Here is a 72,089-nt window from a genome sequence, read left to right on the forward strand (position 1 = left end):
ATGTACATATATATGTGATTTTTTTTCTTTGTTTAAATAGAAATTTGTGGTAAATTATTTTTAATTAGTTTTTTTTATGAGCAAGATGAAAGTTTTAAAATATTAAGATTAGACCTAAAACACTACAATAAAGTGGAGATATGACGACATTTAATAAATGTCGTATTAAGCTGTTTAAATGTCACAAATTTATTTACCGACATTTAATTTACATTTGCATCAAATGTCGTTAATTTCAATGTCGGTAATTTTCCGACATTTAGGTAAATATCGGTAAGAAATTATAACATTTACTTTACGACATTTAGGTAAATATCAGTAAGAAATTATGACACTTATTTTATAACATTTAGGTAAATATCGATAAGAAATTTACGACACTTACTTTGCAACATTTATGTAAATGTCAATAAGAAATTTATGACATTTAATTGATGATATTTAGGTAAATATCGGTAAGAATGTTACGACATTTAGTTTACAACATATAGGAAATATCACTTAAAATTTTCGACAATTAGATTAATGTTACTATAAAAATACGACATTTACGTATGATCTTTACAAAATGTCGTATTGAAATTTCCGACATTTTGGTAAATGCCACTAAGAAAATTCACAACATATACAAAATGTCGTTTTCACTTTATGTGAATGTCACTAAAAGTTTAGTGACATATCTTTTACAACATAGCAAAATATCGCATTAAATGTTTGATACTTAAAGTAATATCGGTATCATATTTTTTAGAATGTAAATAATAATGCTCTGTTTAGTTTCATCATAAACACATTTATATTTACAAATATCAACTTATATAACAAACATGAAATAAATTTAAAGCAAATATCTTTTAGCACAGTAACCAAAGAACAAAGTAGCAATGTAAAACGTACTTAGTACAATATAAATAATGTCAAATCAAATGATTTGTTCTCATGTAAAACTCAAATCTAACTAAATCATAAAAGACAGTAATTTCAATGTGTAAGTACTTTAAGATCACTCCTAATTTGAATTAATTTTCCTCAACTTCTAGACTAAATCCTATAAAACCAACTCTCCACAGTCAAGCTTTTCACTGCCAGTAATTAACATCACTTCCTTCAAGAATGTTGCACAAGAGGTCACAAGAAAAAAAAAGAATTATCCCTTTATAATAAAGTGAATTCTTTCCTCCTATAAAATAATTGGAATACCAAAAATAATAACATATTCATGTCCTAAAGAGAAACAAATTGATATTGAATGTAATATTAGCAACTGAAGAGAGAAAGAAACAGACAACATAAATCAAAAAATCCAAGAAAGTGAACACAACCGCCCAAACCGAACAACAACTAAAATATTGTAGTAATATCATAATGGAGTTGATGATATTTTTTTGGTTGTGGGGGGATGTGAGAGGAAGGGAGAAAATATAACTCCATCCGATGAAGGTTCTGCAAGATTTAAATAAATATAAACACGATAAGGCCTAAAAAGCTAAATACAAGTAAGCACACATAAAGCTACTTGCCCAAGAAAGGTTGAAACAAAATCTAAATGAGATAGCTCACTTAGGAGAATCTATTTACCTCTACGATAATAATGGCAACAAATGCTATATCAATAGTCAATAATGCACATTCATATCAGAGTTCAGCATCGATTCTGTACTAGAAAAATGGTGTTCAATAAAAACCACAATTTCACCCTTTACCAAGAAAAATAATAATGCTCATTTATTCTCAATTCATCTTACACTTAAGAAAATTATTCCCAACTCTTTTATTTTTTATTTTTCTTTGAGACTGAGGCAGAAACAGGGTGGGAGAGGGGAGGGTTAATGTCACGATCCGGATTTTCCACCCTCGGGAGTCGTGATGGCGCCTACTAATGTGAGCTAGGCAAGCCAATTCTTAACTGCTACTTCATTAACAAATTACTTTTTTGGCAATTATCAGTAATATCATGAAAACAACGAAATTAAATAAATATGCGGAAGACGTAAATTAAAGAAACTGAACAATAATGCAGAAATCAACATATGTCTCTACCCAAGAACTGGTGTCACATTACTCGCGAACTTCTAAGAGTACTAAATATAACCGTTTGAAAGAAGAATATAAACTGTTTGTCTCGGAAACATGAGATAACAGACTGAAATAAAAGATAGAGGAGATGCCGGGCCTGCGGACGCCTGCAAGGCTACCTCGGTGTCTCACTGGACTGAAGGCTGGCTCCCGTGCTACTACTGCTATCCAAGACCTGGATCTGTGCAAAAGAGCACAGAGTGTAATATCAGCACAACCGACCCCATGTGCTGGTAAATGTTCAGCCTAACCTCGGCAAAGTAGTGACGAGGCTAGGACCAGACTCCAAATAAACCCGTGCAGTTCATATATATATATATATATATATATATATATATATATATATATATATATATATATATATATATATATATATAGGGAAAAGATACAGGAATAACCAGTCAATGCGGGTAGGGCAAACATGCTATGGGGGTGAATATAGTTCCGAATAGAAAGACATCAAGTAAGGAAGGAAACAACATAACTAGAATATCAACAAGGAAGCAGAAATCAACAATTTGCATGGCATCACCCTTCGTGCTTTTACTCTCGTTCTCACCAAAATAATACACGGCATCACCCTTCGTGCTTTACGCTCTTCCTCACCCAAACAACAATCACAAGGCAAATAGGGTAAGGAAATCTAATACCTCGAAATAATCAAATAACAACAGGTAATGAAAGAAACAACATAACTCGGATATCAATAAGAAAATCAGAAATCAACAAATGCACGACATCACCCTTCGTGCTTTTACTCTCTTTCCTCACCATATAATCAATAAATCGACACGAAATGGTACATCGTGCGGCACAGCATCACCCCTCGTGCTTTACACTATTTCCTCACCATATAATCAATAAATACCGGTACGTAATGGTACATCGTACGGCACGACATCACCCTTCGTGCTTTACACTCTTTCCTCACAATAGCAAACAATGCACGGCATCACCCTTCGTGCTTTATCGCTCTTCCTCACCCAAACAACAACCACAAACAAGGGGAAAGGGATTAAACATAATAATAATAATAGAAATCCAGGCAAGGGAATACAATTAAACAGCTAAGTCCCGGCAAGGGAACAATATCAATAAATCTCAACATCCCGGCAAGGGAGATAATCAACAAAGCAACAAGCATCCCGGCAAGGGAACAATTTAATAACTTTTTCTTTTTCTTTCACTTCTTACTTTATAACTCACTTTACCACTTGAGACAATGCTCCAAAGGGTTTCATTTATCTCATATACTTTCAAAATTCGTATTACCACTCGAGCCAATGCTTCTCGAAGTTCAAAGATCACAATTTCTTTCACATGCTTTCTACAACATATAGAAATCATCATTTAGGCATGAAAGATACAACAAGATCAGAATATCCTCAATATAAAGACTCACAGTCATGCTAGACACCAACGTATAGATACTCGTCACCATGCCTATACGTCGTACTCGACAATTAGCCATAGCAAATAAGACTCAACTCCTAATCCCTCAAGCTAAGGTTAGACCAAACACTTACCTCGAAGCTTTGAACACCACACAAGCCTCAATTATAACTTTACCCCTCGATTCCACCACCAATCCGCTCAAATCTAGTCACAAGTTACTCAATTACATCAATAAGTGCTAAATGAATAAACCCCAATGAATGCAAATGAGTTTTCCCAAAGTTTTACCCAAAAAGTCAAAAATTACCCCCGGGACCACGTGGTCGAAACCCGAGGTTCGGACCAAAATCCGATTACCCATTTCCCCACGAATCCAAATGTACAATTTGTTTTGAAATCGGACCTCAAATTGAGGTCCAAATCCCCAATTTTGGAAAAATCTAGGTTCTACCCAAAACACCAAATTTTCCCCACGAAAATCTTTGATTTTAAGTTGAAACCATGTTAAAAGATGTTAATGATTGAAGAAAACTAGTTAAAATGACTTACAATTGATTTGGAGAAAAGGTTGTTTGAAAAATCGCCTCTTATATTTTTAGGGTTTTGAAAAGTGAAAAATAACTAAAAATCCCGTCTATTTATACCCCTCTCAGACCCTCACCGCGGACCGCATAAAAAGGACAGCGGCCGCGGAGCTCCACCGCGGATTGCATTAAACGAACTGTGGCCGCACATGCCTCCCTGAAGACCTGCAGTTCAGCACCCTGTGCGGACCGCACAAAGGCGACTGCGGCCGCACAGCCTCAACCGCGCCCCGCACAAAGGCGACCGCAGCCGCGCTGGCCCCTCCGCGGTCGCACGTGATTTCTTGCGGACCACACTAAAGGGTTCAGGGACCTGCAACTTCCTGAACCTGCAACTTTTACAAGGCTAAAACCATTCCGAAACACTCCCGAGCCCTCGAGGCTCCTAACCAAGAACATGCACTAACTCAACAACATCATACGAACTTATCCGTGCGATCAAATCGCCAAACTAACCTCAAAAACAATGAATCAAACCTCAAAATCAAGAGTTTTTCCAAAAACTTCATCAAGTTCAAATTTAAGATTTCAAGTCCGAAACACGTCAAACAACGTACAATTTTAACCAAATTTTACAGAAACCTCTTAAATCACATATAAGACCTGTACCGGGCACCAGAACCAACATACGGGACCGATACCAACACGTTCTAATCAATTTTCATTTCAATTTTCCTTGACAATTTCAGAAAAAACAATTTTACTCGAAAATTCATTTCTCGGGCTTGGGACCTCGGAATTCGATTCCGGGCATACGCCCAAGTCCCATATTTTCCTATGGACCCTCCGGGACTGTCAAATCACGGGTCCGGGTCCGTTTACCCAAAATGTTGACTGAAGTCAAATTTATTCATTTAACATCAAAACTTAGTATTTTTCACAAAATTTCATATTTAAGCTTTCCGGCTACGCGCCCGGACTGTGCACGCAAATAGAAGTGACTCTAAATGAGGTTTTCAAGACCTCGAAAGCACATAATAGGTAAGAAAATAGGTGATGACCCTTTGGGTCGTCACATTCTCCACCTCTAAAACAACCGTTTGTCCTCGAACGGACAGAAGAAGGAAGTACCTGAGTCGGGGAATAAATGAGGATAACGGCTCCGCATATCGGACTCAGACTCCTAGGTCGATGCCTCAGGAGGCTGACCTCTCCACTGAACACGAACAGAAGGAAAACTCTTGGATCTCAACTACCGAACTTGCCGGTCTAGAATAGCTACCGGCTCCTCCTCATAGGACAAGTCCTTGTCCAACTGGACAGTGCTGAAATCTAACATGTGGGATGGATCGCCGTGATACCTCCGAAGCATGGACACATGAAAAACTGGATGCACGGCTGATAAGCTCAGCGACAACGCAAGTCTCTAAGCCACCTCTCCCACTCGATCAAGAATCTCAAACGGACCAATGAACCTAGGGCTAAGCTTGCCCTTCTTCCCAAATCCCATCACGCCCTTCATAGGCGACACTCGGAGAAATGCCCGCTCACCAACCATAAAAGTCACATCTCGAACATAGCGATCTGCATAGCTCTTTTGCCTGGACTGGTCTATACGCAGTCTATCCTGAATGATCTTGACCTTGTCCAAGGCCTCCTGAACCAGATCCGTACCCAACAACCGAGCCTCTCTCGGTTCAAACCATCCAACCGGAGATCGACACTGCCTACCATATAAAGCCTCATAAGGAGCCATCTGGATACTCAACTAGTAACTGTTGTTATAGGCAAACTCCGCTAAAGGCAAAAACTGATCCCACAAACCTCCAAAGTCAATGACACAAGCTCAGAGCATATCTTCTAATATCTAAATAGTCCGCTCGGACTGCCCGTACGTTTGAGGATGAAATGTTGTACTCAACTCAACCTGGGTGCCTAACTCTCGCTGAACTACTCTCTAGAAATGAGAGGTAAACTGCGTATCTCGGTCCAAAATGATAGATACTGGCACACCATGAAGGCGAACAATCTCCCGGATATAGATTGAGGCTAACCTCTCGGATGAATAGGAGACTGCCACAGGAATAAAATGCGCTGATTTGGTCAGCCTATCAGTAATGACCCAAACTGTGTTGAACTTCTTCCGAGTCAACGGAAGTCCAGTAACGAAGTCCATAGTGATCCGCTCCCACTTCCACTCGGGAAGCTCAATCCTCTGAAATAAACCATCAGGCCTCTGATGCTAATACTTAACTTGCTGACAATTCAAACATCGGGCCATATATGCAACAATATCATTTTTCATTCTACGCCACCAATAATGCTGTCGCAAATCCTGATACATCTTCGCGGCGCCTGGATGAATAGAGTACCGGGAACTATGGGACTCCTCTAAAATCAACTCTCGAAGCCCATCCACATTAGGTCACAAACTTGACCCTGCAATCTCAAAACTCGATCAGCATCTAAGGTAACCTACTTGGCACCTTCATGCTGCACCGTGTCTCTAAGGACACACAAATGGGGATCATCAAACTGCCGATCACGGATACGCTCCAATAACGAAGAACGAGCGACCGTGCAAAGCTAATACCCGACTAGGCTCAGAAATATCCAACCTTACGAATCGATTGGCTAAGGCCTGAACATCCAAAGCAAGTGGCCTCTCACCGACTGGGATATAAGCAAGACTGCCCATACTGGCCGACTTTCTACTCAAAGCATCGGCCACTACATTGGCCTTTCCCGGGTGATATAAGATAGTGATGTCATAATCCTTCAACAACTCCAACCACCTCCTCTGCCTCAAATTCAACTCCTTTTGCTTGAACAAATACTGAAGACTCTTGTGATCAGTGAACACCTCACATGCCATGCCATAGAGATAATGCCTCCAGATCTTCAATGCGTGAACAATGGCTGGCAACTCCAAATGATGAACCAGATAGTTCTTCTCATGAATCTTTAACTGCCTCGAAGCATAGGCAATGACCTTGTCATCCTGCATCAACATTGCACCAAGCCCAATACAGGAAGCATCACAATAGACTGTGTAAGGACCGGAACCCGTGGGCAATACCGGTGTCGTAGTCAGAGCTGTCTTAAGCCTCTGAAAGCACGCCTCACACTCGTTCGACCATCTGAACTGGGCATCCTTCTGGGTCAAGCTGGTCATCGGGGCTGCGATAGATGAGAACCCCTCCAGAAACCGATGATAGTAGCTTGCCAATCCCAAGAAACTCCGAATATCTATAGCTGATGCTGGTCTAGGCCAGTTCTTAATTACTTCAATCTTCTTCGGGTCAATCTGAATACCCTCTACTGATATGACATGACCCAGGAATGCAACTGAACTCAACCAGAACTTGCACTTCGAGAACTTAGCATATAACTGACTATCCCTCAAGGTCTGAAGAACCACTCTAAGATGCTGCTCGTGCTCCTTCCGGCTGTGGGAATATATCAAAATATCATCAATGAAGACTATCATGAACGAGTTCAAATAAGGCCTGAACACTCGGTTCATCAAATCCATAAAGGCTGCTGGGGCATTGGTCAACCCAAATGACATAACCAAGAACTCATAATGCCCGTACCGAGTGCGGAATGCTGTCTTAGGGACATCGGATGCCCTAATCCTCAACTGATGGTAGCCAGATCTCAAGTCAATATTTGAAAATACCTTGGCACCCTGAAGCTGATCGAACAAATCATCAATCCTCGGCAGTGGATACTTATTCTTAATTGTAACCTTGTTCAATTGCCGGTAATCAATGCACATTCTCATTGAGCCATCCTTCTTCTTTACAAACTGAACCGGCGCACCGCAAGGCGATACGCTGGGTCTAATGAAACCCTTCTCAAGCAAGTCTTGCAACTGCTCTTTCAACTCTGGCGGAGCCATGCAATATGGCAGAATAGAAATGGGCTGAGTGCCCGGAGACAAATCGATGCAAAAATCAATATCCCTATCGGGTGGCATCCCTGGCAAGTCTGATGGGAAAACCTCAGGAAACTCACGAACCACGGGCACAAAATCAATAGAGGAAATCTCATAACTAGAATCACGAACATAAGCCAAGTAGGCCAAACACCCCTTCTCGACCATATGTCGAGCCTTCACATACGAAATAACACTGCGGGTAGTATGACCAGGAGTCCCTCTCCACTCTAAATGGGGCAAATTCGGTAAGGCTAAAGTCACAGTCTTGGCATGACAATCCAAGATCGCATGATACGGGGACAACCAATCCATCCCTAATATAACGTTGAAATCCACCATATCTAAGAGCAGCAAATCAACATGGGTCTCAAGTCCCCTAAACACCACAACACAGGAACGATGAACCTGATCAACCACTATAGAATCACCCACTGGTGTAGATACATATACAGGAATACTCAAGGCCTCACTAGGCGTAACCAGATAGGGTGCAAAATAGGTCGACACATATGAATACGTAGATCCAGGGTCAAATAGCACTGAAGCATCTCTATCACAGACCAAAATAGTACCTGTAATAACAGCATCGGATGACTCAGCCTCTGGCCTGGCTGGCAAAGCATAACATCGGGGTTGGACCCCACCTCCCTGAATCACATCCCTGGGACAATCGGCTACTAGCTGACCCCTACCTCTGGCGGTCTAAGCTCCACCTCTATGTCCTCTACCCCTGCCTCTAGCTGGCTGGGCAAGCTGTGGAGCAACCGGTGCCTGAATCATAAGACGAGGACCCTGCAGCTGAGAACTACCTGAAGTTCGAGGGCAAAACCTGGCAATGTGACCCATATCACCACAAGTGTAACAAGTCCTCGGCTGCTGAGATTGCTGACCCTGTCGCCCTGAATGACCACCTCGGAAACTCTGAAGCGGCGGTGCACTGATGGGAGCTGGTGGTGCACTGAAGGACTGCTGATCCAAATAATGCGTCTGAGAACCATGACCACCTGAGATACCATGTGATACCTGGAGAGCTGACTGAAAGGGCCTAGAAGGATGGCCTCTACCATATGAATCTCTACCTCCAAACGAGGTACCACTGAATCTTCCTGAATGACGGGGCCTCTTATCCGACCCATGACCACCTCCCTGTGACAGAACCATCTCAACTCTGCGGGCCACATTGGCCGCCTCCTGAAATGTGATCTCGCACCCGGCCTCCTTGGCTATCTGAAGACGAATCGGCAGAATAAGACCATCAATAAACCTTCTCACCCTCTCTCTCTCTTGGTGGGAAGTATGATGAGAGCATGGCGAGCTAAATCGATGAACCTGGTCTCATACTGGGTAACAGTCATGGAACCTTGCTGGAGGCGCTCAAACTGCCTGCGAAGAGCCTCCCTCTGAGTGACTAGCAGAAACTTCTCCAAAAACAACTCTGCAAACTGGTCCCAAGTCAAAGACGACAACCCTACTGGTCTGGCTAAGCAATAGTCCATCCACCAAGTGTTGGCGGATCCAGATAGACGAAAGGTGGCAAAATCAACTCCATTAGTCTCAACAATACCCATGTTCCGAAGAACCTCGTGGCAGCTATATAAGAAATCCTGGGGATCCTCTGAAGAAGCATCGCTGAATGTGGTAGTGAATAGCTTGGTGAATCGATCCAATATCCACAGAGTATCGGCGGACATAGCCGCACCATCGCCGGTCTGAGATGCTGTACCCGGCTAAACTGCCACTGCTGGCTGAACCACCGGAACCTGAACCTGGGGAGCTACCTGCTCCAGAGTACGTGTAGTGGGAGTCTGAACCCCTCCTCCAGCCTGAGAAGTGGCTGGTGCTACTGGAAGCAAACCCGCTCGAGAGACGCTCTCTATGAAGCCTACCAATCAGACCAAAGCATCCTGAAGCATTGGAGTGGCTATGAAACCATCTGGGACCTAAGCTGGGCCCACCGGAGCTGCTGGAGCTGGAACCTCCTCATCATAGTCAACATGAGGCTCCACCTCTAGAACTACTGCTCGGGGCTGAGCTCTGCCCCTGCCTCGGCCTCTGGCACGGCCTCGCCCTCGCCCTATGCCCCTAATAGGAGCTGCTACTAGGGGCTCAGGCTGCTGTGTGGTTGATGAGGAAGCGCGTGTCCTCGCCATCTGCGAAAGAACGGAGTAGAAATTCAATCAGTATTGGGAAAACAGAACCGCACGACAAGAAAGAACAGATGCGAAGTTTTCCTAACTCAGTAGCCTCTGCAGGATAAATACAGACGTCTCTATTCTGATCCCTCAGACTCTACCGAGATTGTCCGTGAGCTGTGAGACCTAAGTAACCTAGTGCTCTGATACCAACTTGTCACGATCCGGATTTTCCACCCTCAGGAGTCGTGATGGCGCCTACTAATGTGAGCTAGGCAAGCCAATTCTTAACTGCTACTTCATTAACAAATTACTTTTTTTGGCAATTATCAGTAATATCATGAAAACAACGAAATTAAATAAATATGCGGAAGACATAAATTAAAGAAACTGAACAATAATGCGGAAATCAACATGTGCCTCTACCCAAGAACTGGTGTCACATTACTTACGAACTTCTAAGAGTACTAAATACAACCGTTTGAAAGAAAAATATAAACTGTTTGTCTCGGAAACATGAGATAGCAGACTGAAATAAAAGATAGAGGAGACGCCGGGCCTGCGGACGCCTGGAAGGCTACCTTGGTATCTCACTGGACTGAACGCTGGCTCCCGTGCTACTACTGCTATCCAAGACCTGGATCTGTGCAAAAGAGTACAGAGTGTAGTATCAGCACAATCGACCCCATGTGCTGGTAAGTGTCCAGCCTAACCTCGGCAAAGTAGTGACGAGGCTAGGACCAGACTCCAAATAAACCTGTGCAGTTCATATATATATATATATATATAACCAGTCAATTATATAACCTCGGGATTTCTATTATATATATAACCAGTGCTATATATATATATAGCGGGAAAATATACAGGAATAACCAGTCAATGCGGGTAGGGGAAACATGCTATGGGGGTGAATATAGTTCCAAATAGAAAGGCATCAAGTAAGGAAGGAAACAACATAACTAGAATATCAACAAGGAAGCAGAAATCAACAATTTGCACGGCATCACCCTTCGTGCTTTTACTCTCTTTCCTCACCATATAATCAATAAATCGACACGAAATGGTACATCGTGCGGCACAACATCACCCTTCGTGATTTACACTCTTTCCTCACCATATAATCAATAAATATCGGTACGGAATGGTACATCATACGGCACGACATCACCCTTCGTGCTTTAAACTCTTTCCTCACAATAACAAACAATGCACGGCATCACCCTTCGTGCTTTATCTCTCTTCCTCACCCAAACAACAACCACAAACAAGGGGCAAGGGATTAAACATAATAATAATAATAGAAATCCCGGCAAGGGAATACAATTAAACAGCTAAGTCCCGGCAAGGGAACAATATCAATAAATCTCAATATCCCGGCAAGGGAGATAATCAACAAAGCAACAAGCATCCCGACAAGGGAACAATTTAATAACCTTTTCTCTTTCTTTCACTTCTTACTTTATAACTCACTTTACCACTTGAGCCAATGCTCCAAAGGGTTTCATTTATCTCATATACTTTCAAAATTCGTATTCCCACTCGAGCCAATGCTTCTCGAAGTTCAAAGATCACAATTTCTTTCACATGCTTTCTACAACATATAGAAATCATCATTTAGGCGTAAAAGATACAACAAGATCAGAATATCCGCAATATAAAGACTCACGGTCATGCTAGACACCAGTGTATAGATACTCGTCACCATGCCTATACGTCGTACTCGACAATTAGCACGTAGCAAATAAGACTCAACTCCTAATCCCTCAAGCTAAGGTTAGACCAAACACTTACCTCGAAGCTTTGAACACCACTCAAGCCTCAATTATAGCTTTACCTCCTTGATTCCACCACTAATCCGCTCGAATCTAGTCACAAGTTACTTAATTACATCAATAAGTGCTAAATTAATCAACCCCGATGAATGCAAATGAGTTTTCCCAAAGTTTTACCCAAAAAGTCAAAAATCACCCCCGGGCCCACACGGTCGAAACCCGAGGTTCGGACCAAAACCCGATTACCCATTTTCCTACGAATCCAAATGTATAATTTGTTTTGAAATCGGACCTCAAATTGTGGTCTAAATCCTCAATTTTAGAAAAATCTAGGTTTTACCCAAAACACCCAATTTCCCCCACGAAAATCTTTGATTTTAAGTTGAAACCATGTTAAAAGATGTTAATGATTGAAGAAAACTAGTTAAAAATGAATTACAATTGATTTGGAGAAGAAAGGTTGTTTGAAAAATCGCCTCTTATATTTTTAGGGTTTTGAAAAGTGAAAAATAACTAAAAATCCCGTCTATTTATACCCCTCTCAGACCCTCACCGCGGACCGCATAAAAATGACCGCGGCTGCGGAGCTCTTCGCGGATCGCATTAAATGAATTGCGGCCGCACATGCCTCCCTGAAGACCTGCAGTTCAGCACCCTGTGCGGACCGCACAAAGGCGACTGCGGCCGCACAGCCTCCACCGCGCCCCGCACAAAGGCGACCGCAGCCGCGTTGGCCCCTCTGCGACCGCACACAATTTCTCGTGGACCGCACTAAAGGGTTCAGGGACCTGCAACTTCCTGAACCCGCAACTTTTACAAGGTTAAAACCATTCCGAAACACTCCCGAGCCCTCGGGGCTCCTAACCAAACACATGCACTAACTCAACAACATCATACGAACTTATCCGTGTGATCAAATCGCCAAGCTAACCTCAAAAACAATGAATCAAACCTCAAAATCAAGAGTTTTTCCAAAAACTTCATCAAGTTCAAATTTAAGATTTCAAGTCCGAAACACGTCAAACGACGTTCAATTTTAACCAAACTTTACAGAAACCTCTTAAATCACATATAAGACCTGTACCGGGCGCCAGAACCAAAATACGGGCCCGATACCAACACGTTCTAATCAATTTTCATTTCAATTTTCCTTGATAATTTCAGAAAAATAATTTTACTCGAAAATTCATTTCTCGGGCTTGGGACCTCGGAATTCGATTCCGGGCATACGCCCAAGTCCCATATTTTCCTATGGACCCTCCGGGACCGTCAAATCACGAGTCCGGGTCAGTTTACCCAAAATATTGATCGAAGTCAAATTTATTCATTTTAACATCAAAACTTAGCATTTTTCATAAAATTTAATATTTAAGCTTTCCGGCTACGCGCCCGGACTGCGCACGTAGATCGAAGCGACTCTAAATGAGGTTTTCAAGGCCTCGAAAGTACATAATGGGTAAGAAAACAGGTGATGACCCTTTGGGTCGTCACAGTTAAATTCTAAAATATTAGTTTCCATAAATGGTATATTGAGATGAAAACTAATGAATGTTATATAAGTTTTGCAAACTATAACATGAAGGGTTTCTCCCTTTGAAAAGGAGGAACAAGAACCTTGTAATTTTTTCAAACTTACCCGCTTCTTTTTCTTTGTGCCAACTTCACTAACTCCAGTCTTCTTGATTATGTTAACTTGAGAAGAAATATTAGATTGGTTACTCTGTAGTTTACAAAATTTACAACTTAGAAAATTGTGAATACAAGATATATAAAAACAGGACAAAAGTCATATAATAATTTTTATTTCCTAATATGATGGCGTTTCAATCATAGATCTTTATTTCCCTCATCTAGGTAAGAGTCTTCAACTTACTCTTTCTTCCAGGTTCTACAAAAGGCTAAATATCTTGTGTAGGAGGGTAAAATCATGCTTGATGGGAATCTTATCAATTAACAAAAAGAAAAAAAGAAGCTAACTTCTTCACAGCTACAACAAGAATACCACTATCATTGTCAAACACAAGTTTAAAAAATGGAACTTCATCCTTAAGTGTAAGCTGCAGAAGAGCCTTAAGAGTTGCGATGCTTTTTCATAAGAATATGCATCAAAGATGAGAAAGCTTTTCAACCTTTTCATGGAAGATGATATCAGGAAGTATGTCAACACCTACCGCCAAAATTTCACTACCAAAAACTGGAAAAGGCGAGGAAAGATCTTAAGATTTAGTTGCTTGTGAAACCCTTGACTCTGCAAAGAAAGAGGGCAACAATTGATGACAAGAAACACATGCCCCTATGATCCCCCTTGATAACAGAAATTAGTGTAACTGACGAAGTGATCTTGGCGATCTGTACAATTACTTTTTGGATAAGAAGAAGAATACTGGCTGATAAAGCATGAAGATCTCTTCTTTTAATTTGATATTGGACTGGACAATATAGTAAGACTCAGTTTAATTCCAGATTACAATAACTAGGACAAAAATACAGATTATTTCTCAGCAACTCTCCACACAGACTCCTCAATTGTGATTCATCAGTTCGATATACTTCAATATTCAATCAACCCAATAGTACTTATTGCTAAAAAAATCATTCTAACTATTGTTTGTAGAACACTAAAAACTAAATTTCAACCATTACTATTGCTCATTGGCTCAGCTGCTGATTTATTATTGTACACTTTGTGAATCTTGATCAACTCTTCACAAAAAGTTTCACTCTCAATTAGAAATACTCATAATCGTTTTTACTAGAAAATAGCCTCTATACTTTAAAATGCTATTTTGAAGCTTTACGTAACTGAAGCAAAAATTGACATAGTTAAAACTATACTCTTCAAAGTATGCAGAAAAATATATAGTTTAAATGAGTTTACGAACTCACCATCTTTGTGTGAAAGAGTGAAACAGGTGATAGTGATTGTTGGTGATCGTCCATTGAGTTATCAGAAACCTATCACAAAAGAGGAAGATTATTACAATTAAAAGAAAACTAAATTACAAGATTATCTTAAATACAATAAATATTTGCTACAGAGCACAATATTTTTTACCTGCTCATCACCACATAATTTTCTATTTGAGCCAATAGTAATACCCAAAGATTCTAGATATGCCTTTATACTCAGCTTTACTTTATCGTCTATTTTTGCATCTATATCCTTTGTGGCTTCTAACATTTTTCTCCCAGTGCTTTTATTTCTTCTTTTGCTTCAAATAACTTTTTCTCTGTCTTTTCTATTTCTTCTTTTGCTTCAGCCAATTTTTCTTCCATCGCAATTCTCATAGCGGAGGTAGCTTTTTCAACTTCTATCTCAACCCTTCTTTCAAAATCTCTTTGCTCAGCTTGGGATCGCTTATATGCAGGGCCATAAACAAAACTTGGAGCTGCTCATTTTCCTAATGTTCGAACATTTCCATGAGTGTCTGGTCCCATAACCTGTGCATACACATCATTGGGAGCACTTCCAGGGACATTTAACTCAGGATACACCTTAGCAAGTTCATCCATTTCTTTCTTTTGGAAAGAAAAAGCAAAACAATGAAAAGTTAATAAAATTTTATATTGGAAAAAAAGTAGTTTATATTCATAAAGAATGTGAATTTACCATAGTTTTATCAGCTATCTCATTAATTGGTTGTTTACTCTTTCTCGTATGTGTTTCTATGAATACTTCGATACGACTTGATTTTACACCATTCTTCTTTGTCATCTGTTTAAATAATAAAAAATTTACAACAATTATATTCAAGAAAATAAGTATTGATATATAAATTGTAGAAAGCTTATAGTAAATATGGCATACATCATCGATACTTTGAGAATGACTTTTTCTTCCTGATGTGTGTGGCATACTCAACTTCCTTCGACTTTCTTTGTTCCTCTCGCTATTTTCCTAGAAAAGTTACACGTAATTTTATATATTATAGATAATCTATGGCCAAATATCAGACCAAAGAATAAAACTTTTAAAAGAAAAAAGAGAAAAGGTAAGAAGAATTACAGAGGAAAAATATAAAAATATTTAGAGGAAAAAGTATGATCCGCATACGAAATGCGCTAATAGCATGTGCTAAGGGCAAGAGAAGAAGATGCTTGATGCTCGGAGAATACCTTTGCTTCATTAGAGCTCCAATAATGAACTAATGCACGCCACTGGTCTTCTTCTACCTTGTCTGGACATTTAGCTAAGCGCTCGATATCGTTGTTGTATGGCTCATAACCAATCATTTTTGCTTCATGCTTCCATTCTTTCCATTTACATCCAACCGATATCATCAACATACGTCTCATATCCTCAGTTACATCAGTATTTTCCTGCAAACATTAATATATAACACATGTATAAAAGCATAAAATCAATAAACATCTTAGTATATAACCTTTTTCTTTAATTTTCTAAGCACCTTAATATGAGCCAATATCCTATTCTTGTATAGTTTAGGCACAAACCTCCAATCTTTATGATTTAAAGGAGCTAAAATGCCATTTCTTGCTATGACTCCAAGTTTTGAACTCAATCTAGCTGCATCAGGTCCAATAGCTTGACTAAGATTATTCAACACAACATGTAAAATGACACCATCTTTTTCCCATCCTGAGTGCATCATAGTAGGACCCCTAGGTCGCTTAGATTGCTCTTCATTAGCACTAGAGTCTGCAATGACCAAATATAAAAAAAGAGAGTCATCCATAACTAGTAAGTAGCAACTTCATTGTACTGCAGACTAGTTGCATTAGGAGGAAGGCAGACTTAAAAAGAAAGTACAACTTGTTATTCATCTTGGAGCGTTGCACCATAGAGACTGTTAAAGCACCTCCTTTGATAATAATTAGGGAGCACTCGCCTTTGGTTATGCTCTATCAAAAATTACATCAGAAAATCGCACTCTAGATCTTTTTGCTCCAAAAGAAATTTAGGAAAAGAACACAATTGACTAATTGCATACTTAAGTACCAAAGTTAATTTCAAGAAACAATTAACAATTTGCTGTTGAAAACTAGCCAAAACACTAAACAACAGTGAAACATTCAATTTCTTTTTTCTTAATAAGAAATGAACTACAGAAAAGTCTTTACAATTAGAATCTTCACCAAATTAACATCTCTTTCTTATTTCTTTTTTCCTTTTTTGGTTAAAAAAAGTAATTGTACATGACACTCTTAAATAACATTTAATTAATCTTGTACAAATTACATTGTAGTATATCCATAGTGTAAAGTACAACACTTCAATTATTAACAACCAGAAATAGTGGAGCGCAACACACAGAATAAGCGTGTTATACACTCAGTTATACAGAATAAGTACCTAGGAAATTTTCTGTTTCATGTGAATCATTTCTTGATTTACCAGATCGGATAGCTTGTCCTTCATTTTGTGGCCAGTTTTGAGGTGGTTAAGGCATCGCCGCACCGCCCATTTGTTCTTCTTGTTGCTCCAAAAAATCAGGCAGAAGCATTTCTTGACTAGAATTTCTTTCTCTTTTTCTTGCCATCACAACAAAGTTGCTAAAAAACCATAGTTCCTGCAAAATTGAAAAATATTTTCTACTATCCAGACGTATAAAATAATATCAAACTAGCAGGCCAAATAAAAAGACATATACGCATGTGAGATTTAAACAACTAAAAAGCATAATAAGAATTCCCAAACTCGATGATCTATGTTTAATAACAATCTTTACTAAAATAATAAAAGTAACTAAGATATGTCGTCTTCTTCATCATATGTTTCAATACTTTCCAAAGTAAGTGAGTCAATTTCTATTCCCGGCACACCTTCTCTAACTCATTTAATATCCTCTTCATTTTCAAACCAATCTAATAATCAGTATCTAAAATATATTTTGTATAAAGTGACATAACTGTATAGACCGCAAAAACTTTTACTTGATAAAAATTAATATTAATATATTTATTAAAACCAGCAAAATGGGGTACTCCTCACAAAGATTAACACCAAACTTTCTCTCTCTCTCACACAAAAAAAATAATACAAGATCCAATTTTTTCAACCAAAGCAGACAACAAAAAGAATAACCAATATGTACTATACAATAATCAACCCTTTAATAACCAAGAAACCAATAATTTAATTGAACTCTAAGCATAATCTACCATTAAATAATGAAAATCTTATATCCAACTTTATAAATGTACTAAACAACAAATGTCCAGAAACACACTGTTTGACCACCAAAAAAAATCAAAATCAATCTACCAATCAATATCTAAAAGAGAAAATTGTTAACCCAAATCCGAACAATTAAGAAAAAGAAAGAAATCTACTAACCCAAATCCGAACAACCAAGAAAAAGAAAGATATTTGTTAACTAAATTGGGTACCTTGAATTTGTAGAAAACAAGCTTTGTGGATCTCAGCAGCAAAAGCCTCAGCGATTTTCGTCTCCAAGTATCTATTAAGGTACAGTGGAATGCAAAATATTAGGTTTTTTTGTAGAATTCTAACTAAGGAAGGAAAACTATATTTTTTAGAATTGGGAGGAGGGAAGCAAAATTCTTGCCGCCAGAATCTTTTCCTTCTAAATCTCCCATACTTTTCATACATAGCTCCTTTTGAGTCTTGGGGAAGAGGGAGCAGACTTGAGAAATTTTGGCAAACTCAATTTGAGATTTTGTCCCAAAATTGATTTTGAGAAAACTGAGGGGATGAGTCCTGTTGTACCAAGGCTTACGACTTAATTAACTTTCTCAATTGTGGTCAATAAATGTTGGTTCCTTGCTTTCATATATATTTTTGTTTTTTTAAATATTTCATTTTTAATCCAAAATCTAACAAGTAGTAGTAATAATAATATATATTTTGACTAAACATTGATATTTTAATTAAAAGTTTTAAATTGGCAAAATTTATTAAAAGGCGAGGCTTATGACGTGGGCATTTCACTGAATATCGGGGGAGGCATAAGCCTCATGAAACTTTAAATCTTTTAGTTCAAGAAATCAAAAAATTTGCCGATTTAAAAATTTTAATTAAAATATTATATATATATATATATATATAATATAATATAATATAATATAATATAATATAATATAATAGAAAGTACATTAAAAGTTTAAGAAAATCATAGGATTAAGGATACTCATATAAAAATAAAATATCTAACATGTTTTACAAGTATAAACAATGCAATAGTGTTAAAATTGTTATCAAACTACATACATTTGATTGCTTCCCTAAAAGGCTCGAAGTTACAAATTAAACTATTATCAAACTACACATTTAATTACCTTCCTAAAAGTAATAATCAATAAACTTTATCAATATTATAATTCAAAATATTATCCCTTCAGAAATAAATACAAGGTATTAAAGTCTCTTTTGGTAGAAATAAATCTAAGAACTACAAATCAATAGCGAGTGAGGATATACAGTTCGACTATCTATATATTCAGAGAAAATGTTCAAATAATATTAACCCTCACGATGTTCTCACTTAGTAAATATACAATACTATGACCCGTTATTTGAGTTAAGATCATTCATTTGTTAATGTATTTTGAGGGTCAACACTATTAATCAGAAAATTTAACAGATGATTTAACTAGTACTTATTGAGCGAGCCCGAGCACCGAGCAATAGACGTGTAGGGTGCATAATCTTATGTTTGGGGTGCATGTAAGCCTCACAAATTAAGCCCTACACTTTAGCTGCCTCAAGACTTTGTGCAAATGACTCGCCCAGGAGCTAGTCTTGGACGAGCCTTTTAAATTATTATGCAACAAGCTAAGAAACGAAATCGTCTATATTGTAGGTAATTATCACAATATTTTAACAAATTAAATATTAAATATAAAGGGCGTGATATTTTTTTTAAGACAAAGAATGATTTAAAATTTAGAAACTATAGAGAAATTTCCAATCGTAGATGTTAATGCGTAATTACCGATAAATAATATGACATTTAAAGTAAGGTCACATTTTTTTGTCATTTGTATCAAAAGTTTTTACAACATTTGTTAAAGTGTCGTATTTTTACTACAGTTTGGACCAAATGTCATTATTTTTATGATATTTTACACCAAATGTCATCCTTTTTATGACATTTTGCATCAAATGTCTAATTTTTACGATATTTTGTAGCAAATGTCGTACTTTTTACGACATTTCTTAAAAAATGTCATTATGTTGACGATATTTTGTATCAACTGCCATTGTTTTAATGATATTTCACATTAAATGTCATTTTTACGATATTTAATATCAAATGTCATTGTTTCTATGACAATTAATATTAAATATCGTAGTTTTTACGATATTTTGTCATAAATGTCAAAAAAGGAAATTTTATGACATTTATTTCAATAGTTACTAAATAAATGTCGTTGTATCCTCAATTTCCTGTAGTGAAAGAAATATTTACACTAAACTAGTTTGGGTGTGGTAAAAAATTAGTTGTTCACAAGGTTAGCTTGGACTGGAGTTTTTCCTCCAATCTTTGAGCTTTGTCCTTGTCTCTGGTTGCACTGAAAAGCCTTGTGACCAATTTTGCCGCAGACATAGCAAGGTCCTTTAGACTTTTGAATATGACCCTCCGGCTGATTAAAGTAATTCTGCTTCTTCACTTGTCCTTTCTTTTGGCCTTTCTTCTATTTTTCTTTAAACCTGTCTTTCACAAAAGTACTAGAAGATTCCACAAGGTTAGCTTTAGAAGAATTAAGAGAGAGAGAGAGAGAGAGAGAGAGAGAGAGAGAGAGAGAGAGAGAGAGAGAGAGAGAGAGAGAGAGAGAGAGAGAAATTTCATCTTATTCTTAAGCCGTTCAGACTCCACATATTTGAGACGGTTTGCTTCCTCAGTCCTCATATGACTGATCATTTCTTGAAGAATTAAGTTTTTCTTCTTGTGCTTCAGTTGATTCCTGTAATCACTCCAGGAAGGTGGAAACTTTTCAAGCAGAACATTAGCCTGAAGAATCTCACACATCTCCATGCCCTCATTCAAAACATCAGCAGTCAAGTTCTCATACTCGTGAACCTGTTCCATGATTGGCTTAGTATCAACCATCTGAAACTTGATCCACTTTTCAACGATATACTTCTTTTTTCCCGCGTCATCAGCACCATATTTCTTCTCCAAACTGTCCCATATGACTTTAGCAGATTTATAATTTATAAACAAATCAAAGAGAGGGTTAGTCATATGAGTAAGCAGATGCCCTCTCACTGTTTTATTATCCTTTTCACATTTCTTCTTAGTAGCATCATCAACAACAATAATATTGATAGAATTAGAATTATCAGTAATAATATCAGCAGGAGGATCGTTAAACAAAATATAATCAACTTCTATTGTTCAAAAAAAATTAAAAGTTTCTGGGACCAACGCTTATAATTTTTTCCATCTAAAGGCTCAAGCTTTGATAGATCAGGAAGTGTTTTGTTCAAAGTGGTGGCCATTAGTCAATATGATATATGAATTCGCTTTCAAATTGTAAGAAAAATAAGTAGATAATATTGACTAAAAACAAGAAGAAAAGAAGAACAACTTATAAAAAATATTGTGTCGTGACAAGCCACTGCCTTGAAAGCAATTTCAGCCCGACTGAGTGCAAATTGTTAAGACCGGTCGCTCCCCAAGGTTCCACAGTACCTCCAAACACGTGCACTCGTGGCTGGAAGTTTCGAATTTGCACAAAATAGTTGCCCAGAAAGAAGAGAAGATGAAATTTTTTTCTGTAGTTGTTACAGAATTTAAAATATTGTAGGAAGAAAGTGATGATTAGGAAGATGAATTATTGGTTAAGAATTGAGTGAATATGATCGTTAATAATCATCTTATTTATATGCAATTAGGGAAGTTGCATGTATGACAAGTGTGGAGAGTCTTTTAACACTTGTCCAAATATATTAGTCCATTTGACAAGTGTACCTAGTCTTCCATGCATGAAGACACATGGTAGATTTGCATAGCCACTTGTCAAAGCCATTTAACACTTGGCTTTAAGGCTTTATGCAAGAAGCCACTCGGAAATAGATTGAAAAATAAAAAGACCCATAACTATTGATTGTAAATAGATTTTCGAAGAAATTTTTGACTTTGCATTATAAATAATACCAACACATACTTCATCTTATTTTCTCCAGTAAAAACAAGATGCATGGAGTTTTATCTAAGACAACCTGAGTGCAAATAAAGTATTAATTAATTACTCCTGTATCAAAAGACTTAAACTTGTATAAAGAATTTTTTACATCATAAGATCAATAATTACAAGTCATTTAAATGAAAACTACATGTAACAGCAATACTTTATTAGGAAAGAGAAGAGAACGAGCAGCTAACAAGGATAATCACAAGCACAAAAAGGGCCAACAAAACCAACATTTTCAATGCATTGTCCGCCACTAGAGTCTCCAAATTTGTTCTTGCAAAAAGGCAAGCATTCTGGTTCAACTTTGCCTTGGTCGCATAGTATTTCTGGGTGTATTTGGTAGCATGTTTGTGCCAATATTGCCCATGGTATCATCGTTCCAACTGCATCAAGAAAAAGAAAAAAAAAATCAGTATAAAACCAATAGTTACTTAATCTTCTCTTTAGGGCAAATTATCACCATGAAACTAAAGACTGGTTGTATTAATTTGTGGATCCAAGACAAAAAATAGTAAGATTTGACTCTTAGATTTTGATATGATTTTCTTCATATTTGTATTTAAGAAGAAAAGGAAAAAGCGAGGAAAGAAAGAAATATAAAAACAAAACTATTTTGGACACTAAGGAGACTTAACAGGAACAAGAGGGATCAACTGAAGAAGATCAAACACAAAAAATCATATGTTGGATGTGTGTAAATTACCTAGAAAGAAAGCAGCGCCGAGAAGGAAGCAAGTCGAAGTATTTGCCATGTTTTTTTTTTTTTTCTGAAAAAAAGGGAAGAAGTTAAAGACAAATCTCCAAGGAGTTGTTTCTATTGTTTGGTCACACTATATAATTTGGTTGAGTTTGAAGCTACTCAAATTAAGGACTTCATTATTATAGGTTCTAAATATGAATTTCAATTATTGAACCGAATCAAATTAAATCCTAATAGATTGATGGTTAGACTTTTGATTATCGCGATTACCAGGAAAATGTTCTTTAATTATCAACCACGCAAACTGTTTTTTCGTCGGATTTTGCAAATAAACAACTGTTTGACCACTAATGACAGTGACTTAATTGATTTTTGCCGACATCTGTTTGATTTAACAAATAAAACAGCTGTATTAACACTAATGGTTGTAGCTTCATTTTTTGCCGACGTTGGACCCCTTTGCTTAGTATTCGAAACTTTGTCTTCTTCATAACGTGGCAAATCTAGTTTGGATTGAATTTTCTGGAAGTCGGTCAGAACTTTATAAATAGACTAATTCTTTTCTTATCCAGTATACTTCACTAGTACGAAATTGTAGACAATTAAACAAACAAAAAAAAAGATATATGCAAAACTGAAGTTAATGAGCAAAGGTAAACTGCCCCCCCCCCCCCCATCTAATTATGAAATTTGTCAAACTTAATTTGTTGATCACAACCTTTAACCTTGCTAAAGTTTATGGATTGAATGGCAACAAGAAACCCTAGTTGAAAGGAAGAAGAGAGACGAGGAGAAGAGAAGAAGGAAATTAATGAAACAGTAACATTTTTCATTCTGCTCTGATGAGTTGTACAGTAGGGTATATATACAAATGAGTTAACTTCTAATTAACCACTCTCCTACATGATTAACTTCTAACAACCTATCTAACAAACTTAATTATTCCAGTCATGTATAAATAGACTAAACTACCCTTCATGCTTAAGTCACTCCTCTTTCCTCAACACGCCCCCTCAAGCTAGGTGATACAAAAACATTAAGAACACCTAGCTTGGACATCAAGTACTCATGTTGCACTTTAGTTAAGCCTTTTGTTAAAACATCTACAAGTTGTTCCTTTGTGGCAACATACTCTAGCCCTTTTTGTATCTTTTACTTTATAAAGTGACAATCAATCTCAATGTGTTTGGTACGTTCATGAAATACTGGATTTGCAGCTATCTGAATTGCTGCCTTGCTGTCAGTGTGAATGGTCACAGGAAGAGCAACTGGCACTCCAATATCTTTAAACAATCCAGGTATCCAAACTACTCCTGCCATAGTCGATGCAATGCTTCTGTATTCTGATTCTGCAGAACTCCTAGAGATAGTTCTCTACTTCTTAGACTTCCAGGACACTAGTGATTCACTATACATAATGAAGAATTCAGTTACAGATTTTCTAGTGAGAGGACAGGTTGCCCAATCAACATCATAATAGGCTGTGACTATGTTCTTCTTCTCAGTAGACAACAGTATGCCTTGTCCAGGATGATTCTTCACATATCTTACTACTCTTTGTGCAACCTCCATATAAGATTTTTTGGGTTTCTGCATGAACTAACTTAGTGTATGTACACTGAAGACTGTGTCTGGTCTTGTGACAGTCAGATAAAGCAGTTTGCCTAGTAGTCTTTAATACTTGCTAGGATCAGGTAACAACTCATCAACTGTTGTATTGTGCATACCTGTATGTTCATCATAGTCCTTAGTGGTTAGTTTAGTGTTGGCTTCAATAGGTGTAACAACTGGTTTTGCAGCTCCCAATCCAAGCTCAGAGATTAGTTCTAGGGTATACTTCCTTTGGTGCATTAGAATGCCTTGTTGTGACCTAGAAACTCAATGCCAATAAAGTATTTCAGTTCACCTAGGTCTTTCATTTTAAAGGCTTGTTGCAGATTGACCTTGACTTCTTATAATAGCATCAGATCAGGTCCTGTGAAGAGCATGTCATCTACATACACCAGGATAACTATAGTATGTTTGCTTGTTCTTTTTATGAACAATGAGTGGTCATGCTGACTCTGCATGAACCCAAACTTCAGTAGTGCTCCAGAGAGTTTGTCATTCAACTATTTTGGTGCTTGTTTAAGTCCATATAAGGATTTCAGAAGTCTGCATGCTGGTCTGCTCTCCCCGTGACTTTGAAATCCTTGTGGCAGAGTCATATAGATCTCATCATGTAAATCCCCTTGTAGAAAAGCATTGTACACATCCATTTGATGGATATGCCAATGTTCAGAAGCAGAAACAACTAGAATTGTCCAAACAGTAACCATTTTGACTACAGGACTGAAAGTTTCCTGGTAGCCAATGCCCTCTTGTTGGCTATAATCTGTGACCACAAGTCTAGCTTTGAACCTCTCCACCTCCTTTGTGGCTTTGTACTTTACTTTATATATCTATTTACAGCCAATTGGTACTTTGTCAGTAGGCAAAGATACCACATCCTAAGTATGAATAGATTCTAAGGCAGTAATCTCAGCTTGCATTGCCTCAATCCACCTGGGATTCTTGACTGCTTCTTCAAATATAGTAGGTTTTACTATTGAAGAAAAAGCAGCTAGATAGCATTGATACTTGGGAGATACACTATCATAGGAGATGTAGTTAGCAATAGCGTAAGGAACAAATATGTGACAGGGACCTGTCACAAAATCCTTCAACCATATAGAAGCCTGCTTGGTCCTTAGAGATCTTCTCAGGCCAACAATGTGTTGATCAACAGAAGGCAGTAAGGTTGACACTCCTTCAGTGGGACTAGATAGCTGCTTTGGTGCCTCCTGGCTTGAGTCATCACCTGCAGGTCTTAGATTGGTAGATGTAGAAGGAGAAGATGCATGTTCTATATTGTGAGGCTCATGTGAAGTAGGTATATAATCTGTACCATAAGTAGAAGGATCAGAGGACAAGAACATAGGTGGAGATGAATAAGACTCCTTAAAAAGGAAAAATATCCTCCCTGTAGGAGACATCCCTATTGATGAAGAAACAGTTAGTAGCAAGATCCAGTAACACATAAACCTTTTGAATATCAGAAAAACCCATAAGAATAGTAGTAGGTTTGGCCTTGGGAAGGAGCTTATCTGTCTCTTGAACTTGCTTGGCATAACATAAGCAACCAAGAACTCTCAGATGCTCCAATGTAGGTTCCTGTCCATATAGCAGCTCAAAGGGAGATAAACCATTGATAACAAAAGTTGGCATTCTATTGATAATATGGATAGCTGCAACAATACGGTGACCCCAATATTTAATAGGAATATGTGCTTGAAACCTCAAGGCCCTAGTTACCTCCAGAATATGTCTGTGTTTCCTCTCAACAATTCCATTTTGCTGAGGGGTATATGCACAAGTCTTCTGGTGAATAATACCATATTTTTTAAATTGGGCATGACCGATAAAATTAACAAACTCAGATCCATTATCAGACCTGACTGCCTTTAGAACTTTGTCGAATTGAGTTTGAACAAAAATAACAAACTGAGTAAGAACTACACAAATATCAGACTTTAGTTTCAAGAGAAACAACCAAGTCATTCTGGTGAAGTCATCAACCATTGTTAGAAAATATCTATGACCATCAAATGTTGCATATTTATAGGGACCCCAAACATCAACATGAATGAGATCAAAAGAAACAATACTTTTAATACAGCTATTAGAAAAGGGCAGTCTGGTTTGCTTAGCACATGGACATACAATACATTTATTTATGATGTTAGTAATATTTGCTAGTTTGGAAGGAAACAACTTCTTAAAAACTATGCTAGACACATGTCCTAATCTTTTGTTCCACAAACTAACATCAATAGTAGGGTTCCTCCTGTGTGACTTTATTCCAGCTGCAGCCAATGAGATTGCAGTAAGCTTTTTGGAGCCATGCCTCTGTAGGAAATACAGGCCATCTTTCTCCTTACCAATATCCCTCACCCTGCCACTGAAGAGATCCTGAAATACACAGAAACCAGGATAAAAGGAAACAAAACATCTTAAGTCTCTTGTCACTTTGGAAACTAACAACAAGTTGAATTTGAACTGAGGCACATAGAAAACTTCTTTAATGACATTGTTGTATGAAATATGACTATCTCCAATGTGCGTGACTTGAGTGACAACTACACTAGGTAGTAGAACTTTTCTGGGATTAGTGGGAGCAGTTAGGGAGGTTTTGGTTAACAGATTAATATCTGAAACCATATGGTTTGTGGCTCCTGTGTCAATGATCCATTCTTGTGAGCTAGGTGATGATGCCAAAAGAGCAATGGTAGTACCTGCTATATTTGCCTACGAAGTAGAGGATGAAGTGCCATTGTGACTGTTGTTCAGGATCTGCATGATTTGCTCATACTGTTCTTTGGTGAACGGAAAAACGCCTCCTTGAGCTGATGGCTTGGCATTTACAACACCTTGAGTTTGTGAAGCAGCAGGTCCAGCCTGAACCTGAGCACTAGAGCTCCCTTGTACCTGATAGTTTTCAGTACACTGACTCATAGTATGATGATGACTATAGTTTGCAGGCAGTGACTGTAATGGTACATACTGAGAGGCACTTTCAGCATATAGAGGCATAGAGTAACCAGGTTCTACCATTACATTGTGTGTACTAGCTCCCCCTTTCTTCTTGAACTTATAATCAATGAGATAGCCTATGATTTTATAACAATTCTCCTAACTATGACCTTTCATTTTGTAGAAATCACACTAAACATTATAGTTCTTTCTAAACTTTGGGTTAGTTAGACTTAGCATTGTAGAGTGCTGTTGAGTCATAGGTATTTGCATTCACAATAGGAGGAGGACTTAACACAACAGTTGATGGAGATATAGCCCGTTGACTCTCGTCACTCATAAGCATAGCATAAGCTTGATTCACTATTGGTAAAGGCTTCATCATAAGGATTTGACTACGAGCTTGTGAATATGAGTCATTTAAGACTATTAAAAACTGATATACTTTTTATTTTTGTAGATGCATAATAAACTCCTTTGTTTTGGCACAATCACACCCAAGTGTAGGTATTACAGACTCAGATTCATCCTAAAGATCTTTAAGTTTTAAGTAATAGACATAAATAGAGGAGGTACCTTGACACAAAGTGGTTGTTTCCTTGTGTAAATTGTAGTAACGAGTATCGTTTAACTTATCAAATCTCTCCTGCAGATCCAGCCACACTATTTGTGCACTAGTGGCATAGGCTATACCACTAATTAGTGAAGGAGCAACTGAGTTCATCAACCACAACATTACGATAGCATTACACCTTCCCCACTGATACCAATACTTGTTGCGAAACCTCTCCTTTGGCCACCTGCCATCTACAATTCCTAGCTTATTGCAACCTAGTAAGGCAATCCACATCTATCGATACTATAAGGTGTAGTTATCAGTTCCAGTTAACTGAAATAAAATCAAGGAAATTCCGCTAGTATCACCAGGGGAAAGATACATGGGATGAGTCACAGCTACTGTAACACCTTCCTTGAATTCATCATCCGATGAAGCGTGCGATGCATTCTCAGCTGTGATAGTTGCATTTTCAACATCAACCGCCATTGTTGAGTTATTCAAAGCTTTAGATCTCAGAAATTGAGATCACAATTGACTCAAAAATAAAGAATAACAGTTGAACGTAGAGCAGAGAAGAGAATTTGGATCGATTTTGAGCTTTGATTTGGAGCTCAAAGCTCTGATACCATGATAAAGTTTATGGATTGAAAGCAGTAAGAAATCCTAGTTGAAAGGGAGAAGAGAGACGAGGAGAAGAGAAAAAGGAAATGAATGAAACATTAACATTTTTCATTTTGCTCTGATGAGCTGTACAATAGGATATATATACAAATGAGTTTACTTCTAACTAACCACTCTCCTACATGATTAACTTCTAACAACCTATCTAACAAACTTTAATAATCCATCCATGTATAAATAGACCAAAATATCCTTCATGCTTAAGTCACTCTTCTTTCCTCAACAAACCTGTCTTGGCAAAGAAATAGCCTTAGTGAAGAAATTTTCATGCTTCTCCACAGCTCCAACATTTTGGATTGTCCATTGAAATATATTGGATAGTGAAATTTTTGATGACTTTTTAACCGTTAAGGTGGCATATACACTATCATTCCCAAATCTCACTTGTGAAATTATACTGAATTTGTTATTTTTTGTTGTTCTAGTACTTTCTTACCTCTCCCACAAGCAGCTCACTTCTTTAACTACAAGTAGGAAACTTGAGAAAATGAAGAAGGCGCCCTATTTTATTCCTCACCCGGTGTCCGGTACCCGCATTGGGACCCGACTAAATCCGTATTTGCATCGAAAAGTTCTATATTGGGGGATAAAACGCTCTTTAACAAAGACGACTCCATACCCAGGGCTCGAACCTAAGACCTCTGGTTAAGGATGAATGCGTACTTATCATTCCACCACAATCCTTTGGTAAGGCGCCCAAAAACTTAAGTATACCTTTGCTTTGACCAAAGAACAAAATAATAAAAAAGGTGAAAATAAGTTCAACCAAACTAACCAGAATGACTCATGCATAAGAACTATGGACTTGTCTCGGGCGCATTTCATTCGAAACATAGAAAAAGCCCACTTGTTCCTCAATACTCCATTTTGGCTAAAGTATTCGCGATCTGATTAGCCTCTCTGTAGCAATGTTGAAGAACGCATCTTGTCACGATCCACAATTTACTAAGGGTCGTGATGACGCCGGACACCACTATCAGGCAAGCCAACCATAATTTACTAGCAATTTCTCATTTTAATTATTTTGAAATTATTTCCTTTAAACAAATAAAAAATAAACTCCGCTGGATAAACGAGGATGTCTTTACAAAATTTAACTACTGAAAAATTCCATGATCATCCCAGAACCCGGTGTCACAAGTATATGAGCAATTTCTAGGAAATAATATAGTACAACAACCGTCCGGAATACAATATTGGACAGAAAGTAAATACAGTAATTTGAAAGAGACTCTTCTGGATGCGGGTTGTCTCGGGGAGTGCAGATCACCTAGCTAAGTCTCTGTATAACCCATGATGCTATGCCCACTAGGCCACTAGAGATGCATGTTCATGTGCAACAAAAATACACAGCAAGTGCAGTATGAGTACGAAAACAATGTGTACCCAATGATTATCCCGTCTAATCTCGAAGAAGTAGAGGCGAGAGGTAAACAACTTTTCAAATAATAAAAATTTCGAAAGATTTACTTTTCATTATCTTTATCAATTTATCTCTCGCCAAGAAAGGCAATTATCAATATTTAAAATTCTTACACAAGCAATACAAGCATGCGCATATCATGCCGAAGTCGTACGGCCCGATTCAACAGAAATGTAAAATGTGCACTACCGAGGGTCGTACGGCCCGAACCATAGATGCATATATTACCCCGCTCGCGAATCATACTTGCGACACAGTCAAATTTAAATAAACAACCTTGCTCGCGAATCATTCATGCGACGCATGTACACATAGAAATACATGCTCAAACAGCCAATTAAGAATTTATCGAGGAACGCTTATCCAAATAAAAGCCAATTCTCTTTTAATGATTCAAGAAAAATGAAGTTTAATCTTTTGAGAAACTCATTTAACAATTCAATAGGATTTAAGCAATTCAACTGTCAATAAGATTACAATTATTCCAAGTATAGCATGCTTTTGGGTCCTAGACTGCCCGAACTTAAACATAATAGTAGCTACGCACGGACTCTCGTCACATCGTGCGTACGTATCCCCTGCAAATAGAAGCACATAACCAATTATTTCACCTATGGGGACAATTTTCTCTTACAAGGTTAGAAAGGAGACTCACCTCGCTCCGAAATTTCCATAACCGGCTTCCAAGCCCTTCCACCGACTCCAATTGATGCACAACACCCCAAAACTATTTAAACAATGGGCAAACCAATAAAAATTCACTTTAATACTTGTAACAATTCAAATTATATAAGTTCCCAACTCCGCTCGAAAAGTTAACCAAAATGCCCTCGGGCCCACGTTCCCGGATTCCGAAATTTCTCGAAGATAAATTCTACCCATAGCTTTACTAACTCAAATATACAATTTGCTCTAATTTTCATGCTCAAATTCAAGGTAAAAGTCCAAAATTCCAAATTTTAGGTCTTCCCCAAAAATTCCAAATTTATACTAATTTTCCATGTTTAAATCCAAGTAAGATCATATATTTAACTCAAAACTAGGAAGAAATTACTTACCTAATGTTGCTTGGTGAAAATCCCTCCTTGAGCTCTCCAAAATCGTCCAAGCCAAATGAAAGAAATGGGCCAAAACTCGTGTTTAAAACAATCTGCCCAGGCTTCATCGAGTTGTACCTTGCGTTGTGTAGGTTGTACATCCTATTAAAATTTTGCCCTGCTGTACATCTTTTGCTAAAACGCCCATGCCTCTTTGTGGAAATATCTAAATGACAAAAAGTTTAAAGATTTAGAAACTACACTCGAAGATCTTTCATTTGATAGGTTGCACACCATATAACTCTTTATATATTCCGAGATATGAGCTTCTAAAGTCGACTCCATGCATCAAAAAATTCTGCAGAAACTACTCCATCAGCCATCTTCAATCGATCATAACTTTCTGATAAAATCATGAATGGTTTAATTTTCTGGAAACTAGAATGCAAGGGCAACAACTTTTATGTTTTGCAACTTTTCAGATTCCTTATAAATTTCGAGATATAAGCTTCCAAATTTAGCTCCGCGATTGCACTAGTTGCTGTCAAAACAGCTTTCTGCAGAAATTTTCAGCAACTTTTTGGTCCGAAATTCATTCCGTTAACCTTTCGAAATCCACCCGAGGCCCTCGGGACCTTAACCAATTATACCAACATGTCCCAAAATATGATACGAACTTGTTCGAGGCCTCAAATCACATCAAACAACGTCGAAATCATGAATTATACTCCAATCCAAACTTTATGAACTTTGAAATTTCAAACTTCTACATTAGATGCCGAAAACCGTCAAATCACGTCCGATTGACCTCAAATTTTGCACACAAGTCATATTCGACATTACGGACCTGCGCCAATATTCAGAATTGGAATCCGACCCCGATATCAAAAAGTCAAACTCTCGGTCAAACTTCTCAAAAACCTTCAAATTTCTATCTTTAGCCAAATGACTTCAAAACGACCTACGGACCTCCAAATTCACTTCCGATCGTGCTCCCAATACCAGAATCACCATACGGAGTTATTCCCAGACTCGAAATCCCAAATAGACATTGATAACACTGAAATGCACTTCAACCCAAACTTATGAGATTCTTCCAAAATGCTAACTTCCACAATAGGCGCCGAAACGTTCCCGGGTCTTCCAAAACCCAGTCCGGACATACGCTCGAGTTCGAAATCATCATACGAACCTGTTGGAACCTTCGAATCCCGATTCCGAGGTTGTTTACTCAAAAATTCAATCTTAGTCCATTCTTTCAACTTAAAGCTTCCGAAATGAGGATTTTCTTTCCAAATCAACTCCGAACTTCCCGAAATTCAATTCCGATGATGCGTACAAGTCATAATACCTGAAGTGAAGTTGTTCATGGCCTCAAACCACCGAAGAACGCGCTAAAGCTCAAAACGACCGATCGGGTCGTTACACATCTTGTCCATTTGAAGCTGGTAGAATTAATTGAATTGCAGTGATTAATTAAATATTCAATAAAGTTAATCAGTTACTCTAGCTTTACTCTGACATGCATCAAGAAATATTTTTCTGTATATGAAGCAAGTGTTCGTTAAAAGAGAATTAAGGAACAGTTAGGTTCATTTACTTCCACTTAATGAAGTTGTAACTCTCCATTATTTAGCTTTCACTTTATACTTATAAATCAGCCATGCTGCGAAAAGTTTTCAAAATCGTTAAATGCTTACTTAATGATTCTCGTGAACGTAGTATTTCACCACTACTTTATCAATTATTACACAACCATCACCACCAACTACCTCTATCATCAGCCTCGCTGAACAATCATCATTGTTAGGCACCATTGTCGTTTGGAAGAAGGTATTAGAAAAAATAATACAAACATTAGCTTTATGCATTATTAATACTTTGTTTGGTACATTTTTTAACATGTGTATATCATATTTGGTATTATCCTATGCATAAGTAATGCATAGAAAACCATAGCATTAGTAATACCAAGGCTATTAATACATGCATTAGTATGGTTAAAGACAAAATTATCCTTAAAGTCCTTTAAAGTTAGAGAATATGAAGGACATTTTTGTAAACAACTATTTTTAAAAAAAATGGAATGCATTATAATTTTAATACACCATACCAAACAATAGATAAAAAATAATATCTGCATAAATAGTGCTTGCATTACTAATCATACATTACTAATATACTTTATTCCGCACTATTCTTATACACCCTATCAAACGGCCCCTAAATGTTATACTCATCATCGCATAGTCTTTAAATTCATCTAGAAATAGTATATCAAATAACAATATTTATTTTTCTTGATGTTCAACATAACCAATGACGCCAAAGCCTGTGATTTGTTGTTCTCTTTCTCTTTTTTACTTCAATTCGTTATTTTTTATTTTTTTTCTCAAGTTTCTTTTCTCTCAATTTCGGAGAAGATCTTAAAAATTTAATATACTGTGAAATGTTTCTCAAGAATGGATTTCAGATTTAAGGTTGAATATATTTTTTCTGTTTTTGCAATTTAATATATCTCAAAATCTCATTTGGGTCAATCTTTTTCCCCACCGAATCTGATTACGTATTTTGATCTTATCTTATCCCATCACTTAGATTGACTTGGTCAAAGTAGTAGTCAATTTCGAGTCAATATTGTAATTTTTCACAATTTGAGAGTGAAAAATAAAATGGAAAAAATGTGAAATATAAATGTTGAGATTATTTAGCACTCATTATATTGGAAAAGAAGTTAGAAAGCAATTACCATATATATAGTAACACATACATCCTTATCTTTGAAAGGTTTAATTGAAAACTTTGTTGATTTCATCGAATAGTGGATATTTTTGGCGGAATATATTGTTATTTTTATTTATTTAAAAATTAAAATGTTAGTATAAAATAGTACATTAGTATCACGTTATGATTATGTGAGTGTCACATATACGTGTTAAACAATTCACTTCCCACATTTAGATACGTCGATCAAGGAAAGGAACAGTATATTTATATCAACTATAGATAAAGTGAATGTTCTTATCTAAGTAAATTATAATTGAAACAAATTGAAGTGAGAAAAACAAAAGGAGAATGGAGATCAATCTGAAAATTTTCTATATTTTCAATTTTATGAACTTTTAAAAAGATAAGAAACATCATTGGTCGTCACTCATTCAAAATTTTCAAGTTACTCTTTCATTAAAAAGTTATAAACCTTTCTTTTTTTTTTTGAAATGTGAGTACACGAGAACTCCTAAATATATAATGAAATAACTTGCTAAGATAATGAAATAAATTACTTACTTAATTACTATTAATCACTTCCTTTAAATAGGTGTTAAAATTTAGATTTTGAAATGCAAGGAATTGACCAAAATTAAGTCATATTATACAGTCGTTTAGAGAAATTAACTCCCAAGTTGTACAGTTAAAATATTAACTCGTTAATGAACAGTGGAATGTTCGATGTCCATTTGAAATTATTATTTTTAATGTGAGAAAAATACAAATTAACATAAAGTTTGGATTCGACAGGGTCAAAAAATTTCACATAAAGCTCTTTCATATAAAAAACTTTCCGCGATGTTAATTTTCATATGAAGTTTCAAAAATAAGTTATAAATGCCTATCCTCAATAATATAAATTGTTTATAGTCTAAATTAATAAGGTCGAGAGAAAAAATTCATCCATTTAGGTAGAACTTACGATTTTAAGAAATATAAACTAGAAAATACGTAAAAATTCCATACATACATATTTCTGTCCTGCCAAAAAAAAAAAAAAAAAAAAAAAAAAACTTCTGCATAAGTTATTTGTAAATAATGCTAGAAAAAAAAAGTAAATAAATGAAATATCTTATTTTAACTTTCATTAAAAAATAAGTGAAAAATTAAAAAACATTTTGGATCATGTGATAATCTATACCTATATCTATATTTATATTATTATAAAAGCATAAATAAAATGTTGGTTTACAAAAATAACCTTTTAATATTAAGCGTAATAACTCACAATAAATGGGCATAACCGGAATTCTAGACATTAGCATTGTAATCCTATTAGTTTTAGGACATAACATTATACGTTAGGAATTTTACATGATTATCTTTAGGAATCCTATTAGTATAATTATTTTCGGACATAGATATACAATACTACATGTTAGCATGTAAACTTAATACCTTTAGGAATACGATAGATTTCCTATTAGTATAATTACTTCGGGATATGGACATATTTTTAGTCATGTAATCCTATTACTTTTAGGATATACTTTTTAAAAAATTTCTATTACTAATTCAATTTGAAAATGTATTATATTATCCAAATCCCTTTAGAATATATATATATATATATATATATATATATATATATATATATATATAAGTTATTATGCTTAATATCAAAAGACTAATTTTGTAAACTAATATTTTATTCATGCTTTTATAATAATATAAATATAAATTATTATCAAAGTACGAATACAATATCGATACACCAAAATAACCCTAAAATATTAAATAAAAGAACTCATAAGAAAAGGACATAATTGTAATAAACTTATTTCTTTGGACTAAAATAACTTCTACGTTAATATTTTTAATATTTAATATTTTAAAATTTATACAATCTTGTATATGAATTCTTATTAAAAATATATAAAGACATTTAATAAAATCAATTTCATAAGAATTCTCCGTATTGGTAATACATTACCAACACTCTATAATATTCAATACCAAGAAAAAATAAAAGTAATGTTAAACGGACTGCATAAAGCATTAAAATTGAGAGAGAAAAATTTTCATGATAATATATTATTATATTATATTTAAACTACCTTCCTACTCAAATAATAGTTTTTTTTCATGTAATATAGAAAAATATACCCATTTATTAAAAACAATTAAGAATATTTTTAAGAATATAAATGTGTGAGAAAGAAAAAGAGAAAGAAAAAAGTTGGTAAGAGTCAATGTCACTAATGATTTTGCAAACATAAAGATTTAAAAGTAAAATGCGAGATTGATCCTTTTACTCTTTGAAAATAAAATTTATGGTGAATAAAATTATAACTATGGTTAAATATTCAAACATGAGATGAACTAATATTAAAAATATGAATAACCAAAAAATAAATTATTTTTATGTTAAAACCAAATAATTAAATCTTTCAATTAATTATCTAGCAAGAGAATCTAATTAAATTATTTTTAAAATTTATCATATGAGTAAAATTATTTTTCATGTTAAAAAAACAAACTTAGGGTAATAAATTTACTTCATAAAAGAGTGTTAGAGATTAAAAAAAAAATAGATCACAAAGTAAAAAGGATTAGTATAATATTAAGAAGGTCATACAAGTGTTTGAGGAAGCACAATCAAAGCTAAATCTTGAGCAAGAATAAGCTTTGAAGACTATATTATAAAAAGTTGACTCTGGCATAGCAGGATTATCCTTTTTAGATGCCTCCGACAGAATCGAAATAATATTCCTATATCATGCATTACTTGAAAATGCTAGATTAAGATGCATGATATTGTTAGCACCACAAATATATCAAAGCAGAGCAATAGTGCTAAATTTATAAGGAAAGCAAAAGTGATAATATGGGATCAAGCATTTTTTGCTAAGCGTCAATGAGTTTTAGAGATATATTTGATATCAATGAACCGTTTGGGGAAAAGTAATAGTTTGGAAGGTGATTTCTGTCAAGTACGATCAATAGTCCAAAATTGACGAAAGCAGAAACTATAAAAGCTAGCTTACCAAAGTTATACTTATGGCCTCAAATAAAAAATATTCAAATGACAAGAAATATAAAAGTAAGAACAAATTCAGCATTCAGTAACTTCTTGTTTCGTGTTGGAAACAAAGAACAACATCCAATAAAAGATAATTTGGTTCCTCTAGAATACTTGATTATCAACCCCAATGGTAATAGTAGTGCATTTAATAAGAAAAATATTTACATCATTACATTAAAACATAATTCGTGCAAATTAGAGGATAGAAATTAAAGAGATATCTTAGCTAGCAGAAATGAATATGTTGATCAACTAAATAAACAAGTTGATTGCTAAGTTTTATGGTAAGAACGAAATATTTTTCAGTTTTGACTTAGCAGAAGATGATATCAATAATTACTACCAAAAAGAATACTTAAATACTTTAATACCAAATGGCCTTCTGCCGTACATGTTTGTTGTCAAGTTCATTATATTAGTGTCACTATATATATAATAAACTAAGTTAAAATTAATCTTACATTGCATATGGGTTGATCCTGAAGAAAAAATATGCCTGCCATGCTACTGAAAACTTAGATCCGCTGAATAACTTATGTAACAATACACATATGGTATATAGAAGTTTTCGCAATAAAATTATACATGCACAACTTATAATACTGATCAATGTGCTTCTAAGTATGTGTTTATTCCCGAATTCAACTTTCGTCTTCCGAAACTAAAAAATATCCTTTTAAATTTGTGTAAAAATAATTTTCAGTATGGTTATGTTTTGTAACTATAATAAATAAAGCACAAGGACAAACATCCTAAATATTGGACTATATATACAACGATATGTTTCTTATAAGAAATATATGCTGCACTTTCACGAGAGATATCCTACGTTGCTCGGACATGGGTGCGGGTGTCCGACACGGGTGCGAATCTAGAGGTCGGATCCTTCGAGTTGTAAATTCTAAGATTCGGGGATATAGATCCTAGTACGGATACGGGTGGGGGGTCCGGCTAAAAATAATTCAAAAAAATAAAAATATAAAAATATCTCTAAATTATGAGAAATATTGTGGAATACTTAGCTTGCAAAGTGTGAATTTCTTTATTCTCAAGTTGTAGATAAGTAAAGTATTGATTTCCTAGATAAGGTATGCTATTTTCTTTAGATTTACCCTAGTTTTAGTTTTGATTTCGGGAATCAAATTGTATCTTGTCTCGAATTTTTCTGTTTGATGAGGTCAAAGTATCCAAAATTGTTTGACTAGTTCTGATATACAGATCCCATACACACACCCATACTAGTGTTGTGCCGACATGAGTACGGCACCTAAACTACCATGTCGGAGCAACTTAAGAGATATCAATATCGACAACAAGAGTTCTGCTTATGGCTGAGCAACTGAAACATTAGAAGGAAACATATACCAAAAAAAAATTATCTATAAAGAAGTGTTCGGTAAAATACCATCACATTAGATATCTTTAAACCATAATACTTAATTATCTACTTAACATGACTAAATTGATCATTTGTGTAAGTTCTGATGATGTCCTTTCATTTTGAATTCACGTATTATACTAATATAATAATATTTTTTGGCATTTAGATGACTGTTATGTTATTATATATAAATTTTTTCTCATTAATTAAATTTTGTTGTTCCTTTATACCAATAAATTTTTAAATCATCATGTATCATTATTAACGTGCAAAACACATTTATAGATACTAGTATTTGAAATATGATCTCTTGATCAATGAGTTATCCTCAAAGAAACATAGCAATTCATGTTGTGGTATACGCTTACAAACACGAAGCATTTGAAATGGCCAAAACGAATAATTTTTTTTTGTTGTTTCCTTATTATTTTTTTTTAAAATCTTGGTGGGTATTCGGCTCGTCACATTAAACTAGTTGGTTAAAATACATTCTTTTGCTCCCTTTGTACAAGAAATATGTTATATAACTGTATTTCCCTCAAAATAAGAAGTAAAATTGTACATTTAGCATGACACGTCTTTTTCTATCAATAGAGGGAGCAAAAAAGTATTGATATGTCCTTTTTGTTTCTGGTCGGGAGAAGGCGGATTAAAGAAAAAACTCTTACACTGCCTAGTGTTGATTTAACAACGTGCGTCTAGTGGTCAGTTTTGTCATCTCAAAGAATAAGCGGATTTTAACCTCAGTACATTTCTTCTAGTCAGAGAAGAGTTCAGTTGCGAACGTTAAATTTGTAAGATTCGTAAAATCCAAAATTGAATATAAATTAGTTGAAAGTCAAAGAAAATCCAATGAAGATTATATTGCTTTATCAGATAATCAGATGTACAATGACCAAAATTGAATTTAGTTAGTAAATAGTAAATTATGGTCTTAAAATATTATTCCTTATTAAAAAGGGAAGACAGAAAGCAAAACCCTATAAATACTTGCCGTTTTTTGCCTTTGTTCTCACTTCCAACACTAATTCTTCCCATTCCCCATTAAATTCTTCCTTTTACAGACCCGATTTTTTCTCCCTTTAAACCCTAGCTGGCTTCTTTTTTTCCTTTTCTAAAAACCCTAAACTATAATGTCATTCAAACGATCTCGAGTTAGCCGCTCTGATAGCTTCGACCATCCCAATTACCCTAGCAGTTCATCTACTCAAAATCCAAACAAGTTTTTCAAGCCATCTTTTGCTGTTTCATCTCCTGTTAAGGCATCTGTTGGTGTTGGTATGAAGCTGTGTCAGCAGAGTCTTGGCAATTTTCTCAAGGAGTGCTTCTTTTGCAAGTCGAGTATTCAGTCAGATAAAAGCATCTTCATGTACAGGTATTCAAATCTCTCTATCTATATATATATATATAGTGTGTGCGTGTGTTCTTTGTGAATTTTCTTATATGTGATTGGATTGACTACCAACTTGCCTGAATCATCTGTTTGTTTGTGTACAGTGACGGATCCAGAATTTAAATTCTCTGAATTGAATGTATGCGTTTTCAAATATAAATCTTACATCTGTTTTTGTACTTGTACAGTTCTATGTACTGGCATTCCCCTACCTAGGCTATCTATATGTTTTTTGTGTGGATTTTTTTTTTAATATCATTCGAGTTGATTGGATTGATCAGGAGTAATTTTTTTTATCAGCGTTTCTAACATGCTTCGCTGTTTTCGAACATCATTTGTACTTCTGCAGCTTGACTAGTATGTACTCCTTTCGTTACTGTGAAACTGACATATCTTCCAATTTTTTTCAAATAAACTGACTACTACATATTTAGAAATTACATAAATAGTGTTATAACTCATATTAGTTAATAATTCAAAATAATTTTAAAAAGATTACGCTCAAGAAAAATGTATATTTTTTTACTCTCCAAACAGTAATAGTGCCAAGGAAAAAAGAGGAATATAGTGCCACATAAAGTGGTACTGAGTGAGCATATATTTTGTTTTCTCAACCTGTTATGAGTCTACCTGTGATTTAGTTTTTCAATCTAACATTAGTGATTTCTGGTAGTCCCACAGTATTGTTACTATATGTGTGCTTTGAAATATAAATCTTATTTTAGTTGTACATATTTTTCTCACACGCATATAGGATTCGAGCTGAAATATAAATAATCTTACATGGACTTTACGTTTTCTCAAAGATTGAGCTTTAATTTAATACTTAATTTTCAATCACTCTATTGAAAACACAGGTCTCTTGCATTCTGCAAAGAAGAATGCCGTGCAATTCAGATGCATTTTGATGAAGAATTAATGAAGCAAGCGAAGTTATCAAACAAAAAGGTGCAGCATTAATAGATCGAGCATTTTGCAGATCAAGTTTCTCATACTTCAGTCTTCCTATAGACACTATATATATATATATATATATGGCTGTCAATTTTTGGTGATGAGCTTTGCACTTGGGGTCTTGTATAATGAATATGTATTTTCTTTTGTATTCTGAAGTAGTATACTAGATCATGAATTGTACCATATATACATTTGAACAATATTGTGTTATGAGACTCATGTTAATTATTTTACAGTTTGTTCAGTCATTCTCTTTGAAAATGCTTACTCCCTCCGTTTCAATTTATATGAACCCATTTGACTGGGCACGAAGTTTAAGAAAAAAAAGAAAACTTTTGAACTTGTGGTGTAAAATGAAGCACCTATATTTTGTGTGGCTATAAATCATTGCATAAAGGTAAATTGTTTCCAAATATGGAAAAATGTCATTCTTTTTGGCATGGACTAAAAAAGAAATAGGTTCACATAAATTGAAACGGAGAAAATATCTTCTTATGTCTCTTTTTGGATTTGCCTATCTCGAAAATAAAAAAGGTAGATTTTGCACCTAGTACTTTAAGTATATTACTACCCTTTGGTATGGAAAAATTAATGCGTATTTTCACATTAATTTATCACTTAACCATATAAATTAATATCGAACGGCATGTGAAAAACTGGACATTTTATATTTGAAGAAAAAAAGGGGACAGAATCTATTTAGATTGAGAATAAGTCTAGATTCATTGAACATAATAATGCAAAGATATTGTAATATGTTCTATCTTTCATTGTATTAAAGTTACTTAAGTTATTAGATGTAATTAGAGGTGGTAAAATGGTTAAAAAAATAGTTAATCACCCATATTATTCATTAAAAAATGGATTGGATAATGAACCATTTAAAAACGGGTCAAATATGGATAGAGAACCATATTATCCACTTAGAAAATGGTTAACCAATGAATAACTAATGTGTTTAACTTTTACATTATAAAGCCTCAAATTGGAGTTCCTCAAAGTTTGGAAAACAAAAAATTCTCTCATAAGTGATCATATTTAAGAAGCCATGGATAATATGGATATCAATATTATCCGCCGGATAAACCCATTTTTATCCGTCTAAAATACGGGTCGGATTGGATAATTTATCCCTTTTTAAAATTATCCGTTTTGACCCGCTCATATCCGACCTGACCCGCCCGTTTGCCACCCCTAAATATAACAAATTATAAGTAGTCTGAATTAGGGAGCGCATTACTTCCTTTTCGGAATACCAAAAAGAAAAGAGCATTCTAAATACTCCTAATGCATAGTTTAATAACTAAGTGTATAAGATGTCAACAACAATTTCATGGTGACGGAGCATATAAGATCCGCTTGCCCAATCAATCTGAGTACTTACCTAATTTTGCTAGTTTTTTTGTATTTATACGATCGTAAATACTAAGTATAGAATATTTATATTTGACTGTAGAATAAACTTACCTTGATATAGGAGTAGTACAGTTAGTTAACTTATTATACATTCATAAACCTCATATATAAAGATTTAGATTTTTCAAAATACTCCTTTCCTTGGTGGTGTATCCTTTGAAATAACGAATGTAATGAGCGCCACGTACGAGGGGCATAGCCACACTATGCTAAGGGTGGTCAAGCGAACACCTTTCGTCCGAAAAATATACTGTATATATAAGTCAAATACTACTGATTATATATATTCTATTTTGAACACCTTTAACATATAGTTGAATGATGCAACTCACCGGTTCAGGGTGTTCAAAGTGATGTTGTATTGGAAAAAAACTGAGTTTATATTTAAAGATGATATGGCATGACACGTGGATTAATTAAATGGTCAAAGCGCAGCAATTGACTAAGAGGCACGGATGGAAACAGCCACGAGAAGAAGAATTCAAATAGGCACGAGACGACGTATAGATACGAGTCTCGTACCAATTTAAGTTATTTACAGCCAACGGATAGAAGACATTGAAAGCAAAGATCTGGTGACAAAAAGGAGTCCAAATTCATTATTAAATACTTGATACGTTACGAAATTGGTATTTAATAGGAATGATTGTATAACGGCTTATTTAATATCATTTATTACTCATGATTATATCATTAAAGCTGAGGCTTCATTCCTTTACCTAGAATTATCTATAAAAGGAAGAAGTATCATCATTTGTAAGGACACGGAATACTATTGAGAATTTATTGAAATACACATCTATTTGCTTCTTTACCATCGTTCTCAAAAGTATTTTATTTTTGTCTCCTGATTATCAGTAACCCGAATTTCTTTTTAGCTTTGACCAAAGACTCAGATTTTTGGTTAAACAAATTGGTTCCGTTACCGGGAATCTGATAATCTTTCCTTTTAAGCTATATCTTATCTATTGTCGTCACCATGTCAAACAACAACGCCGACAACAATAGTAATAACACATTGGGAAACCATGAGAATCAAATACATCAAAATCAAGATAACGTGGTTCCCTCTCCTCTAAATTCACCACGTCAATCTCGTGAAGGCACTCCTGTTACTGAATCCCGTGCTGATCAACAAGAGCAATCTGAACATTTTGAAGGAGTTACAACTGAAGCTTTGCAAAAGCTAATTGATGCACAGGTCGGCAAAGCTCTTCAGGCACTTGTTAGTCGATTGCCTGCTGCGCCACCTACACCAACTCCTAATAATAATACATTGGAGAACCCCCGTTCTGGTCTTGATAATTCTGGAAACGGAGCAACCCCCAGTGAACCACAAGAAGGGGGACCAGGTAATTTAAATAATTCATATTTGCAAAATTTAGTACTAACCTTGCAGAAACAGCTGAAGGAACAAAATGAGCGTATTGAACAAATCCCTGGAGTTCCGCCTGTAATAAAAGGAGTAGACATGGACAAATACTCACAACAACCATGGAAGCCTAGTGCTGCTCCCCTTCCAATTCCGAAAAAGTTCAAAATGCCTGACATCCCGAAATATGATGGTACTACAGACCCACGTGACCACGTGACTGCATTTACAACCGGCGTGAAAGGCAACGACTTGACCAAACAAGAAATTGAATCAGTATTGGTCAAGAAATTTGGAGAAACACTCACCAAGGGTGCATTAACCTGGTATTCTCTTTTATCTGAAAATTCTATTAATTCTTTTGCTGAGCTTGCAGATTCTTTTATTAAAGCACATTCGGGAGCACAAAAGGTTGAGAAAAGGATGGAAGATATTTTCAAAATCAAACAAGGGGATTCGGAGTTGCTTAGAAACTTCGTTGATAGATTCCAACGTGAAAGAATGACTCTACCTCGTGTGCCTGACAATTGGGCTGCTATAGCTTTTGCAAGTAATTTAAATGACAAAAGTTCTGAAGCCACGAGACGACTCAAAGAAAGTCTTCGAGAATTTCCTGCAACCACATGGAATGATGTTTACAACAGGTATAACACGAAGCTGCGAATCGAAGAAGATACCGTACCTAAGCTCCATCATGAAGAAAGGGGCGGTACCCGAAGGTCAGAAACCGAAAAAAGATCAGGTAAAAATAGGTACGATCCATATATGGTACCCGCAGGAAAGGACCCACGGTCGAAACAAGATAGCCAGCAATACGATCAAAAGTCAAGGAACCGGGATTCTGGCTCTTCTTCAAAGTTCAGGAATGATCGGAACAGACAAACTCGTAGCTCGTAGATCGGAACAGGAGTTTAAAGGCACGATTCAGTGGATATAATTTTAATGTCTCTACCTCCGAGCTCGTAGCTGTTTTAAGAAGCATGAGAGATAAGGTACGGTGGCCAAAAGAGATGCGGTCAAATCCAAGTAGACGCAATCCGGATCATTGGTGCGAATTTCACAACGATCACGGGCACAAAACTTCAGAATGCAGATTCCTGCAGAGTGAAGTGGATCATTTATTGAAGCAAGGGTACCTCACTGAGTTATTTAGTGAGAAAGGAAAACAAGCTTATATGAAAAACAGACAAGAGCCACCACAACCTCCTTCACCCAAGAGGACAGTGAATGTCATAAGCGGGGGAGAAGATATTCATGGCGTAACCTACACAGCTTCCAACAAGGTTTCTAAGGTAACGATTACACACGGGAAACGGGTGCGGCAGGTCCTTGACAATGAAAGCATTTCGTTCGATGACGCAGATACCGAAGGAGTGACAACTCCACATAATGATGCACTGGTAATATCTTTACTTGTACATGATACTAATGTAAAACGAGTTTTGATTGATCCAGGGTGTTCTGTAAATATTATATTACTAAGAGTACTGCGGGAAATGCAAGCTGAAGACAAAATGTTACCTAAGGCGCACACCTTGTCAGGCTTCGACAATTCAAGTGTAGTAACAAAATGTGAGGTAATACTAACAACTTTTGCTATGGGTGTTGTGAAGGAAACTAAATTTCAGGTAGTTGATATGGAAATGGCTTACAATATGATCATGGGAAGACCATGGATACACGATATGGATGCTGTCCCATCAACCCTGCATCAGGTTATTAAATTCCCATCACCACGGGGAATTTGTCAAATTCGTGGGGATCAGCAGATGGCTAGAAGTGTCAACGCTGTAACAAGTACGAGCGCCGTAAATAAAGCAAAATAGCAATTACAAGAAACAGTTGAAGGTAAAAAAGATCAAACTTCAACTGAACAAGAGAAAACAGATTTGGACTCAAGGCCTGACACAATTCAAGAACCTGAAGAGAATGAAAGCATCAAAACGACGATTGAAGAGCTTGAGGCAGTGATGTTATTTGATCAATGGCCTGAACGGAAGGTTTATGTCGGGGCCAATTTAAGCACGAACATGCGAGGTATGATAATCGAATTTTTAAAAGCTAACTTAGACTGCTTTGCTTGGTCCCACGCTGATATGACAGGGATACCACCAAATGTGATGACTCACAAACTCAATGAGGACCCTTCTTTCACACCAATAAAGCAAAAGAAACGGAAACAAGGTGCTTTCAAGAACCAGGTGATTCAGGATGAAGTCCAAAAATTATTAAAAATCGGATCAATCCGTGAGGTAAAATATCCTACTTGGTTAGCTAACACGGTGGTTGTACCCAAGAAAAATGGTAAGTGGCGTGTTTGTGTAGATTATACCGATTTAAATAAAGCCTGTCCAAAAGATTCCTTTCCCTTACCGCATATAGACCAACTAATTGATGCAACCGCAGGTCATGAACTTTTAAGTTTTTTAGATGCATACTCAGGATATAATCAAATTAAAATGGATCCTGGTGATGAAGAAAAAACTTCTTTCATCACAGACAGGGGGACTTACTGTTATAAAGTAATGCCCTTTGGCCTCAAAAATGCTGGGGCAACCTATCAAAGGTTGGTCACCAAAATGTTCCAAGAACATTTAGGGAAAACAATGGAGGTATATATAGACGATATGCTCGTCAAAACCCAGCAATCTCATGATCATATTTCTCATCTATCTATTACTTTTGAAATTTTGCGAAAATTTAATATGAAACTCAACCCAGAAAAATGTGCATTTGGAGTTGCATCAGGTAAGTTTTTGGGTTTTCTTGTTTCTAACCGTGGTATTGAAGTGAATCCTTCTCAGATCAAAGCAATAGAAGAAATCCCGGATATCCTTACTAATAAAAAGGAAGTACAACGATTAACGGGAAGAATTGCAGCTTTGGGGAGATTTATTTCCAAATCCTCAGAAAGGTGTTTTAAGTTTTTCTCTGCACTTAAAAAGCAAGATCATTTTGAATGGAATGAAGATTGTCAACAAGCCCTTAGAAATTTGAAAGCTTATTTGTCAAAACCACCGTTGTTGGCAAAACCGAAGGTGGGGGAAAAACTTCTCATTTATCTGGCCGTATCTGAAGTCGCAGTAAGTGCTGTTTTAGTCCGCGAGGACCAAGGTAAACAATCTCCTATTTATTATGTAAGTAAGTCCTTATTGGAAGCTGAGACACGATACCCACAGCTAGAAAAATTAGCATTAGCTTTGATCATGGCATCTAGAAAGTTAAGACCTTATTTTCAATGTCATCCCATTGTTGTAGTTACTGCTTTTCCGCTTCGAAATATTTTGCATAAACACGAACTTTCAGGAAGATTAGCAAAATGGGCTATAGAACTAAGTGAATATGAAGTTATTTATCAACCCAGGACCGCTATAAAGTCTCAAGTACTAGCTGATTTCGTGGCTGATTTTAGCCAGGGGATGCATTTAGAAGCAGAAAAAGAATTATTAGTTTTTAATGGTGCGAACCCGGGGACTTGGGTTTTATACACTGACGGTTTATCTAATGTAAAAGGGGCAGGCTTAGGAATAGTCCTCGTACCACCTGCGGGTGAGACCATTAGACAGGCTATAAAATGTCATTCTATAACTAACAATGAAGCAGAGTATGAGGCTGTAATTGCAGGTTTAGAATTGGCACGAGAACTCGGCATAACACAGATTATAATCAAGAGTGATTCTCAACTCGTGGTTAATCAGATGCTGGGGACTTATACAGCCAGAGAGTCACGAATGCAAGAATACCTCGCAAAGGTACGGGAGTTAATAAAGCAATTCCAAACTTGGAAAGTAGTGCAGATCCCAAGAGATGAGAATGTAGAGGCAGATGCTTTAGCAAACCTTGCATCCGCAGCAGACGTGGCAAACAATACAGATGCTTCAGTCATACATCTATTTCATTCCGTTCTTGAACCTGATAAAAACGAGGTAAATTTTAATCATCTAACATGGGATTGGAGAAATGAAATTGTTGCCTTTTTACAGCACGGAACCGTGCCTAATGACAAAGGAAAGGCTTACGCGCTTCGCAAAAAAGCTGCACGATATTGTTTATATCAAGGTAATCTTTATCGAAAGATGTTCGGCGGACCACTAGCAAGGTGTCTCGGTCCCTCTCAAACCGAATATGTCATGAGAGAAGTACATGAAGGACATTGTGGGAATCACGCAGGAGGACGGTCACTGGTAAGAACATTAATTCGCACAGGATATTATTGGCCTAAGATGGAAGAAGAGGCAACCAGTTTCGTGTCCAAATGTGATAAATGTCAAAGGTACGACAATAATATGCACAGACCAGCTGAGTTACTACATCCTGTTTTAGCCCCTTGGCCCTTTATGAAATGGGGAATGGATATCGTAGGTCCACTTCCACAAGCAAAAGGTCAGGTAAAATTTCTACTTGTACTTACAGATTATTTCACTAAATGGGTAGAAGCAGGGGCATTTAAACAGGTACGAGAAAAAGAAGTTAAAGACTTCATATGGCGAAATATAATATGCCGCTTTGGAGTACCAAAGGAGATCGTGTGTGACAATGGACCACAATTTATTGGAGCACAAGTTACAGAATTTCTTCGAAGTTGGCAGATCAAAAGAATAACGTCTACGCCATATCATCCAGTGGGGAATGGACAAGCAGAATCAACTAACAAAGTTATTATCAATAACTTGAAAAAGAGGTTACAAGATTCAAAAGGTAATTGGCCTGAGGTGTTACCTGGAGTACTATGGGCTTATCGTACAACGACCAAAACAGGCACTGGAGAAACACCATTTTCGATGGTTTATGGTACGGAAGCCTTAATTCCAGTTGAAATAGGTGAGCCAAGCACACGATACGATCAGGCAACGGAGGAATCTAATAATGAAGAGATGCGGGTTAGCCTAGATTTACTTGAAGGAAGAAGAGAAGCTGCTTTGATAAGGATGGCAGCACAAAAGCAAGTAATAGAACGATATTACAATAGGAAAGCACGCCTCAGATTTTTCAAAATTGGGGACTTCGTGCTTAAAAAGGTGTTCCAATCTGCAAAAGCTGCTAACTCAGGAAAGCTAAGTCCAACATGGGAAGGACCATACAAAGTCCGTGGCATTGCGGGAAAAGGAGCATACCAGTTGGAAACAATGGATGGTAAAGTTTTACCCTCACATTGGAATGCTGTCCACTTAAAAAGATATTACTTTTAAGAAAGTACCTACGGTCAGGTATCATCATGTTAAAATTTCTCTCTTGGTTTATTAATATTTTACTAACGATTTTAGATGCTAGGCAAAATATCCTAACTCGTGCCAAATGATGAGTCACAACCTGCAAGACAAAATGGAGTATTCTTAAATTCCTAGCCCAGGGTTACAATTAATCTGATGGAAATACACACGAGTTAGGCAGTCTTCATCTATAATCGCATCGTCGAGTCCCGTATATCTTTCTGTTTCAGGAAAAGGGCCAAAGTAAAAGAAATAAACAAATGCTCGAGGCTTCATACTTCACCGCTCAAACACTTGGGGGACTACATATTATACACAGATATGTGTAGAGAAACAGATACGAGTATCGAACAAAAATCGGCCACAAAGAAGCAAGTGTTGAGAAAAAGTTACGAAGTCTTCAGCATTCATGAGAACAACAGAGTCATCTCTCAAACTCATAAACAAAGTCACCTCTCAAACCCTTCTTAACATGTAAAGATAGGGTCATGACTATGTACTGAAACAGGTTATGAAGAAAAACCTTGTTTATTTTATGTTATTTACAAATCTGTTACAAGAAAAACAGTTACGAGAAAGTTGTAGATGTATTGTAATACATGTAACAGTCAAACACTTGTTAAAAGTTTATGAATAAAAACTTGCCAAAGTTGTTTCATACAAAACGTGTGTTTTCCTATTACTTTCATCGTATTATAACACCATTATGAAGTTGAGACGTCTTCTTCATTAAGTGTCGATAAAATAAAAGGGCCATCTTTTATAAGCCTCATGTTATTAAGTCATGAGAAGAATCATAAAGCATTTTCAAAGGATAAAAATGCTAAACTATTCTATAAGTCCTAAATAAGTAAGGAAAAGGCAAGAATAGAACACATTGAAGTGCTAACAAAACTTGTCAATATAATTAAAAAGACTAAGTAGAAATTTAGTCGATAAAAGTTTATACAAGTGCCCCATTATGATAACTGGGGACTTTCATCAAAAAATCCCTTAAAAACTAAGGGATAAAACCATCATCCAATTGAAGGGGTTAGCACATCAGAAGTTGCAATATTTATTTCACTATCAGCCACAGGCACGGTGGCAACTTCTGAAGATGCAGCAATAGGAACGATTTCAGCAGAGCTTGAAATGTTAGGATCAATGAGGGAAACAAGAGTCACGGAAGCTTCAACTTCCACAGACTGGGTCATAGAAGTTTCACCCTCTGAAGCTGGAATTGCAACATTTTCAGCTGAAGCAGGAATTGTAATCCCAATTGCTGCAGTATTCACTTCTTCATTTAAAAGTTCTTCTGGTCCAGGAACTTCAAGTGCAGGAGAAGGAGTATCAGTAGACTGTTGGCTTTTCTCGATGGTATCTATGACTTTAGCCAGTTCAGACTGCAAGTCAAAACCTTCTTGAGCAGCTTCCGTCAAAGCATCACGACGAGATTTCAGGAAAGCCCAACTCACTTCTATGTTAAAATTTTCTTCTAGAAGTCCATATTCCTTTTCCCACATAGCAAGGTCGTTTTTAAGATTTGATATTCAGCTAAATGGGAATCAAGGGAAGCTTCAAGAGAAGCATGAGAACTCTTCAAGGCATGAATCTCGTCAGAAGAAGTCTGTAAGTCAGCCTGAGCTTGAGTCAAGCTTTGCACTAACTCTCCTGCATATTCTTCCTTCCTAGCCAAAAGTGCCTTCAGCTCTCTAACTTCTTCACTAGCCCTGGATAATTGTTCTGACAAAGAGCATTCCAAAAGCTCTTTGTCTCTTTTCAATTGGCTTGAAAGAGGCTTTGACAGTTGCCAGTTCAGAAGTTAAACCACGGTTTTGCTGCTCCAGGAGATTTTTATCTTCTTGCAACTCCTCTATGGTCCCTTGAGCATTCTCGAACTGCTCCTTCCAATTGGTTGCTTCAAGCTGGGCTCCCCTAGCTATTTCCTCGGCCTCGAGGACAATCTTTTCAGACTCACGCGCTTTTCTTTCCAGTAGGGAAATTCTTCCCATTAATTTCGTGCCAATAAGGTTAGCCTACAGAGGTAAGTCGTGGAAATGAGAGATTGAAGATAATTAAAAAAAAAACTTGTTGGTAAAAATACCTTCAAAGTAGAATGAACTATGTCATTCATCAGAGTTAAGCAGCTATGGCTCTCCATCTTCTTCTTCTCGATATCTCCAATTAGAAGTTCGAGCCAAACATCGGCTCTGCCGGTCTTCCTCAAGAGGCTATGATTGGCAGGAACCTCCAAAGTAACACTTCTCATAGTCATACTTCCACTGCTAGAACCTGTCTCTGTATGATGAACAGAGGGAAGAGGAGCAGTGGAAGGAATAGAAGGAAAAGATGTAGAAACCAACACCGGAGCGAAAGCAGGTGCGGAAGAAACAGCCAAGGGAACGGATATAGGAGCGGTAGAAACTGGCAAAAGAACGAAAGTCGTCAAAACTGGTAAAGAAATACTTACGGCTGGTAGAGGAATGGAGGAAATAGGAACAAATGAGGAAAGATGAGCTTTATCAAAAACAGGGCCGAGCTCGCCACTCCCGAAACCACTTTCAAAAAGATGCTGAATTGACTCATTATTATCTCTTGGTTCGGCGTCCTCATCAGATTGAATCAAAACAGGCTTGGTGGCAGAGGTACGAGCAGGAGTGTTTTTAATTTCATCATCAATGATTATTCGTCTCCTGATCCTTGGCCTGGTAATTAGGGAGGTACCCTCCTCTTCTTCTTCAGAACTTTCCTTTGTAGCTTTCCTTTTAGGCAGCAAGGCTCAAGCCTTATCCAAATCAAGAGCAGCATTCGCAGACATGCGAATGGCCATAGCTACTTCAGCCGTCATTCCTCTAATGCCAAATCCTGATTAAAGGATGGATATACATGATTAAAGTTGAGGAAAAAGTGCTTAATATGTAAAAAAAAAATAATTTCATGTAAAAGGGGGGATACCATGTGTTTTGACTTTCCAGCCATGTAAGGAAGAAATTGATTTCCAAGTTCTCTGCTCCCTAGAAGCAATCTTCAAAAGTGAGTCTACCCAACCACGAAAGTTGGGAATAGGTTCCACATCTCCCATGGTTGCTACAAAAAACCAAGAAGGGACGAGGTTAAAAACAACTTTCTTTTGAAATTCTCAAAAGTAGGTACGGTAAATAAAAGGAAACCTACGTTCAAAATTCCACTTCTCAGGGAAGGGAATATTTGTTTCGCCAATCAAGTCCACTGTACGGACAGCAACGTAACGGATATACCATCCACGATCTTTGTCATCCTCAGGATTTACCAAAACTTTTTTGCTCCTTGCAGTTAAGGTGAAAACCCCATGGCGTATTAAGTTGGGATGGTATAGATGAATGAGATGAGAAAAGGTGAAATTGACATTGGCCTTGGATGATAAATATCTCAAACAAGCCACTGTTCTCCACACCAATGGACCAATTTGGGCCAAACAAATTGTAAAGAAACGACAAAAATCGAGAATAACTGGGTCAATCGGAGGATTAAAACCTAAAGTGAAGGGGTAAGTGTAAACAGAAGAATACCCACTTCTAAAAGAGGAAATTCTTTGATTTGGGGAAGGAATTGACATTCGGAGACTATCCTTCCAGTTACAATCTCTTCTTATGGTGGGGATTGTAAGCTCGGTTACTATTGTTGGGTAAGTATCGGCTCTTTCTAAATTTTTAATTTGTTTTTGAAGAGACGTTTTGTCACTTTCAAAAGACAAATTGCCGAGAACTATATCATCAACTGAGGGTTCTTGAGAAGGATCAAGAATTTCCCTACTTTTAGAAGAAGGGGCTTTTGGGACATAACTCCTTGAAGAAGAACCAGAGGAGCCGCCTCGCGTAGATTCTAACCCTATTCGAAGTCTACTTCCTCCGCCTCTTCTGTGTCTAACAGGGGCGTTGGGGAATTGATCTAGAATTGGAACTTTTTACGGTTAGGGTTTGAAGAAGACATTGTTAAGAAGGAAGTATGTGTTGAAGATTTGTGAAGAAGACAAAGGAAGACAAAGTTATGTGTAAAATGGGAACCGTCAACTTTTTAAGTGTAATGATGAAAAGCCTATAATAAAGGCAGCTATCACTTCGTAAATAGTGAGAATGAAGAAGTCTCGAAAAAGGGTATGAATAGCGGAATCAATTAGAAAATGACACATGGGCAGAACATTAAATGGAAAAGACTGCTGAGACGTTAGTACTGTCATGAGCATTAATTGTGGCAAAAATTCCTTTTACATGAAGATCCACTTCCCAATTATTTAATTGATAAGAAAATGGAAAGTGGGGGGACTATCTGTATTGGAAAAAAACTGAGTTTATATTTAAAGATGATGTGGCATGACACGTGGATTAATTAAATGGTCAAAGCGCAACAATTGACTAAGAGGCACGGATGGAAACAACCACGGGAAGAAGAATTCAAATAGGCACGAGAAGACGTATAGATACGAGTCTCGCACCAATTTAAGTTATTTACAGCCAACGGATAGAAGGCATTGAAAGCAAAGATCTGGTGACAGAAAGGAGTCCAAATTCATTATTAAATACTTGATACGTTATGAAGTCGGTATTTAATAGGAATGATTGTATAACGGCTTATTTAATATCATTTATTACTCATGATTATATCATTAAAGCTGAGGCTTCATTCCTTTACCTAGAATTATCTATAAAAGGAAGAAGTATCATCATTTGTAAGGACACGGAATACTATTGAGAATTTATTGAAATACACATCTATTTGCTTCTTTACCATCGTTCTCAAAAGTATTTTATTTTTGTCTCCTGATTATCAGTAACCCGAATTTCTTTTTAGCTTTGACCAAAGACTCAGATTTTTGGTTAAACAGATGTATTGTTCACAAATGCCCATTTTATTTGCCAAAACTAAACGGAAACATTGTTTAAAGTTTGAACACCTTTAACGAGATTCCTGACTACGACACTGCATGTAAGTACTTAAGCAATTTTATGTAATGCGCAGTTGCATGCCACTGTTACGTTGCCTGTGCATACTATGTCAACTCTTCTTTGATCTATAGGCTCGGCACAACCTATGTGTTCTTTTTAATAACAAGGGTATTGCTCATTGCACAACCTATGTTATTATTATTAAGTATCAAAAGCATATGATTGACAGGATATATATAGAATCAAGGATGAAGAAGAGGAAGTCGACCTTATGGAAAGAACGCTGGAGTTTTGAAACATAAGTTGCCTAAGGACAATGGTGTTCTAGGAAAAAAGAGAAAAGAAATTTGTTCTAGGTTGTCCACCAACTCTCTGGATATGCTCGCTGAACATTCGAATCCTCGATCTTCGTTACAAATACGCGGTAGCAATGATACCAACTACACAAAAAATGTTGCAACATCGACATATACAGTGAATAATATAATGTAGGGATTGTATCAGAGGAACTGAGCTCCAAGCTGACATTGAAGAGAGCTCGACCAACACAATTAGAAGTATGAATGTCGTAATTTGGAGTATAATTGCCCGGGAGCCACTAATCCTAAGTTTTCGAAGGAAATTTATATCAATACATAATGATTACAGACCAGGTACGGTAGCACATTTGGAGTCTGGGTTGGTAGATCATCATTTTATATTGAATTAATGACTTTAACTATATTATTCAAATATGCTGCAATCACCTGCTATTGGAAACTTTGGAGGAATAGCTGTCTTTTGGAACAACTCGAAGTGCAACTCGATCACATTGAGATCACGGTTCAGGAGATAAATAATGGTATCATAAAGTTACCTTCGAACTCCAATCCTTTGTTGTTTTCAGTTAATGTTAACGAAACATATTGATGTTCATAATAGAGATAGATTTTAAGTTATATACATTGTCAGTATATAAAGATAATTTTACATTATCAAGTCACCTAAAAGATATGTATAGTATTACAGGTAAGCCTCTTTAAAATATGAGATTTGCAATTGTGGTAATAAAAAAAATTATCACTGCAACAAGTAAAGGTGACATGATAGTATAAAAATTTCTATACTATTTACGTATATAACTTAAACTCATTGAAATATTCTTTGAAATAATATAAAAAATATAGATGATAACTTCATAGGGTTTTTTCTTTTTGGGTGGGGGTGGGGGTGGGGGTGGGGGTGGGGGGGTTCAATGATGTTATAGAGCTTTTGATAGTTTGGGGGTAACCCCATCAATATGATCAATTGTGCCAATAATAGTTGCATGCTTTAACGTACCATTACTTGATAGACCTATAGGATTTAAAGCAATAAATAAATACACTAAAAATAAGAGGAAAAGCAAATCAAAACTAATCTTGGAAAGGTCAGATAGATCAGATGTGTATAATCAAATGATTTTTGGTTAACTATGTATCCTAACTGCACCATTACACATAAAATTTTACCCGCACCGGAGGTTCTTTATAGTACATGTGCTGAGGACCATTCGGATCATAATCCATTATTAGTTGCTTAGGTACATAACAATTTTACCTAGGAAACCAATCTTCAAACTGAAAATAATGTGGCTCTCTGACTCTAGTTTTCATGACTGCAGGTTGTCCCTAACAATATTGGGAAACTCAAGGATTCAACACATCTACAGAGAAGCCAACAAGGTTGCGGATGAGCTATCTACTTATGAACAAGACCAAATAGGAATCTTATCCCTAGAAAGGTCAAAGCTTGTAATAGTAACTAATTTTTTTATTGATATTATTATCTCTATTATCAAAAGAAGAAAAGGCATGCTCTTTTAATTTCATTATATGCTATTTTTCCGTGAGGTGGCGTCAGTGTCCAAATGCCCACTGTAATTGTATGGAGACGATAGGTGGGCAGATTTAGGATAGTTTTACTGGATTCATTATTTCGAATCGAGTATATTTATGTGAAAAGAAAATTAAAATATATACAAATAATATGATAAATCGCATCGAATATTCTCAACACGTTGACCCTAGATCGTATATTCGTCTTGGAACACGATGACCCCTGGTCATGTTGCTTCCATGCAATTTGATTCGATGAGAAATGAGTCAAGTTTGGTTATTATCCTTCTCGTTACAATTTTTTTCTGCGGATGTTAGAGCCTGCCGTTACATTTTTTCCCTCTCCAAAACTTTTTGTTACTGTGTTTTTAGTGCTTTAGGACTTGGGCTAGGTTGTTTTGCAGCATAATGGGGATGCAGTACACACTAACCTTTTTTTTAATTTTTTTTCTCAAGTTATCAATCAAAAATTATTGTGAAGAATTATAAATATATTATATTATGGATGCTCATTTAATACTCCATTGCAAATAAGCTTTCTGGAGAAGCTTATTCATATGAGACTCTGCCATAAATATGTTTATCTATTTAGTACTCTATTGGAAATAAGCTTCCTCAAGAAGCTTATCACTTCAGTACTCCATTATGGATAAACTTTACCCCCGGTAGAAGATTATCCATACCTTGTGTCGCGCCCCTTTTTTTCCTTGCGGAGTCTGGGTTTCGACATTCATTGGGAACAACTCATTTCTTTTTGGGAATTGAGTATTTGAATTTGAAGAGTCGCCACCTAATAGATTTAAGGTGCGTAAGGGCACCTAAAGCAAGTAACTCATAGACCGGTTTGCATTACCAGAGATTGGGTAAGAGCTCGAAATAACCTTGAGGGGAAGGTGTTAGGCACCCCTCGCGGTCCACAATGGTGGGTCCCGCCCGAACTCGAATTATGTGAATTAGTCATTTAACAGATAGGCAATCTAAGCACACATATAAGATAAAGAAAATTTAACAGATAAACAGTTTGAGCACACATGTGTAAATAAGATGAGGGAAGTCCTAGGTTTGATAGCTTATAAGATCACATCTGTACAATACCCGGTAAGCCTTCCTCAACTAGAGGAGTTACACGTAGCATTAGCGCACATGTCATCATATCCTTTACTACCCAATTACCCCCCCTTGGTCATAGCCTAAAACGTTCTAGCAATCTTAAAATGTATCATATGCGTGCACTACCCGTCCTTTTACTTATATAGTCCCAGAGGTATTTAAGACTTCTAGTTAAGGTAGATCTAGACTCTCCAACAGTAATTAAAACGAGAAAACGCTAGGTGACAAACAAAACATGTAGGACTGGACTAAGGATAGAACAATTAAAAGGCTCACATTTTACCTCCACAAATAGAGCAAGCAAGTGCACATCTCAAACAACAGATTTCAGATATTTCAGAGAGGTCCTAGAACAAGATATCTAGGTGAGCATGACAAGAAGAGAATACACAGCATTGAGTTACGGCAAAATGTTAAAGACCTAATCAGTTTGCCTACTGATTTTAAAACCTGTTGAATCTGGGCAGTCATAAGTAAGCAAAGCATAGTTTCACAGTTTATTAGACCTTGATTACCTATAGGCTTGTCAGGGCGTAGATCAACAATAACATATCATCTAGACATTAATAAAGACCATGATTCTGAATCAGTAATTGGCAGACAAATTTTTATTTTATTAGGCCTATATGCTGTCTAGGCGCTGAAGAATGATCACAGACGTTACAGAACTGGTTTTACATTTTATCTCTACGAGCATGATGTCTAAGTGTTGAGATTGTTTTTATGCTTATTCCTTATAGGCTAGGTGACAAAACTGATTTTTATGCATTTAAACTATAAGCATGGTATTTAAGCGAGTGCAGTAAAAATCCTAAAAACATGATCTCTAATGCACATAGGAAAGTTTGTGAACATCATTATTAAGGCATATTTGATAAATAACCTAGGAACCAGATTTTTAATGCAAGTGTGAGAATGCAGAATTTTTTTAGAATGGAGATTCAGAACAAATAGTATAATGAGCCTATAAACATGTTTTCTAATGCGCATAACAATCATGTAAGCATGGCTTCTAATTCATGTAGATAATCATAACATCCTATGAGCATGGTTTCTAATACATGTAGACAATCATAACAGTCCTATGAGCATGATTTCTACCTGATTCCCACAAAAGATATATAAAAGTCCCTCCCGTTTTACTAATATCCCCAATATCTATTTGTACAAGAGTTATTATTACAGGCCAAATGTAAATAAATTACAGAAATGAAATCAATATACTATAGGGAGCCTGGATAGGCCAAATAAAAACCTAGGAAACCAGGCTTTCGACCAAATCTGAATTATGCCAGTATCTCATAGTACACCAAACGGTATTCCGGTGTGTCAAAGTTCCCAAGGGCCTCAAAGACCCCGGGCAATGCTCACACCAGAAACCAGTTAAAGAAAACAGTTTTGTGCGTAAGTGTGGAAGAGCCAGCCCCCAGTGTGTCAGAGTTCAAAGGAGTCTCATGGACTCCTAGGCAGTGCTCACACTGGAGGGCAGGACCCTAGATATTCTATGAGTAGGAGTTGAAAATAGTGCTTGAAAAATTGAAATAGTTTTAAGAAAACAGTTTAGAAGTAAAACAGTTTAGAAGCAAAACAGGAGTAGGAGTGAAACAGGAGTAAACAGAGTCATTGCAGCCCTCTGCGTTCAAACAATCAAACAAAGGATAAAACAGGCTCACAAGCATTTCAAACAAGCTTCAGATTGCCTAGATTCAACTCAATCCATTAGTTATCACTAGGTCGGGCACATAGTATGCTGGAAATAGAATAATAATAAATAGAAAGCCATACAAAGAAGAGTAGTAAGGGTTGGGAACATAGAAGTTATTAGTCAGGAACACATAAAATAGGCCAGGAAGGAAAGCATGCCAGTTAATACAAAGCAGGTTGACAACCAAATTCACACTCAATAGGGGATAGACATGCTGATCAGAAGTCAAAAAAAATAAAATAGGAAGCACATAAACTTAACAACCAGATTACTCAATATTGGATAGGACATAGCAACAGAAGTAATCATGTTGATTTAAAGCAATAGACAGGAAAGACACAGGGCTAAATACAGAAGTAGTCATGTTGATTTAAAGTAGTAAGACATAGACCTACATACAGAAGTAGTCATGTTGACTGGGATCAAGGAAGATATAGGTTCAATTACACAGAAATAGCCATACTAATTGAAGTCCATAAATAGGAAAGGCAAAAGTAGTCATGCTAATTGAAATACAGAAAAGTCATGGATTCAACAGAAGTAAAGCAACAGACAAGTAAGCACATAGGTTTAAGCTTCATAACATAATGAATGACATTAGGAATGGAAACATACCAGTACAAGATAGCAAAACAGGAGGTGAAAGTGTGCAGATTAGTGATCTAGCCTTGGCTTTCAACCGGCTAGACAATGTAGTGAACACAATTAGCAGAAAGGTTTTAGTGAGAGCAAGGTTTGTGTGTGTTTCTGAGCTGTGCTCGTGTCCTTAGAAGAATCCGAATAAGAGTATATATAGCACTTAATGAGGTAAAAACAAATAAGGTAAAGAGTGAATCATAGTTCATAAAATAAAGGTAACAAAAAAAATCAATCAACCAATTAGCGAGTCAATTCATATAGAAGAATTCGGAAGAGACCCCTTAGAATGAGGAGAGTCAATTAACAGTACAAAACTAGGGCTCAAATAAGGCAAGAAATCATTCTCATACCATGTAGGAATCAATCAAATCCCTAAGTCAGACTGATAGTTTCAAATAAGGCAAGTATTACTAATTAAAATCACAAATAAGGAAATAGGTAAAAATCACAGAGAGATACTGATCTTAACAGGAAAATATGATTCGAATCCCAAATAAAAATCTATCAGTATATTGGATTGACATAAATAAACAAATAAGGGAAAAACTCACTGAAATAACTAGTGCCGGAAATAGAAAGACCTAGGATTTAAGCATATACACAAAATTAATCAAACCAATAAAGAATAGTCAGATTCAATACTTGGAAGTTTGAAAATCGCTTGAAGAGAACTTAGGACGAACCCTAGTTCTTAGAAATCACTGAAATCACATAACGATAAGAGAAATAGAAAGTTTTTTCGTAGAAAAATACCAAATAATACTCAGAACGTTTCAGATCTACAAGGATCTGAACAGACCCAAGTAGTCATAAGACTAGGGTTTTTGGAAATGATAGAGATGAAAGAAAATCAGTTTAAACCCATAGATTCGAACCAAAAATAGGAAAACAAATAGCACTCACAAATGAAAATGGTCATAGACAGGCCTGTGAAAAAGTTCTGAGCAAAACCAGGTTGAATCTATTTGAGATTCTCTCATAGATCAACGAAGTCGAACAACTAGAAGATGTAGCAGGTCGGCGAGGGCCGGAAAATACAGAGAAACCCCATAGACGGGGAGTTTTGAAGATGACGACGGCTAGGTTTTAGGGTTAGGTTGAGAGAGGGTTGAGAGATGAGGGAATGAAGGGAGGCAAAAATGAAAGAAATGAGGGGGTTTAGGGGGTCATTTGGGATTAATATGGTAAGTTTAATCGTGGATCGTTGATCTAAAATATCAACGGCCACGATTAAATGGAGTTACTGGGTCGGGTAGGTTTAATTGGGTTAGGGTTAGTTTAAATTTGGCTTGGGTTTAATAAATTGGATTTGGGGGGGGGTTCCAATTTTGGGTGTAAATTAGGGGCTGTTATTTAAATACCCATTTTACTAATTAAAATAATTTTAAAAATAGCTAATAAAATGATAAAAAATTGTTTTCAAGCATGAAGGTGGTTTAAAATAGTTATTAAATATTATAAAAATATAAAAGGTCAAGTTCTGTATAGAGTAGTTATGCCTATGTAGAGGCTATATTTGCAAAATATGCAATTATAGTCTTAAACATGTAAATGTAATTATAAAAAATATAATTAAAGTGTTTGAACACTCATATGAACATAAATGATGAATTTAGATGAATAAATCATCATAAAAATAATATAAAGGATAGTTTTGAACATTTATGTAATTAAAATGCAGAAATAAATGGATTTAGGGCTTTTAAAAATCGTAGAAAAATTGTAAAAAATACTTGTGCATGTTTGCACATTTATAAAATATATGAGGGAAAAATTGGGTGTCAACACCTTGTACAATAAGTTTATCCTTTCGGTACTCCGTTATGGATAAACATTACCACAGGTAGAAGATTATTCATACCTGGTATAATAAGCTTATCCTTTCGGTACACCGTTATGGATAAACATTACCCCCGATAAAAGATTATTTATATCTGGTACAATAGTAGCTTACACAGCAGCTTGCAGTAACAGCTTAAACAACAGTTTGCAGTAGCAGCTTACACATCAGCTTCCTTTCTTCTATAAATAGAGGAGATTTCAATTTATTATGTACATCACTTTGAAGTTGAATAATATATCACTTTCTCTCTATACTTGTCTTCTTTACAGTCTTTACTTTATAATACGTTATCAGCACGAGACTCTGCTATCTCGAGAAAATAATTTGAAAATATCAGAGGTACGAACTTTCTTTTTCTAAATAATGTCAAATCTTTCTAAACTTGAATTTGTAGCCTTGGATATATCGGAAAAAAGCTACATGTCCTAGGTGCTTGATGTTGAAATTCATCTTGATGCTATGGGTCTGGCAGACACCATCAAGGACAAAAATCAAGCATCAAATCAAGACCGTGACAAAGCAATGATATTCTTATGCCATTGATCGGGTCCAACCCTACACCACTACAAAGTGGCAAGAGAGATCGATGTAGCTTTTACTCGAGATGGTCGGGATCGAATCCATAGGGAGCTAGATTGTTTGGGATTTGGATTCCTATCTAAACTAGCAGTGCGTAGTGCTCTTAATTACACTTCCAATCATATTTGTTTGTTTGTTACTTCTAATTTTATGATAATGATATGCGAAATTAAACTAAGTATGAATGTTTGTAAGGTTTTCTAAATGGTTAAAGAGGTACTAGGGAAGTGACTTTCTCCTAGGTGAATACTTGATGGGATCTAAAGCCTAAGGCAAAGTTGTGATGTTGGGGATTGCGATATAGCCAATGCACGGATCTGCTGACTCTATACCTCTTGGTAGCTTGAGTAACTTTGCCCTAATTGACTTTCTCAAGACCAATTGAGTGTCAAAATTGTGCAAGCAATATAGGCTCAAGTTGGGTATTACTATCTCTAGGTTTAATCCTTTAATTGGGGCTCTCAATCTCTTGATTACACCTTAATTCCTTGTTGGACCGATTTTCCTAGACTCAAGCTCTCTTTCTCAAGAAGAGCCCAAGTCAAAAAGGCACAAATTAGTGTTTGCAACCACTAATTCAACATGGAAAATACAAATAAGTCCAAATATCAAATACCCATAAACACCTAAGTCTTAAAACAAAAGACCCATCAAATACTCACACTAGGGTTGAGCCACAACCCTAGATAATGGGTCTAGCTACTCATAATATTGGAAGAAATAAGAGATTTAGATGAAGAATAAACCATATAATATGATTACAAACTAAGAATTGAAGATTTAGTATTAAACTAGCTACAAATTATTCAAAAAAGAACAAAACCACCGTTCACGTGGTCTGTTAAGATAAAGATACCCTAAAAATGTGAAAAAGAAATATTTATACAAGGCCGAATTTTCTGGATAAAAATACCCCTGACGGAGGTACCGCAGACCGCAAAAAATGCACCACGGCCGCGGTGAGGCTTTTTAGCTCCATTGCTCAGTCTCTGAATCTGGCCACTGGGGATCGCATAAAATGCACTACGGCCGCGGTGGATTCACTACGGTCCGTGCAAAATGGACTGCGGACCGCAATGGCTTCCAACTTCAAAACACCCAGCTCTCTGAATCCCCTCTCTGCGGACCTCATAAAATGGATTGCGGCCGCGAAGAGGCTACTGCGACCGCGAAGAATCTACCACGAACCGCAGTGCTTGAGCTTCTAAAAGGGCATCTCTCTGATCTTTTCCACCGCGGACCGCACTAAATGGACTGCGGTCACGGTGGGTCTGTTGCAGCTGCAGTGGATTTTATGCTACAGTAGTGCCTTGACTTGTTCTTGGTACTTGTGCAGGTTTAACTCCTTTTTGAGCTGGTTTTGACTACTTGTCACTTTTTTGACCAAACCCTGCAAACAAGCACAATATGTAAGCTTTCGGGATTACTTATATATATTTTTAGTCCAAAACTCAAGCAAAAAAGAGTATAAAATATACTATAATTCCTAGTTATCAACTCCCCCAAACTTAAGCTTTTGCTTGTCCTAGGGCAAATAAAGTAATTCCCACCTGCTTAAGAATAAAACAAGAAAATTCAGCTTACCTAAAGTGACCTCTTCTAGCATCAATTGGGACTAACAATTGCCCTCAAATCAAATGAATCATTAACAACATTCAACCTTTTAAGCACCGTGGTTTTAGTGCGACACAAGAGCATCAAGAGTTGACTCAACTCATCAAGGAAACTCTTTCTACTACTTTGGTCATTGTGGAACCCAAACTCATACACCTCAACTCTTCATACGCAAACCTCACTTTTATGTTGTCGCACTCAGAACAAGGATTGTGGAAAACACACTCATCTCTCTCAAAGAAAGGTCACAAGTCCGGCTTTAAGTACCATAAGTTTGCCCCTTATGTGAGTCACCACTAATGTAAGCTTCATTCAACTCAAGATTATATAGGGCTTTTGTGGAGATATAGTGAAGGCTTTTGGTTCAGGGTAGAAAATATTTGGTCTAAGTAGGTTTCATCTTCCCTTAAGCACTTCATTTCTTCATTTTGGCACATATTCTCTTGACTTTTTGAGCCATTTACTTCTTTCCTAGGGGGTTAGAGAGACACACTGTTACTTTTTCTTGTTCATTTCAAACCTTTTCTCCTTTCTAAACTTTCCACACCTGTCATCTCTTTACTTTTATTGAATCCCTTCATTTCTTTTACATTGTTCATTCTTTTTGACTTTTTGATTTTCTTTCTTTTTCATTGCCTTTCCTTTTCTTCATTTTGTACCTTTTACCACATTGTTTCATTCGTTGTATCTCCCCCCAAACTTATGCTTTTGCCTTGTGCTAAGGAAAGATCGGGTGCCAAGAGAGGGTCTTTTTAGAACGGGTAAAGGCTTGTATCATGATCTTTGAAAGAAAAAGGACTACGGCTCAAAAGGGTTAACTAGGTATATTATCATTGGTAGGCTATGGATCTTTTCAAGATGTCACTTGGATCAAGGAGAGCCTATAATCACTTCTCAAGTCAAACTACACTTAAGATTTCGCCTAGACAAACATTCAGGGCAAGTTCTAGACTAATGGCACGGGACTTGGACTTGCAATTCAAATTCTTACCACACAAGCTAAAGGATTGCTAAAGATACAGAGTCGGGGTCCCACAACAACCTTAGCTAAGATTTGAACAACACAAATGGTCCCGAAAAATCACTTGATGATTATCGGCCAACACAAGAGTCTCAAGGTCACAACTGTCACCATCCTATACACACCAATTTATTTTTGACCATAAGATCAAAAGCAAATATGTTAGGCCCAAGTGAAGCTTTGCTTGAGGCACTATTACTCATTAGCTACTATTTACACAAAACAAAAAGAAAACAGACTCAAAACCTTAAGAAGGTTGTCATGCCATCCATCATCGGGAAGAGCCACCCAGTTCACACAAATTCCACCTTTGGAAAGAATTGTGGAATTAAAAAAATCAAAGGCTTATTGCACGCAAAACTCAAAATAAGAAGCTACGAAAATGAAGTAAGAAGCAATAAAAGAAAATGTGGAAAGTAAAATGAATATGTACAATAGGGGATTTAGACGAATATACACAAGGGAGAATGAATATATACACAAGAAAGTAACTTTATATACGGACCAAGGTTGCAAAGTACGAAAAGTGAAATAAACTGGTAAAATTATGTACATACCAAAAGTGAAAAAGCATAATAAAACAAAAATAGTATCATATTTACAACCCAATATCATCAAAATAGGGCTACCCCATCAAATGAAAGCTAGCATTGTCCTCAGTGCTAACTAACCAAAAATAGCTCAAGAAAAGATAGAGAGTAAAAAAAACTCCCTATTGGTCCTGGGTCTGCATGGGATCATGAGCCTGGGTCCCTGGGTCCTGTGATTGCTCGGGAACCTGTGACTCAACCTCTATAACTTGTGCCTGCACTAGGGACATGTGGCTGCTCTGAAACCTGAGGCTGGCTAGAGGAACCTCCCTGCGGGTCCTCCAACTCTATCACTGCGTCAGCCGTCTGTGGGATCACTCTCCTCCTCTTAGGTGCCCTCTCCATCTCCCGCTCCTACTCTGGCTCAGTTTGAGCTGCTGGAGGTTGCTCATGCAACAACAACTCCAATGGCAAATGATCAACAGCCTTCATCTTTTTCACTTCTGCCCTCAACTCCTTCACAGACTCCTTTGATGCTCGAGTCTTTCTCAACTTCTTTGTTTCCTTAGTCAGCTCCTTCAATGCTTTCCCATGAGTACCTACAACCTCCAATATCAACTGCTGGTTCTCCAGGAGCTTCTTCTGGTTGTCTAGAAGCTCCTTGAGAGTCTCCACCACTGAGGCTGGAACTTGTGGCTGTGGGGGTACGAACTGGGCTTCCACCGAGCTAGAAAGAACAGACAGCTTAGAAGTAGCTGCCTACATCCAGTTGTTGATACTGGTAAGGGTTTGGCTCAAATGGTGGGTAGTCAATGGGTAAGTTGAGGATGAGGGGATATTTGGAGTAGTGGCAGTAGAGGGTCCTGGGGCAATGTTTGGTGTAGCTGAGGAAGGTTGAGAAGAAGCTACAACTACTATTGGCTCTTCAGACTGGCTAGTAGAAGCAGTAGCTTTGCCTTTAGGATATTTGCCTTTTGGGTTGTCATCACCCTTGAGGCTGTACCAGGAGAAAGGCATCTTTGGCTTCACCTTCACATCAAACTTCCTTTTCTCCACATCTTGGTCCTCAAAGTATATTGTCAGGAAATTTAGGTAGGAGTAAGATCTATCACCTTCATTTGCCACCCTTGTGATCACCTTCGACATAATATTCCTGATGTTGATCAGGTACCCTGCCATGATAAAAGCCACCAATATTGCCCGGGAGATAGGTAGAGAGTTCTCATGAGTAGTAGGGTCCAGCCTGCTACATACGAAGGTCTCCCACCCTTTTGCCTTGAAGTTTAAAGTTTGCCTCAATATTAGGACTCCTAATGTCAACCATGCTGGGGTGGTACTCGGGAGTGCCAGGTATTCTGCCAACCACGGACGGGTTGCCTCATCTAATGCTACCTTTTCTAAGTACAATGATTCATCTTCCTCCGGAAAGCCCAAGTAATCATTGATAGTTTTCCCATCGAACTTCACTGTCAAGTTCCGCACCTTAGTCACTTTAGTGCCCTTTTTGATGTGGGCAGTATTAGCATAGAACTCCTTGACTAAGTGCTCATTTGCCTCCTCGACTGTGCTTGAAAAGTATTCCCAACCCGATATCTCTCTGAATTGCCTCTTTATATTAGGGTTGTGATGCAGTAGGTCATTCTCAATGAATTTTCCTCATGTATCAATTCCCTCTCGGGCCACCACTCTTGGAACTTGTGGTAAGAAATCTCACTAACAAACCTATCTTGCCAAGCCTCGGGGTTTCTAGTTCTCTCCACCCCCTCCCCCAGATTTGGGGCACACCCCCTCCTTCTTCAGCAATGAGATCCTCCCCGGGTGTTGTAGCTGATGTTGCACTATCATTACTCTCTGCTGAGACCTCAGACGACTCAAAAAAAATTGAATTGAAGCTTGAGCAGTAGGAGAACCCGGAGGTATAGGCACATCTCTTAATCTATGCTTCTTCTGCTAGTCAGGAACATACTCCGGCACTGAATTGGAGTCAGATGCCTCCTGGGAGGGCAAATACTCACTTCCCTCTGAATGGAAAGCAGCTCTATCTACAGCCTTTATTGACCTTTTGGTGTCCCCAATTACTTTCCGGACTTGGGGGATCAATTTGATCATACCTCATCCCCTACCCCGGGAGGACTCTCCTTTGCCTTTCTGTTTGTCACCTCCACCTCGTAATTTAACCATTGTCTGCAAGGAGAATTCATTTTGTGTTTGTTAGTATCATAGTACCAGGAGAAATAGTGAAGAATATGATTAAAAATAGCTTACTGCGGACTACATAAAAAGCAGTGTGGCCGCGAAGGAACCACCGCAGACCGCACAAAATGGCACCGCGGTCTGCATTGAGGTGGAGGTTAGAATACCCACTCTCTAATCCAGGGCACCCCAGACCGTAGAAAATCCACCGCGTCCACAGTCCTCAAACTTTACCTCTCTGAAGTTTGACTACCAGGGACCACGAAAAATCACACCAGGGACTGCAGAGAGGCACCGCGGACCACGGAGAGGCACCGCGGACCGCATAAAATCCATCGCAGTTGCGGTAAGCATAACTCAGTAATACCAACCTAGGGTTTCAACATTTTTCTTATTTTTAGCCTAAATTCACATATTATCAACCCACTAGGTATTCAATCATTATTCTTAACTGATTAACCCTAATCTAAATACATATGCAACCCTAAGCTAAAAATTGAAAGAAAAGGGAAGAAGAAGAAAGAGAACTAACGAATAAAAGAAAATAAAACAAAATTAAAGACTAGGGAAAGATTAAAGGTACCAGTAATGAGATGCAACACAGTTGATTTAGAAACAATGTTTGAGTTTGAGCAGTTAGGGCGTGGTGAACAGTAGTTTTTTCTATTTAGAGAACAAATGAGTGAAAAGTGTAAATGAAGGCCTGAGGTCCTATTTATAGAAAAAGGACCTGGGACCCACGTTACCTACCCACCGCAGATCACACAAAATGTAACGCGGTCCGCGGTACTTAAGCACAAGGAGCACTGGGGAATAAGTCACTGCGGACCACAAGAAATGCTCTGCAGCCACGGTAGGGCACTGCGGACCGCATAAAATGCATTGCGGTCATGGTAGGGCACCGCGGACCGCATAAAATGCATTGCGGTCACGGTGACAATCTTCAGAGAACCTCCACTTTTTATCATTCAACACTGCAGATGCAATGAAATTTTGCCCCCGCAACACGGCCATTGCGGCCGCGAAAAATGCATTGCGGCAGCAGTGCAAACTTCAGAGAGTGCAACATTTTTCCAATTTGGTCTTGCACTGCATAGAAACAACCCTACACACATCTCACAACCAGTTATCCCAAAAGCAAATCCTACACTAAAAGGAAAATCAAAGAAAGACACATGGGTTGACTCCCAAGAAGCGCCTGATTTAATGTCGCGGCACGACTCAGGTTACCATCAAATCACTTTAGATGGATTAGTGCCACCACGTGGCTGTCATCAATCTTGCCAAGGTAGTGCTTGACTCTATGCCCATTAACTCTGAAGACTTCCCCATTTTTGTTTTCAAGTTAAGTGCACCAAACGGAGTCACAAGCACCACTTCAAAAGGTCCACTCCATTTCGACTTAAGCTTTTCCGAAAACAGACGTAACCGAGAATTGAACAAGAGAACCAAATCACCCACTTTGAACTCCTTGCCACGAGCATACTTATCATGAAGGTATTTCATCTTGTCTTTGTACAAGGACAAACTGGAGTAGGCATGGAATCGGAATTCATCAAGTTCATTAAGCTACTCCACACGAATATTTGCTGCCACATCTCATTCAAGATTCAGCTTCCTCAAAGCCCACATGTACTTGTGCTCTAACTCAACCGGTAGATGGCAAGCTTTCCCAAACACCAACCGGTATGGAGACATACCAATCGGAGTCATGTAAGCAGTCCTATAAGCCCATAGAGCATCATCCAATTTCTTTGACCAATCGGTCTTATTTGCATTGACCGTCTTTGACAATATACTCTTGATTTCCCTGTTTGAGACTTTAACTTGGCCACTCGCCTGAGGATGATAAGGGGTAGTGTCACACCTCCATTTTCGCCCGCGCCACCCGCGAAGGGGTACGGAAGGGAGTTTTTTCCAATTAAAGGACAATCGAAACGGGATTTGTTTATTTATTTTAGAGTCGCCACTTGGGAGATTTAGGGTGTCCCAAGTCACCAATTTTAATCCCGAATCGAGGAAAAGAATGACTCTGTATTACAGTCCGCAAACCAGAAATCCGGATAAGGAATTATGTTAACTTGGGAGAAGGTGTTAGGCATTCACGAGTTCCGTGGTTCTAGCACGGTCGCTCAACTGTTATATTCGGCTTGATTATCTGATATAATACATATTATAATTTATGTGCTTTTATCAACTTTAAACTGCTTTTATTATTATTATTTTTTAGAATTGCAACGTCGTGAAAATGCGTTTCGAACCACATCGCAATCAATGCACCCATGGTTGTTGACACGTTTTGACTCCGTTGAGATTTGGATTTGGGTCGCATAAATGCGCACCCGAGTTTAGGGATGTAGTATTATTAAAATCGTGCCTAAAGAATCTAACACTTTATTACTTTGGAGAAGACCGTGAAATTTGCTAAACGGCCCATCTCGAAATCTAAGTATTCAATTAAACATTTATTGAGGGCCCCGCAATTGGTGCGTTTTATTGGGCAAGGCTCATCTCATTTATTTTAAAAGGACAATCCTAAAATGCCTACATTTTTCTCTATTAAATTTGTCTCTACAAAATGAAAGAGAAAAGGTCTTAATTTATTTACATGCTTGAGTTGTTATAGTTGGGTTTCGAATATTGATTCATAAAATCTGAAAATGATGCAATCAGGGCAGTCCGTTGCCAATGCGGGCCAAAGCCCAACGCGTATGGCACAAAACTGGACCTGGGCCATATCATTCACATGTTACTACCTAATTACATTATACTAGACATGTTCACAGTTTGTCAAATTAAAAAAATACTTGGCAATCTAATTTTAATCCTAGACCATTTACATGCTGAAATTAACCAATAGTATTTAGCTAAACAATATTCCTACAAGTTCCGAAACGGCCTATTCGTTTAATGAACTAACTGTTGAATGTTTAAGAATAGTCTAAATCAGCTAACATGCTTTTTTGAGACATAATAATCATCCAATAATAACAAATTAACTAGACAGAGTTACTATACCATTTATTTATTTATTAGGCAATACACAGATGGTTCGTCTGTTAAGCTATCGTCAGATGTTTTACTATATATATTAAACAGCTACATGATTCTGATTAGAGTAAGCTAAATAATTTATATATACAAATAAAATTCAGAACTTCAACTCTTCATTTCGTATTCATGCTTCATGTTTCAGTTTACAGTAACCAGCGTGTCAGTTGTGTACCTGATATTGGAAGCAAAAGAAAAGGGAGATCAGAAGAAATTCAGTAGCATACAACAACAACAACACCCAACAACCAGAAACAACCAGCAACGAGAAACCAGTGACAGATTTTAAAATCAAGATAAAAATCCAGAAACACCGACAACAATCAACGGACAGAAGCCAAGGGAATCTTTTCAGATTTTGAAAGACTAATTAATGTTCAACCCTTAATTTCTGAATCCGTATATCAGAATATTTAGATTGTATATCAGGTGTATACTACTCTCTCTTTTAATTTCAAGAATGTTTTTATTTGTATTTTTGGAAGTCTTAATATTTTCGTAATATTTCTCTCTCTTCAATATTCAGCTCTCTTTCCTCTTTTTTCTAAGTCTGCTCTATTTATCTTATCACAGACCCCTTAATCAATTAATAAAAACACCCACTTTCTCTTACCAAACTCACTACTACATAAAAAAATACAATTATTACTTATTTAATCAACTTTCTTGAGCCCCGCAATCCCATTATGTCTTGTTCCTCATTTTTGATTAAACAAGTGCATTATTCCCCACCATTATGTCTTGTCCCCCACCATGTGCTATTTTAATATTATTAAAATATTATTTAATCTTAATGGACCGAGCACTAAAAATAAATAATTGTTCAGAATTTTAATTCCAAAAATACCCCTCTGACCTTACTGAAATTACCATTTTAACCCTGAAAATACTGCAATTTACCAATCTACCCCGTCAGCTATAACCAATTCACCTAATCAATTCTAACCAAAATATAGCAGCTATAACCAATTCCTAATCAAATTTTATGAACAAACTCAAACTAAATGATGAACAACAAAGAAACAACTGGAATTATTTTGACTGAACAATGTTTTTTAAACAACAAATCTATTTTCAGATTCAACAACAATAACAAACAAATATATTTAAAGCATGAGCTCAAATTCAAATTAAACTAAACAAAATAAATGAACAGATTCAAATCACTAAACTCAAATAATCAATTGATCTTCAAATTAAATCCAATAAAATTACAACAAAGATGCATGATTCAAACTAAATCAAAAAATTAAAAACCAAAACATAAACTTACATTAAATCACTGGATTAAAACACTCATTCGAAACAAAAGTGAGTGCGAATTAAATCTATATTAAACAACAAACATGATGGATTCAAACGATTTAAACTAACACTCTTCTATATTAAAACTAAATACTTTTAAATTAATAAAACAAACTAAAGAAATAATTATAATCTTCAACTTAAAACTAACAACATTATAATTAAACTAACAATTTCCACAAAAATAAAAAAGAAAAATGAAACAAACTGAAGAAAATAAAAAAACGATAAACATGAAATTAATATCGAACATATCTAATTTCAGATCCGAAAATATAAAACAAATTACGGACAAAAAATGAAACTTAAACCAACTAACCGGAAATGAACAACAACGAGCTCGAACGGAAACAGACAACTCGAACAAACAACCTCGACATACCGGATCTCGACGAACAACGAAAACCCACCTTCCTTTTAACCTTGACAAACTCAAAACGACAAACGACGACCTCGACGGATTGAAATCGAAGAACGACGAGGCAGCAGCTGATCGTGGAAGCTGCTACTGATTTGCTTGCTATGTAGGCGACGACGGTCGAAGCTGGACGAAGCCATGGTCGAAGTCGGCAGCCATGAAAGCTCGTCGATGCTGGGCAAGGTTATGGGCGACGCTGGACAGAAGCAGCAGCAACAACATCCATGGCGGGCTGTGAAACTCACGAACTGGAGAGCTGCTGGACATCGAAGCAGCAGCGTAAGGTGAAGAAGAAGAAGCAACAACGTTTGGAGCTTCGATGAGGAAGAAGAAGGCGCAACGCAGCAATCATGGGAGCTCGACGTGACCGGAGGAGCTTGGGTGTTCATGGCTTGGGCTGTGCGATGAAGAAGAAGAAGAAGCAGCAGCCATGAGAACTCGAGCTCGAGCTCGAGGAAGATGGCGACGATGAAGACAGAAAAGGCGAAAAATAAGGAGATGGTGGTCGTTTGCTTCGTGTGTGTGTGCGTACGTTTGTTGTATGTGTGTATATGTGGTGTGTGTTGAAGGTGGTGGAGGCGTGAGGGGGGCAGGGGGGCAGCCATGGCTGCTAGGTTTGGAGGGGTATTTTTTGGAGAAGAAGAAGAAAAAGAGAGGGAGGGGGGCAGGTAGTTTAGGTCTTGTTTTTTTTAGGGTTTTGTCTTTTTTTTGTTCAAGAATGAAAAATAGAAAGGGTGGGGTGAGGTTTTGGGTTATGGATTGGGTCGACCCGGTTTGAAATGGACCGGGTCGTAGGGGAAGGTTGGGTATCCTTGGGCTTGTGGTTTAAAATTGAAGAAGAGGCCCAATCCGATTTTCGTCTATTTTTTGTTCTCTTTTC

General features: G+C 36.9%; 1 protein-coding gene and 1 long non-coding RNA gene across 2 annotated transcripts; both read right to left on the reverse strand.

Moving 5' to 3' along the window:
• Positions 1–10,610: 10,610 nt before the first annotated feature.
• LOC104239649 (uncharacterized) lies at positions 10,611–18,275 on the reverse strand. Its single transcript, XM_070150165.1, has 9 exons — positions 18,197–18,275; positions 17,160–17,376; positions 16,301–16,505; positions 15,962–16,165; positions 15,654–15,743; positions 15,456–15,560; positions 14,901–15,364; positions 14,732–14,800; positions 10,611–10,713 (listed from the first exon to the last, which is right to left on the reverse strand). The coding sequence occupies exons 4-7, from the start codon at positions 16,139–16,141 to the stop codon at positions 15,239–15,241; spliced, it is 501 nt and encodes a 166-aa protein (XP_070006266.1). The 5' UTR covers positions 16,142–16,165; positions 16,301–16,505; positions 17,160–17,376; positions 18,197–18,275; the 3' UTR covers positions 10,611–10,713; positions 14,732–14,800; positions 14,901–15,238.
• Positions 18,276–22,030: 3,755 nt separating this feature from the next.
• On the reverse strand, positions 22,031–22,769 carry LOC138872112 (uncharacterized). Its single transcript, XR_011400543.1, has 2 exons — positions 22,671–22,769; positions 22,031–22,350 (listed from the first exon to the last, which is right to left on the reverse strand). It is a non-coding gene; the product is annotated as an uncharacterized lncRNA (long non-coding RNA).
• Positions 22,770–72,089: the final 49,320 nt, after the last annotated feature.

Source organism: Nicotiana sylvestris, chromosome 6 (assembly GCF_000393655.2).
Source record: "Nicotiana sylvestris chromosome 6, ASM39365v2, whole genome shotgun sequence".
NCBI lineage: Eukaryota > Viridiplantae > Streptophyta > Magnoliopsida > Solanales > Solanaceae > Nicotiana > Nicotiana sylvestris.

Bases quoted from the DNA above. Each gene is read 5' to 3' on its own strand.
- LOC104239649 (XM_070150165.1), bottom strand. From the start codon at position 16,141: ATGAGACGTATGTTGATGATATCGGTTGGATGTAAATGGAAAGAATGG. The intron at 15,744-15,961 runs GTATTCTCCGAG...TAACTTTTCTAG, and splicing joins GGAGCTCTAATGAAGCAAAG to GAAAATAGCGAGAGGAACAA. The intron at 15,561-15,653 runs GTATGCCATATT...TTATTTAAACAG, and splicing joins ATTCTCAAAGTATCGATGAT to ATGACAAAGAAGAATGGTGT.